Source organism: Peromyscus maniculatus, chromosome X, assembly GCF_049852395.1.
Source record: "Peromyscus maniculatus bairdii isolate BWxNUB_F1_BW_parent chromosome X, HU_Pman_BW_mat_3.1, whole genome shotgun sequence".
NCBI lineage: Eukaryota > Metazoa > Chordata > Mammalia > Rodentia > Cricetidae > Peromyscus > Peromyscus maniculatus.
The window spans coordinates 139110021-139182109 of NC_134875.1; the positions used below are offsets into that span (position 1 = coordinate 139110021).

The following is a 72089-nucleotide window of genomic DNA, read 5'->3' on the forward strand; positions in this document are numbered from 1 at the left end:
ATGGTGGAGTGTGACAAAGACGCAAACTCACAAATTGTGGTGTGTGATACAGTCACAAGCTCACAAATGGTGTAGGGTGACACACACACAAGCTTACAAATGGTGGTGTCTGACACAGACACAAGTTCAGAGATGCTGGTGTGTGACACAGAAATAAGCTCACAAATGATTTGGGAAACAGGCAACAGGTCACAAATGGTGGTGTGGGTCATAGACACAAGCTCACAAATGCTGGAGTGGGAAAGAGACACAAGCTCACAAATGCTGGAGTGTGACAGAGACACAAGCTCACCAATGCTGGAGTGTGACACATCATAAGTTCATAAATGGTGGAGTGTGAAACAGACACTAGCTGACAATTGTGGTGTGTGACAGAGAAACAAGCTCACAAATGATGTTGTGGAACACAGGCAGAATCTCAGAGATGCCTGAGTGGGACAGAGACAGAAGCACACAAATGGTGGAATGTGACACAGACACAAGCTCAAAGATCCTGGAGTGGGACACAGACCCCAGCTCACAAATGCTAGAGTGTGACACAGATACAAGCTCACAGATGGTGGTGTGTGACACAGACACAAGAACACAATGGTGGAGTGAGAAACAGACACACTCTCACATTCTGTAGTGGGACACAGATACAAGCTCACAAATGTTGGTGTGTAACACAGACACAAGCACACAAATACTGTAGTGTGACACAGATACAACCTCACAGATGCTGCAGTGTGATACAGACACATGCACACAGATGCTACAGTGTGACACAGACAGAAGTTCAAAAATCGTGGTTTGTGACACAGACACAAGCTCACAAACACTGTAGTGGGACACAGACACAAGCTCACATATCCTGGAGTGGAAAATGACACAAGCTCACAAATGGAGGTGTGACACCCAGACACAAACTCACAATTGGTGGTGGGTTACACAGACACAAACTCACAAATGGTGGAGTGGGACACAAACACAACCTCACAAATGGTGGTGTGTAATAGAGACACAAATTCACAAATGGTCTATTACACAGACACAAGCTCACTAATGCTGTATTGGGACACAGACACAAGCCTACAAATGGTAGTAGGTGACACAGACACATGCTCACGAATGGTGGTGTGTGACACAGACACAAGCTTATAAATGGTTTGGGACACAGACACAAGCTCACAAATGCTGGAGTATGACACAGACACAAGCTCACCAATGCTGGTGTTTGACACAACATAAGCTCACAAATGGAGTGTGACACAGACATAACCATACAATGGTGGTATGTTACACAGACACAAGCTCAGAAATGGTGGTGTGTGACAAAAAAACAAGATCACCGATGCCGCATTGTGATACAGAGACAAGCTCACAGATTCTACAGTGTGACAGAGACAGAAGTTAAAAATCATGGAGTGGGACACAGACAAAAGCTCACAATTGATGGTGTGTGACACAGACAAAAGCTCACAAATGCTGGAGTGTGACAGAGACACAAGATCACCAATGCTGGAGAGGCACACAGATACAAGCTAACAAGTTGTGTTAATGACACAGATACAAGCTCACAAATGGTGGTGTGGGACACGGACACAAGCTCAGAAATGGATGTGTGTGACACAGAAACAAGCTCACAGCTGCTGGTGTGTGACACAGACACAAGAACACAAATGGTGGAGTGAGAAACAGACACAATCTCACATTCTGTAGTGGGAAACAGATACAAGCTCACAAATGTTGGTGTGTAACACAGACACAAGCACACAAATACTGTAGTGTGACACAGACACAAATTCACAGATATGCAGTGTGATACAGACACATGCACACAGATGCTACAGTGTGACACAGACAGAAGTTCAAAAATCGTGGTTTGGGTCACAGACACAGCTAAAAAATGGTGGGGTGTGACACAGACACAATCTCACAAATGCTGTAGTGTGACAGAGATACAAGCTCACCAATGCTGGAGTGTGACACAACATAAGCTCCTAAATGGTGGAGTGTGAAACAGACATTAGCTGACAATTGTGGTGTGTGACACAGACACAAGCTCACAAATGCTGGAGATGGACACAGACACATGCTCACAGATCCTGGAGTGGGACACAGACCCGAGCTCACAAATGTTAGAGTGTCACACAGACAAAAGCTCACAGATCCTGGTGTGTGACACAGACACAAGCTCACAGATGCTGGAATGGGACAGAGACACAAGCTCACTGAAGCTGGTGTGTGACACAGACACAGGCTCACAAATGGTGGAGTGTGACACAGACAAGAGCTCACAGATCCTGGAGTTGGACACAGACACAAGCTCACAAATGGTGGAGTTGACACAGACAAGAGCTCACAAATGGTGGAATGTGACACAGACATAAGCTCACAAATTATTTTGGAACACAGACACAAGCTCACAAATGGAGGTGTGTGACACAGACCAAAAATCACAAATGCTCGAGTGGGACACATATACAAGCTCACAGATGCTGGAGTGTGATATAGACATAAGCTCACAAATGGTGGTGTTTGACACAGACAGGAGCTCACAAAACTTAGTGTGTGTCACAGACACAAGCTCACAGATGCTTTAGTGTGGTACAGACACAAGCTCAGAAATGCTGGAGTGTGACACAGACAGACGCTCACAAATGGTTGTGTGTGACACAGACACAAGCTCACAGATGTTGGTTTGAGACACAGACCCAAGCTCACAGATGTTGGTGTGGGACACAGACTCAAGCTGACCAATAATGGAATGTGACACAGACACATGGTCACAAATGATGGTGTGTGACACAGACATAAGTTCATGGATGCTGGAGTGTGACACAGACACAAGCTCAGAAATGCCTGAGTGTGACACAGACACAAGCTCACAAATGCTGGAGTTTGATACAGACACTAGCTCACAAATGCTGGAGTGGGAACAGACTCAAACTCACCAATGGTGGTGTGTAACACAGATACAAGCTCACAAATACTGGAGTTGGACACAGACACAAGCTCACAGATCCTTGAGTGGGACACAGACACAAGCTCACAAATGGTGGAGTGTGGAACAGTCACAAGCTCACAGATGCTGTAGTGAGACACAGACTCAATCTCAGAGATGCTGCTGTTTGACACACACACAGGCTCACAAATGCTGGAGTGGGACACAGACCCAAGCTCACAGATGTTGGTGTGTGACACAGACTCAAGCTGACCAATAATGGAATGTGACACAGACACAAGCTCACAAATGGTGGTTTGTAACACAGACACAAGCTCATGGATGCTGGAGTGAGATATAGACACAAGCTCATGGATGCTGGAGTGTGATAAAGATTCAAGTTCATAGATGTTACAGTGTGACACAGACAGAAGCTCAAAAATCGTGGAGTGGGACACAGACAAGCTCACAAATGATGGTGTGTGACACAGACAGAAGCTCACCAATGCTGGAGTGTGACACATCATAAGTTCATAAATGGTGGAGTGTGAAACAGACACTAGCTGACAATTGTGGTGTGTGACAGAGAAACAAGCTCACAAATGATGTTGTGGAACACAGGCAGAATCTCAGAGATGCCTGAGTGGGACAGAGACAGAAGCACACAAATGGTGGAATGTGACACAGACACAAGCTCAAAGATCCTGGAGTGGGACACAGACCCCAGCTCACAAATGCTAGAGTGTGACACAGATACAAGCTCACAGATGGTGGTGTGTGACACAGACACAAGAACACAATGGTGGAGTGAGAAACAGACACACTCTCACATTCTGTAGTGGGACACAGATACAAGCTCACAAATGTTGGTGTGTAACACAGACACAAGCACACAAATACTGTAGTGTGACACAGATACAACCTCACAGATGCTGCAGTGTGATACAGACACATGCACACAGATGCTACAGTGTGACACAGACAGAAGTTCAAAAATCGTGGTTTGTGACACAGACACAAGCTCACAAACACTGTAGTGGGACACAGACACAAGCTCACATATCCTGGAGTGGAAAATGACACAAGCTCACAAATGGAGGTGTGACACCCAGACACAAACTCACAATTGGTGGTGGGTTACACAGACACAAACTCACAAATGGTGGAGTGGGACACAAACACAACCTCACAAATGGTGGTGTGTAATAGAGACACAAATTCACAAATGGTCTATTACACAGACACAAGCTCACTAATGCTGTATTGGGACACAGACACAAGCCTACAAATGGTAGTAGGTGACACAGACACATGCTCACGAATGGTGGTGTGTGACACAGACACAAGCTTATAAATGGTTTGGGACACAGACACAAGCTCACAAATGCTGGAGTATGACACAGACACAAGCTCACCAATGCTGGTGTTTGACACAACATAAGCTCACAAATGGAGTGTGACACAGACATAACCATACAATGGTGGTATGTTACACAGACACAAGCTCAGAAATGGTGGTGTGTGACAAAAAAACAAGATCACCGATGCCGCATTGTGATACAGAGACAAGCTCACAGATTCTACAGTGTGACAGAGACAGAAGTTAAAAATCATGGAGTGGGACACAGACAAAAGCTCACAATTGATGGTGTGTGACACAGACAAAAGCTCACAAATGCTGGAGTGTGACAGAGACACAAGATCACCAATGCTGGAGAGGCACACAGATACAAGCTAACAAGTTGTGTTAATGACACAGATACAAGCTCACAAATGGTGGTGTGGGACACGGACACAAGCTCAGAAATGGATGTGTGTGACACAGAAACAAGCTCACAGCTGCTGGTGTGTGACACAGACACAAGAACACAAATGGTGGAGTGAGAAACAGACACAATCTCACATTCTGTAGTGGGAAACAGATACAAGCTCACAAATGTTGGTGTGTAACACAGACACAAGCACACAAATACTGTAGTGTGACACAGACACAAATTCACAGATATGCAGTGTGATACAGACACATGCACACAGATGCTACAGTGTGACACAGACAGAAGTTCAAAAATCGTGGTTTGGGTCACAGACACAGCTAAAAAATGGTGGGGTGTGACACAGACACAATCTCACAAATGCTGTAGTGTGACAGAGATACAAGCTCACCAATGCTGGAGTGTGACACAACATAAGCTCCTAAATGGTGGAGTGTGAAACAGACATTAGCTGACAATTGTGGTGTGTGACACAGACACAAGCTCACAAATGCTGGAGATGGACACAGACACATGCTCACAGATCCTGGAGTGGGACACAGACCCGAGCTCACAAATGTTAGAGTGTCACACAGACAAAAGCTCACAGATCCTGGTGTGTGACACAGACACAAGCTCACAGATGCTGGAATGGGACAGAGACACAAGCTCACTGAAGCTGGTGTGTGACACAGACACAGGCTCACAAATGGTGGAGTGTGACACAGACAAGAGCTCACAGATCCTGGAGTTGGACACAGACACAAGCTCACAAATGGTGGAGTTGACACAGACAAGAGCTCACAAATGGTGGAATGTGACACAGACATAAGCTCACAAATTATTTTGGAACACAGACACAAGCTCACAAATGGAGGTGTGTGACACAGACCAAAAATCACAAATGCTCGAGTGGGACACATATACAAGCTCACAGATGCTGGAGTGTGATATAGACATAAGCTCACAAATGGTGGTGTTTGACACAGACAGGAGCTCACAAAACTTAGTGTGTGTCACAGACACAAGCTCACAGATGCTTTAGTGTGGTACAGACACAAGCTCAGAAATGCTGGAGTGTGACACAGACAGACGCTCACAAATGGTTGTGTGTGACACAGACACAAGCTCACAGATGTTGGTTTGAGACACAGACCCAAGCTCACAGATGTTGGTGTGGGACACAGACTCAAGCTGACCAATAATGGAATGTGACACAGACACATGGTCACAAATGATGGTGTGTGACACAGACATAAGTTCATGGATGCTGGAGTGTGACACAGACACAAGCTCAGAAATGCCTGAGTGTGACACAGACACAAGCTCACAAATGCTGGAGTTTGATACAGACACTAGCTCACAAATGCTGGAGTGGGAACAGACTCAAACTCACCAATGGTGGTGTGTAACACAGATACAAGCTCACAAATACTGGAGTTGGACACAGACACAAGCTCACAGATCCTTGAGTGGGACACAGACACAAGCTCACAAATGGTGGAGTGTGGAACAGTCACAAGCTCACAGATGCTGTAGTGAGACACAGACTCAATCTCAGAGATGCTGCTGTTTGACACACACACAGGCTCACAAATGCTGGAGTGGGACACAGACCCAAGCTCACAGATGTTGGTGTGTGACACAGACTCAAGCTGACCAATAATGGAATGTGACACAGACACAAGCTCACAAATGGTGGTTTGTAACACAGACACAAGCTCATGGATGCTGGAGTGAGATATAGACACAAGCTCATGGATGCTGGAGTGTGATAAAGATTCAAGTTCATAGATGTTACAGTGTGACACAGACAGAAGCTCAAAAATCGTGGAGTGGGACACAGACAAGCTCACAAATGATGGTGTGTGACACAGACAGAAGCTCACCAATGCTGGAGTGTGACACAGACACAAGCTCACAGATGGTGGAGTGCGACACAGACATAAGCTAACAACTTGTTGTGTGTGACACAAACACAAGATCACAAAAGTTGGGGTGTGACACAGATACAAGCTCACAATTTGTAGTGTGTGACACAAAATCAAACTCACAAATGGTGCAGTGAGACAAAGACACAACCTCACAAATGGTGGTGTGGGACACAGACACAAACTCACAAATGGTTTGTTACAGAGACACAAGCTCACAAATGCTGGAATGGGACACAGACACAACCTCAGAAATGGTGGTGTGTCATACAGACACAAGCTCACTAATGCTGGAGTGGGACACAGACCCAAGCTCCCAAATGGTGGAGTGTGACACAGACGCACACTCACAAATTGTGGTGTGTGACACAGTCACAAGCTCACAAATGGTGTAGTGTGACACAAACACAACCTTACAAATGGTGGTGTCTGACACAGACACAAGTTCAGAGATGCTGGTGTGTGACACAGAAACAAGCTCACAAATGATTTGGGAAGCAGACAACAGGTCACTAATGGTGGTGTGGGTCATAGACACAAGCTCACAAATGCTGGAGTGGGAAAGAGACACAAGCTAACAAATGGTGGGGTGTGACACAGACACAAGCTCACAGATGCTGGATTGTGACAGAGATACAAGTTCAGAAACGGTGCAATGGGTCACAGACACTAGCTCACAAATGCTTCAGTGGGGCACAGACAAAAGTTCACAAATGATGGTGTGTCTCACAGACACAAGCTCACAGACGCTTTAGTGTGACACAGACACAAGCTCAGAAATGCTGGAGTGTGACACAGACAGATGCTCACAAATTGTGCTGTGTGAAACAGACACAAGTACAAATGTTGGAGTGTGACACAGACACAAGCTAACAGATGCAGGTGTGTGACACAGACACAAGCTCATAGATCCTTGAGTGTGAAACAGACACAAGCTCAGAAATGCTGGAGTGTGACACAGACAGACGCTCACAAATGGTTGTGTGTGACACAGACACAATCCCACAAATGTTGGAGTGTGACACAGATACAAGCTCACAGATGCAGGTGTGTGACACAGACACAAGCTCACAGATCCTTGAATGGGAAACAGACACAAGCTCACAAATGGTGGAGTGTGAAACAGACACAAGCTCACAGATGGTGTAGTGTGACAAAGATACAAGCTCACAAATGCTGGAGTGTGAAACAGACACAGGCTCAGAAATGGTGTGGGACACAGACACAAGGTCACAGCTGCTGGTGTGTAACACAGACACAAGCTCACAAACGCTGGTATGGGACACAGAGACAAGCACACAGATACTGCTGTGGGTCACAGACACAACCTCACAAATGTTGGTGTGTGACACAGACACAAGCTCAGTAATGTTGGAGTGGGACACAGACACAAGCTCAAAAATGGTAGTAGGTAACACAGACACAAGCTCACGAATGGTGGTGTGTGACACAGTCACAAGCTCACAAATGCGGGAGCAGCACACAGACACAAGCTCACAGATCCTGAGGTGGGACACAGAACCAAGTTCACAAATGGTGGATTGTGACATAGACGCAACTCACAGATGGTGGTGTGGGACACAGACACAAGCTCACAGATGCTGGTGTGGGACATAGACACAAGCTCACAGATGCTGGATAGGGACACAGACACAAGCTCACAGTTGGTGGTGTGGGACATAGACACAAGCTCACAGCTGCTGGTGTGTGACACAGACACAAGAACACAAATGGTGGAGTGAGAAACAGACACAATCTCACATTCTGTAGTGGGACACAGATACAAGCTCACAAATGTTGGTGTGTAACACAGACACAAGCACACAAAACCTGTAGTGTGACACAGACACAACCTCACAGATGCTGCAGTGTGATACAGACACATGCACACAGATGCTACAGTGTGACACAGACAGAAGTTCAAAAATCTTGGTTTGGGTCACAGGCACAAGCACAAAATGGTGGTGTGTGACACAGACACAAGCTCACAAATGCTGGAGTGTGACAGAGACACAAGCTCACCAATGCTGGAGTGTGACACAACATAAGCTCATAAATGGTGGAGTGTGAAACAGACATTAGCTGACAATTGTGGTGTGTGACACAGACACATGCTCACAAATGATGTTGTGGAACACAGGCAGAATCTCAGAGATGACTGAGTGGGACAGAGACAGAAGCACACAAATGGTGGAATGTGACAGACACAAGCTCACAGATGGTGGTGTGGGACACAGACACAAGCTCACAGATCCTGGAATGGGACACAGAACCCATCTCACAAATGCTAGAGTGTGACACAGACACAAGCTCACAGATGGTGGTGTGGGACACAGACACAAGCTCACAGATGCTGGTGTGTGATACACAAGCTCACAGATGCTGGAATGGGAAGGAGACACAAGCTCACTGAAGCTGGTGTGTGACACAGACACAAGCTAACATATGCTGGAGTGGGACACAGACACAAGCTCACTAATTCTGGAATGGGACACAGACCCAAGCTCACAAATGGTGGAGTGTGACACAGACAAGAGCTCACAGATGGTGGTGTGGGACACAGACACAAGCTCACAAATGCTGGAGTTTAACACAGACACAACCATACAGATCCTGGAGTGAGACACAGACCCAAGCAAACAAACGGTATAGTGTGACACAGACACAAGCTCACAAATGATGGAATGTGACACAGACACAAGCTCTCAAATTGTGGAATGTGACAAAGACACTAGCGCACAAATGCTGGATTATGACACAGACACAAGCTCACAAATAGTGGAGTGTGACACAAACATAAGCTCACAAATTATTTGGGAAACACAGACACAAGCTCACAAATGGACATGTATGACACAAACGAAAAATTACAAATGCTCGAGTGGACACATACACAAGCTCACAGATGCTGGAGTGTGATATAGACATAAGCTCACAAATGGTGGTGTTTGACACAGACAGGAGCTCACAAAACTTGGTGTGTGTCACAGATCCAAGCTCACAGATGCTTTCGAGTGGTACAGACACAAGCTCAGAAATGCTGGAGTGCGACACAGACAGACACTCACAAATGGTTGTGTGTGACCCAAACACAAGCTCACAGATGGTGGATTGAGACACAGACCCAAGCTCACAGATGCAGGTGTGTGACACAGACACAAGCTCTCAAATGGTAGTGGATGACAGAGACTCAAGCTCACAAATGGTGGAATGTGACACAGACACAAGCTCTCAAATGGCGGAGTGTGACACAGACACAAGCTTACAAATGATGGTGTGTGACACAGACACAAGCTACAAATGCCTGAGTGTGACAAGGACACAAGCTCACAAATGCTGGAGTGTGACACAGACACAAGCTCACAAATGATGGAGTGGGAACAGACTCAAACTCACAAATGGTGGTGTGTAGCACAGACACAAGCTCACAAATGCTGGAGTGGGACACAGACACAAGCTCACAAATGGTGGAGTGTGACACAGACACAAGCTTATAAATGATGGTGTGTGACACAGACACAAGCTACAAATGCCTGAGTGTGACAAGGACACAAGCTCACAAATGCTGGAGTGTGACACAGACACAAGCTCACAAATGATGGAGTGGGAACAGACTCAAACTCACAAATGGTGGTGTGTAACACAGACACAAGCTCACAAATGCTGGAGTGGGACACAGACACAAGCTAACAGATGGTGGTGTGGGACACAGACACAAGCTCACAGATGCTGGAGTGTGATATAGACACAAGCTTACAGATGTTGGAGTGTGACACAGACACAAGCTCACAGATGGTGGAGTGCGACACAGACACAAGCTAACAACTAGTTGTGTGTGACACAAACACAAGATCACAAAAGTTGATGTGTGACACAGATACAAGCTCACAATTGGTAGTGTGTGACACAAAATCAAACTCACAAATGGTGCAGTAAGACAAAGACACAACCTCACAAATGGTGGTGTGGGACACAGACACAAACTCACAAATGGTGTGTTACAGAGACACAAGCTGACAAATGCTGGAGTGGGACACAGACACAACCTCACAAATGGTGGTGTGTCATACAGACACAAGCTCACTAATGCTGGAGTGGGACACAGACCCAAGCTCCCAAATGGTGGAGTGTGACACAGACGCACACTCACAAATTGTGGTGTGTGACACAGTCACAAGCTCACAAATGGTGTAGTGTGACACAAACACAACCTTACAAATGGTGGTGTCTGACACAGACACAAGTTCAGAGATGCTGGTGTGTGACACAGAAACAACCTCACAAATGATTTGGGAAACAGACAACAGGTCACAAATGGTGGTGTGGGTCATAGACACAAGCTCACAAATGCTGGAGTGGGAAAGAGACACAAGCTAACAAATGGTGGGGTGTGACACAGACACAAGCTAACAGATGCTGGATTGTGACAGAGATACAAGTTCAGAAACGGTGCAATGGGTCACAGACACTAGCTCACAAATGCTTCAGTGGGGCACAGACAAAAGTTCACAAATGATGGTGTGTCTCACAGACACAAGCTCACAGACGCTTTAGTGTGACACAGACACAAGCTCAGAAATGCTGGAGTGTGACACAGACAGATGCTCACAAATTGTGCTGTGTGAAACAGACACAAGTACAAATGTTGGAGTGTGACACAGACACAAGCTAACAGATGCAGGTGTGTGACACAGACACAAGCTCATAGATCCTTGAGTGTGAAACAGACACAAGCTCAGAAATGCTGGAGTGTGACACAGACAGACGCTCACAAATGGTTGTGTGTGACACAGACACAGGCCCACAAATGTTGGAGTGTGACACAGATACAAGCTCACAGATGCAGGTGTGTGACACAGACACAAGCTCACAGATCCTTGAATGGGAAACAGACACAAGCTCACAAATGGTGGAGTGTGAAACAGACACAAGCTCACAGATGGTGTAGTGTGACAAAGATACAAGCTCACAAATGCTGGAGTGTGAAACAGACACAGGCTCAGAAACGGTGTGGGACACAGACACAAGGTCACAGCTGCTGGTGTGTGACACAGACACAAGCTCACAAACGCTGGTATGGAACACAGAGACAAGCTCACAGATACTGCTGTGGGTCACAGAAACAACCTCACAAATGTTGGTGTGTGACACAGACACAAGCTCACTAATGTTGGAGTGGGACACAGACACAAGCTCAAAAATGGTAGTAGGTAACACAGACACATGCTCACGAATGGTGGTGTGTGACACAGTCACAAGCTCACAAATGCGGGAGCAGCACACAGACACAAGCTCACAGATCCTGAGGTGGGACACAGAACCAAGTTTACAAATGGTGGATTGTGACATAGATGCAACTCACAGATGGTGGTGTGGGACACAGACACAAGCTCACAGATGCTGGTGTGGGACACAGACACAAGCTCACAGATGCTGGATAGAGACACAGACACAAGCTCACAGTTGGTGGTGTGGGACATAGACACAAGCTCACAGATGGTGGAATGTGACACAGACACAAGCTGACAAATGGTGGAGTGTGACATAGACACAAGCTCACAAATGCTGGATTATGACACAGACACAAGCTCACAAATGGTTGAGTGGGACACAGACACAAGCTGATATATGGTTGTGTTTAACACAGACAGAAGTTCACAGATGACGGTGTGTGACACAGACACAAGCTCACATATGGTGGTGTGGGACTCAGACTCAAGCTCACAGATGCTGTTGTGTGAGACAGACATAAGCTCACAAAAGGTAGTGTGTCACAGACACAAGCTCACAAATCGTGGAGTGTGACACAGACACAATCTCACAAATGGTGATATGGGACACAGACACAAGCTCATGATGGCGGAGTGTGACACAGATAGAAGCTCAAAAATGATGGATTGTGACACAGACCTAGGGTCACAGAGGCTGCAGTGTGACACAGAAAAAAGCTCACAGATGGCGGAGTGTGACACAGACACAAGCTCTAAATGGTGGAGTGCGACAAAGACACCAGCTCTCAAATGCTGGATTATGACACAGACACAAGCTCACTAATGCTGAAGTGGGGCACAGACACAAGATCACAAATGGTAGTAGGTGACACAGACACAAGCTCACGAATGTTGGTATGTGACACATTCACAAGCTCACAAATGGTTTGGGACATAGACACAAGATCACAAATGCTGGAGTGTGACACAGACACAAGCTCACAGACACTGCAGTGTGATACACATACAAGCTCAGAGATGCTACAGTGTGACACAGACACAAGCTCACAGAAACTGCAGTGGGACAGAGACACAAGCTCACCAATGGTGGTGTTTGACACAACATAAGCTCACAAATGGTGGAGTGTGTCAGAGACACAAGCAGACAATGGTTGTATGTGACACAGACACAAGCTCAGAAATGGTGGTGTGTGATACAGACACAAGCTCACAGATGCTACAGTGTGACACAGACAGAAGCTCAAAAATCGTGGAGTGGGACACAGACACAAGCTCAAAAATGATGGTGTGTGACACCAACACAAACTCTAAATGCTGGAGTGTGACAGAGACACAAGCTAACCAATGCTAGAGTGGCACACAGACACAATCTAACAACTTGTGGTGTGTGACACAGACACAAGCTAACAAAACTTGTGGTGTGTGACACAGACACAAGCTCACAAATGTTGGTGTGTGACACAAACACAAGCTCACAATTGGTGTTGTGTGACACAGACACAAGCTCACAATTGGTGTTGTGTAACACAGACTCAATCTCACAAAAGGTGGTGTGGGACAGAGACACAAGCTCACTTACGCTGGTTTGTGACACAGACACAAGCTCACAAACGCTGTAGTGGGACACAGACACAAGCTCACAGATCCTGGAGTGGAAAACTGACCCAAGCTCACAAATGGAGGTGTGAGACACAGACACAAGCTCACAATTGGTGGTGTGTTACACAGACACAAACTCACAAATGGTAGAGTAAGACACAGACACAACCTCACAAATGGTGGTATGTAATACAAACACAAACTCACAAAGGTGTTTTACACAGACACAAGCTCACAAATGCTGGAGTGGGACACAAACATAACCTCACAAATGGTGGTGAGTAACACAGACACAAACTCACAAATGGTGTATTACACAGACACAAGCTCACTAATGCTGTATTGGAACACAGACACAAGCTCACAAATGGTGGTGTGTGACACAGACACAAGCTCACAATGGTTTGGGACACAGACACAAGCTCACAAATGCTGGAGTATGACACAGACACAAGCTCACCAATGTTGGTGTGTGACACACCATAACCTCACAAATGGAGTGTGACAGAGACACAACCAGACAATGGTGGTATGTTACACAGACACAAGCTCAGAAATGGTGGTGTGTGACAAAGAAACAAGATCACCGATGCTGCATTGTGATACAGACACAAGCTCACAGATTCTACAGTGTGACACAGACAGAAGTTCAAAAATCGTGGAGTGGGACACAGACACAAGCTCACAATTGATGGTGTGTGACACAGACAAAAGCTCACAAATGCTGGAGTGTGACAGAGACACAAGATCACCAATGCTGGAGTGGCACACAGACACAAGCTAACAAGTTCTGGTAATGACTCAGACACAAGCTCACAAACGTTGGTGTGTGATCCGGACACATGCTCACAATTGGTGGTGTGCAACACCGACACAAGCTCAGAGATGCCTGAGTTTGACACAGACACAAGCTCACAAATGGTAGTGTGAGACACAGACACAAGCTCAGAAATGGATGTGTGTGACACAGACACAAGCTCACAGCTGCTGGTGTGTGACACAGACACAAGAACACAAATGGTGGAGTGAGAAACAGACACAATCTCACATTCTGTAGTGGGACACAGATACAAGCTCACAAATGTTGGTGTGTAACACAGACACAAGCACACAAATACTGTAGTGTGACACAGACACAACCTCACAGATGCTGCAGTGTGATACAGACACATGCACACAGATGCTACAATGTGACACAGACAGAAGTTCAAAAGTCTTGGTTTGGGTCACAGGCACAAGCACAAAATGGTGGTGTGTGACACAGACACAAGCTCACAAATGCTGGAGTGTGACAGAGACACAAGCTCACCAATGCTGGAGTGTGACACAACATAAGCTCATAAATGGTGGAGTGTGAAACAGACATTAGCTGACAATTGTGGTGTGTGACACAGACACATGCTCACAAATGATGTTGTGGAACACAGTCAGAATCTCAGAGATGACTGAGTGGGACAGAGACAGAAGCACACAAATGGTGGAATGTGACAGACACAAGCTCACAGATCCTGGAGTGGGACACAGACACAAGCTCACAGATCCTGGAATGGGACACAGAACCCATCTCACAAATGCTAGAGTGTGACACAGACACAAGCTCACAGATGGTGGTGTGGGACACAGACACAAGCTCACAGATGCTGGTGTGTGATACACAAACTCACAGATGCTGGAATGGGAAGGAGACACAAGCTCACTGAAGCTGGTGTGTGACACAGACACAAGCTAACATATGCTGGAGTGGGACACAGACACAAGCTCACTAATTCTGGAATGGGACACAGACCCAAGCTCACAAATGGTGGAGTGTGACACAGACAAGAGCTCACAGATGGTGGTGTGGGACACAGACACAAGCTCACAAATGCTGGAGTTTAACACAGACACAACCATACAGATCCTGGAGTGAGACACAGACCCAAGCAAACAAACGGTATAGTGTGACACAGACACAAGCTCACAAATGATGGAATGTGACACAGACACAAGCTCTCAAATTGTGGAGTGTGACAAAGACACTAGCTCACAAATGCTGGATTATGACACAGACACAAGCTCACAAATGGTGGAGTGTGACACAGACATAAGCTCACAAATTATTTGGGAAACACAGACGCAAGCTCACAAATGGACATGTATGACACAAACGAAAAATTACAAATGCTCGAGTGGGACACATACACAAGCTCACAGATGCTGGAGTGTGATATAGACAAAGGTCACAAATGGTGGTGTTTGACACAGACAGGAGCTCACAAAACTTGGTGTGTGTCACAGATACAAGCTCACAGATGCTTTAGTGTGGTACAGACACAAGCTCAGAAATGCTGGAGTGTGACACAGACAGACACTCACAAATGGTTGTGTGTGACCCAAACACAAGCTCACAGATGGTGGATTGAGACACAGACCCAAGCTCACAGATGCAGGTGTGTGACACAGACACAAGCTCTCAAATGGTAGTGGGTGACAGAGACTCAAGCTCACAAATGGTGGAATGTGACATAGACACAAGCTCTCAAATGGCGGAGTGTGACACAGACACAAGCTTACAAATGATGGTGTGTGACACAGACACAAGCTACAAATGCCTGAGTGTGACAAGGACACAAGCTCACAAATGCTGGAGTGTGACACAGACACAAGCTCACAAATGATGGAGTGGGAACAGACTCAAACTCACAAATGGTGGTGTGTAGCACAGACACAAGCTCACAAATGCTGGAGTGGGACACAGACACAAGCTAACAGATGGTGGTGTGGGACACAGACACAAGCTCACAGATGCTGGAGTGTGATATAGACACAAGCTTGCAGATGTTGGAGTGTGACACAGACACAAGCTCACAGATGGTGCAGTGCGACACAAACACAAGCTAACAACTAGTTGTGTGTGACACAAACACAAGATCACAAAAGTTGGTGTGTGACACAGATACAAGCTCACAATTGGTAGTGTGTGACACAAAATCAAACTCACAAATGGTGCAGTGATACAAAGACACAACCTCACAAATGGTGGTGTGGGACACAGACACAAACTCACAAATGGTGTGTTACAGAGACACAAGCTGACAAATGCTGGAGTTTGACACAGACATAACCTCACAAATGGTGGTGTGTCATACAGACACAAGCTCACTAATGCTGGAGTGGGACACAGACCCAAGCTCCCAAATGGTGGAGTGTGACACAGACGCACACTCACAAATTGTGGTGTGTGACACAGTCACAAGCTCACAAATGGTGTAGTGTGACACAAACACAACCTTACAAATGGTGGTGTCTGACACAGACACAAGTTCAGAGATGCTGGTGTGTGACACAGAAACAACCTCACAAATGATTTGGGAAACAGACAACAGGTCACAAATGGTGGTGTGGGTCATAGACACAAGCTCACAAATGCTGGAGTGGGAAAGAGACACAAGCTAACAAATGGTGGGGTGTGACACAGACACAAGCTAACAGATGCTGGATTGTGACAGAGATACAAGTTCAGAAACGGTGCAATGGGTCACAGACACTAGCTCACAAATGCTTCAGTGGGGCACAGACAAAAGTTCACAAATGATGGTGTGTCTCACAGACACAAGCTCACAGACGCTTTAGTGTGACACAGACACAAGCTCAGAAATGCTGGAGTGTGACACAGACAGATGCTCACAAATTGTGCTGTGTGAAACAGACACAAGTACAAATGTTGGAGTGTGACACAGACACAAGCTAACAGATGCAGGTGTGTGACACAGACACAAGCTCATAGATCCTTGAGTGTGAAACAGACACAAGCTCAGAAATGCTGGAGTGTGACACAGACAGACGCTCACAAATGGTTGTGTGTGACACAGACACAGGCCCACAAATGTTGGAGTGTGACACAGATACAAGCTCACAGATGCAGGTGTGTGACACAGACACAAGCTCACAGATCCTTGAATGGGAAACAGACACAAGCTCACAAATGGTGGAGTGTGAAACAGACACAAGCTCACAGATGGTGTAGTGTGACAAAGATACAAGCTCACAAATGCTGGAGTGTGAAACAGACACAGGCTCAGAAACGGTGTGGGACACAGACACAAGGTCACAGCTGCTGGTGTGTGACACAGACACAAGCTCACAAACGCTGGTATGGAACACAGAGACAAGCTCACAGATACTGCTGTGGGTCACAGAAACAACCTCACAAATGTTGGTGTGTGACACAGACACAAGCTCACTAATGTTGGAGTGGGACACAGACACAAGCTCAAAAATGGTAGTAGGTAACACAGACACATGCTCACGAATGGTGGTGTGTGACACAGTCACAAGCTCACAAATGCGGGAGCAGCACACAGACACAAGCTCACAGATCCTGAGGTGGGACACAGAACCAAGTTTACAAATGGTGGATTGTGACATAGATGCAACTCACAGATGGTGGTGTGGGACACAGACACAAGCTCACAGATGCTGGTGTGGGACACAGACACAAGCTCACAGATGCTGGATAGGGACACAGACACAAGCTCACAGTTGGTGGTGTGGGACATAGACACAAGCTCACAGATGGTGGAATGTGACACAGACACAAGCTGACAAATGGTGGAGTGTGACATAGACACAAGCTCACAAATGCTGGATTATGACACAGACACAAGCTCACAAATGGTTGAGTGGGACACAGACACAAGCTGATATATGGTTGTGTTTAACACAGACAGAAGTTCACAGATGACGGTGTGTGACACAGACACAAGCTCACATATGGTGGTGTGGGACTCAGACTCAAGCTCACAGATGCTGTTGTGTGAGACAGACATAAGCTCACAAAAGGTAGTGTGTCACAGACACAAGCTCACAAATCGTGGAGTGTGACACAGACACAATCTCACAAATGGTGATATGGGACACAGACACAAGCTCATGATGGCGGAGTGTGACACAGATAGAAGCTCAAAAATGATGGATTGTGACACAGACCTAGGGTCACAGAGGCTGCAGTGTGACACAGAAAAAAGCTCACAGATGGCGGAGTGTGACACAGACACAAGCTCTAAATGGTGGAGTGCGACAAAGACACCAGCTCTCAAATGCTGGATTATGACACAGACACAAGCTCACTAATGCTGAAGTGGGGCACAGACACAAGATCACAAATGGTAGTAGGTGACACAGACACAAGCTCACGAATGTTGGTATGTGACACATTCACAAGCTCACAAATGGTTTGGGACATAGACACAAGATCACAAATGCTGGAGTGTGACACAGACACAAGCTCACAGACACTGCAGTGTGATACACATACAAGCTCAGAGATGCTACAGTGTGACACAGACACAAGCTCACAGAAACTGCAGTGGGACAGAGACACAAGCTCACCAATGGTGGTGTTTGACACAACATAAGCTCACAAATGGTGGAGTGTGTCAGAGACACAAGCAGACAATGGTTGTATGTGACACAGACACAAGCTCAGAAATGGTGGTGTGTGATACAGACACAAGCTCACAGATGCTACAGTGTGACACAGACAGAAGCTCAAAAATCGTGGAGTGGGACACAGACACAAGCTCAAAAATGATGGTGTGTGACACCAACACAAACTCTAAATGCTGGAGTGTGACAGAGACACAAGCTAACCAATGCTAGAGTGGCACACAGACACAATCTAACAACTTGTGGTGTGTGACACAGACACAAGCTAACAACTTGTGGTGTGTGACACAGACACAAGCTCACAAATGTTGGTGTGTGACACAAACACAAGCTCACAATTGGTGTTGTGTGACACAGACACAAGCTCACAATTGGTGTTGTGTAACACAGACTCAATCTCACAAAAGGTGGTGTGGGACAGAGACACAAGCTCACTTACGCTGGTTTGTGACACAGACACAAGCTCACAAACGCTGTAGTGGGACACAGACACAAGCTCACAGATCCTGGAGTGGAAAACTGACCCAAGCTCACAAATGGAGGTGTGAGACACAGACACAAGCTCACAATTGGTGGTGTGTTACACAGACACAAACTCACAAATGGTAGAGTAAGACACAGACACAACCTCACAAATGGTGGTATGTAATACAAACACAAACTCACAAAGGTGTTTTACACAGACACAAGCTCACAAATGCTGGAGTGGGACACAAACATAACCTCACAAATGGTGGTGAGTAACACAGACACAAACTCACAAATGGTGTATTACACAGACACAAGCTCACTAATGCTGTATTGGAACACAGACACAAGCTCACAAATGGTGGTGTGTGACACAGACACAAGCTCACAAAGGTTTGGGACACAGACACAAGCTCACAAATGCTGGAGTATGACACAGACACAAGCTCACCAATGTTGGTGTGTGACACACCATAACCTCACAAATGGAGTGTGACAGAGACACAACCAGACAATGGTGGTATGTTACACAGACACAAGCTCAGAAATGGTGGTGTGTGACAAAGAAACAAGATCACCGATGCTGCATTGTGATACAGACACAAGCTCACAGATTCTACAGTGTGACACAGACAGAAGTTCAAAAATCGTGGAGTGGGACACAGACACAAGCTCACAATTGATGGTGTGTGACACAGACAAAAGCTCACAAATGCTGGAGTGTGACAGAGACACAAGATCACCAATGCTGGAGTGGCACACAGACACAAGCTAACAAGTTCTGGTAATGACTCAGACACAAGCTCACAAACGTTGGTGTGTGATCCGGACACATGCTCACAATTGGTGGTGTGCAACACCGACACAAGCTCAGAGATGCCTGAGTTTGACACAGACACAAGCTCACAAATGGTAGTGTGAGACACAGACACAAGCTCAGAAATGGATGTGTGTGACACAGACACAAGCTCACAGCTGCTGGTGTGTGACACAGACACAAGAACACAAATGGTGGAGTGAGAAACAGACACAATCTCACATTCTGTAGTGGGACACAGATACAAGCTCACAAATGTTGGTGTGTAACACAGACACAAGCACACAAATACTGTAGTGTGACACAGACACAACCTCACAGATGCTGCAGTGTGATACAGACACATGCACACAGATGCTACAATGTGACACAGACAGAAGTTCAAAAGTCTTGGTTTGGGTCACAGGCACAAGCACAAAATGGTGGTGTGTGACACAGACACAAGCTCACAAATGCTGGAGTGTGACAGAGACACAAGCTCACCAATGCTGGAGTGTGACACAACATAAGCTCATAAATGGTGGAGTGTGAAACAGACATTAGCTGACAATTGTGGTGTGTGACACAGACACATGCTCACAAATGATGTTGTGGAACACAGTCAGAATCTCAGAGATGCCTGAGTGGGACAGAGACAGAAGCACACAAATGGTGGAATGTGACAGACACAAGCTCACAGATCCTGGAGTGGGTCACAGACACAAGCTCACAGATCCTGGAATGGGACACAGAACCCATCTCACAAATGCTAGAGTGTGACACAGACACAAGCTCACAGATGGTGGTGTGGGACACAGACACAAGCTCACAGATGCTGGTGTGTGATACACAAACTCACAGATGCTGGAATGGGAAGGAGACACAAGCTCACTGAAGCTGGTGTGTGACACAGACACAAGCTAACATATGCTGGAGTGGGACACAGACACAAGCTCACTAATTCTGGAATGGGACACAGACCCAAGCTCACAAATGGTGGAGTGTGACACAGACAAGAGCTCACAGATGGTGGTGTGGGACACAGACACAAGCTCACAAATGCTGGAGTTTAACACAGACACAACCATACAGATCCTGGAGTGAGACACAGACCCAAGCAAACAAACGGTATAGTGTGACACAGACACAAGCTCACAAATGATGGAATGTGACACAGACACAAGCTCTCAAATTGTGGAGTGTGACAAAGACACTAGCTCACAAATGCTGGATTATGACACAGACACAAGCTCACAAATGGTGGAGTGTGACACAGACATAAGCTCACAAATTATTTGGGAAACACAGACGCAAGCTCACAAATGGACATGTATGACACAAACGAAAAATTACAAATGCTCGAGTGGGACACATACACAAGCTCACAGATGCTGGAGTGTGATATAGACAAAGGTCACAAATGGTGGTGTTTGACACAGACAGGAGCTCACAAAACTTGGTGTGTGTCACAGATACAAGCTCACAGATGCTTTAGTGTGGTACAGACACAAGCTCAGAAATGCTGGAGTGTGACACAGACAGACACTCACAAATGGTTGTGTGTGACCCAAACACAAGCTCACAGATGGTGGATTGAGACACAGACCCAAGCTCACAGATGCAGGTGTGTGACACAGACACAAGCTCTCAAATGGTAGTGGGTGACAGAGACTCAAGCTCACAAATGGTGGAATGTGACACAGACACAAGCTCTCAAATGGCGGAGTGTGACACAGACACAAGCTTACAAATGATGGTGTGTGACACAGACACAAGCTACAAATGCCTGAGTGTGACAAGGACACAAGCTCACAAATGCTGGAGTGTGACACAGACACAAGCTCACAAATGATGGAGTGGGAACAGACTCAAACTCACAAATGGTGGTGTGTAGCACAGACACAAGCTCACAAATGCTGGAGTGGGACACAGACACAAGCTCACAAATGGTGGAGTGTGACACAGACACAAGCTTATAAATGATGGTGTGTGACACAGACACAAGCTACAAATGCCTGAGTGTGACAAGGACACAAGCTCACAAATGCTAGAGTGTGACACAGACACAAGCTCACAAATGATGGAGTGGGAACAGACTCAAACTCACAAATGGTGGTGTGTAACACAGACACAAGCTCACAAATGCTGGAGTGGGACACAGACACAAGCTAACAGATGGTGGTGTGGGACACAGACACAAGCTCACAGATGCTGGAGTGTGATATAGACACAAGCTTACAGATGTTGGAGTGTGACACAGACACAAGCTCACAGATGGTGGAGTGCGACACAGACACAAGCTAACAACTAGTTGTGTGTGACACAAACACAAGATCACAAAAGTTGATGTGTGACACAGATACAAGCTCACAATTGGTAGTGTGTGACACAAAATCAAACTCACAAATGGTGCAGTAAGACAAAGACACAACCTCACAAATGGTGGTGTGGGACACAGACACAAACTCACAAATGGTGTGTTACAGAGACACAAGCTGACAAATGCTGGAGTGGGACACAGACACAACCTCACAAATGGTGGTGTGTCATACAGACACAAGCTCACTAATGCTGGAGTGGGACACAGACCCAAGCTCCCAAATGGTGGAGTGTGACACAGACGCACACTCACAAATTGTGGTGTGTGACACAGTCACAAGCTCACAAATGGTGTAGTGTGACACAAACACAACCTTACAAATGGTGGTGTCTGACACAGACACAAGTTCAGAGATGCTGGTGTGTGACACAGAAACAACCTCACAAATGATTTGGGAAACAGACAACAGGTCACAAATGGTGGTGTGGGTCATAGACACAAGCTCACAAATGCTGGAGTGGGAAAGAGACACAAGCTAACAAATGGTGGGGTGTGACACAGACACAAGCTAACAGATGCTGGATTGTGACAGAGATACAAGTTCAGAAACGGTGCAATGGGTCACAGACACTAGCTCACAAATGCTTCAGTGGGGCACAGACAAAAGTTCACAAATGATGGTGTGTCTCACAGACACAAGCTCACAGACGCTTTAGTGTGACACAGACACAAGCTCAGAAATGCTGGAGTGTGACACAGACAGATGCTCACAAATTGTGCTGTGTGAAACAGACACAAGTACAAATGTTGGAGTGTGACACAGACACAAGCTAACAGATGCAGGTGTGTGACACAGACACAAGCTCATAGATCCTTGAGTGTGAAACAGACACAAGCTCAGAAATGCTGGAGTGTGACACAGACAGACGCTCACAAATGGTTGTGTGTGACACAGACACAGGCCCACAAATGTTGGAGTGTGACACAGATACAAGCTCACAGATGCAGGTGTGTGACACAGACACAAGCTCACAGATCCTTGAATGGGAAACAGACACAAGCTCACAAATGGTGGAGTGTGAAACAGACACAAGCTCACAGATGGTGTAGTGTGACAAAGATACAAGCTCACAAATGCTGGAGTGTGAAACAGACACAGGCTCAGAAATGGTGTGGGACACAGACACAAGGTCACAGCTGCTGGTGTGTGACACAGACACAAGCTCACAAACGCTGGTATGGAACACAGAGACAAGCTCACAGATACTGCTGTGGGTCACAGAAACAACCTCACAAATGTTGGTGTGTGACACAGACACAAGCTCACTAATGTTGGAGTGGGACACAGACACAAGCTCAAAAATGGTAGTAGGTAACACAGACACATGCTCACGAATGGTGGTGTGTGACACAGTCACAAGCTCACAAATGCGGGAGCAGCACACAGACACAAGCTCACAGATCCTGAGGTGGGACACAGAACCAAGTTTACAAATGGTGGATTGTGACATAGATGCAACTCACAGATGGTGGTGTGGGACACAGACACAAGCTCACAGATGCTGGTGTGGGACACAGACACAAGCTCACAGATGCTGGATAGGGACACAGACACAAGCTCACAGTTGGTGGTGTGGGACATAGACACAAGCTCACAGATGGTGGAATGTGACACAGACACAAGCTGACAAATGGTGGAGTGTGACATAGACACAAGCTCACAAATGCTGGATTATGACACAGACACAAGCTCACAAATGGTTGAGTGGGACACAGACACAAGCTGATATATGGTTGTGTTTAACACAGACAGAAGTTCACAGATGACGGTGTGTGACACAGACACAAGCTCACATATGGTGGTGTGGGACTCAGACTCAAGCTCACAGATGCTGTTGTGTGAGACAGACATAAGCTCACAAAAGGTAGTGTGTCACAGACACAAGCTCACAAATCGTGGAGTGTGACACAGACACAATCTCACAAATGGTGATATGGGACACAGACACAAGCTCATGATGGCGGAGTGTGACACAGATAGAAGCTCAAAAATGATGGATTGTGACACAGACCTAGGGTCACAGAGGCTGCAGTGTGACACAGAAAAAAGCTCACAGATGGCGGAGTGTGACACAGACACAAGCTCTAAATGGTGGAGTGCGACAAAGACACCAGCTCTCAAATGCTGGATTATGACACAGACACAAGCTCACTAATGCTGAAGTGGGGCACAGACACAAGATCACAAATGGTAGTAGGTGACACAGACACAAGCTCACGAATGTTGGTATGTGACACATTCACAAGCTCACAAATGGTTTGGGACATAGACACAAGATCACAAATGCTGGAGTGTGACACAGACACAAGCTCACAGACACTGCAGTGTGATACACATACAAGCTCAGAGATGCTACAGTGTGACACAGACACAAGCTCACAGAAACTGCAGTGGGACAGAGACACAAGCTCACCAATGGTGGTGTTTGACACAACATAAGCTCACAAATGGTGGAGTGTGTCAGAGACACAAGCAGACAATGGTTGTATGTGACACAGACACAAGCTCAGAAATGGTGGTGTGTGATACAGACACAAGCTCACAGATGCTACAGTGTGACACAGACAGAAGCTCAAAAATCGTGGAGTGGGACACAGACACAAGCTCAAAAATGATGGTGTGTGACACCAACACAAACTCTAAATGCTGGAGTGTGACAGAGACACAAGCTAACCAATGCTAGAGTGGCACACAGACACAATCTAACAACTTGTGGTGTGTGACACAGACACAAGCTAACAACTTGTGGTGTGTGACACAGACACAAGCTCACAAATGTTGGTGTGTGACACAAACACAAGCTCACAATTGGTGTTGTGTGACACAGACACAAGCTCACAATTGGTGTTGTGTAACACAGACTCAATCTCACAAAAGGTGGTGTGGGACAGAGACACAAGCTCACTTACGCTGGTTTGTGACACAGACACAAGCTCACAAACGCTGTAGTGGGACACAGACACAAGCTCACAGATCCTGGAGTGGAAAACTGACCCAAGCTCACAAATGGAGGTGTGAGACACAGACACAAGCTCACAATTGGTGGTGTGTTACACAGACACAAACTCACAAATGGTAGAGTAAGACACAGACACAACCTCACAAATGGTGGTATGTAATACAAACACAAACTCACAAAGGTGTTTTACACAGACACAAGCTCACAAATGCTGGAGTGGGACACAAACATAACCTCACAAATGGTGGTGAGTAACACAGACACAAACTCACAAATGGTGTATTACACAGACACAAGCTCACTAATGCTGTATTGGAACACAGACACAAGCTCACAAATGGTGGTGTGTGACACAGACACAAGCTCACAATGGTTTGGGACACAGACACAAGCTCACAAATGCTGGAGTATGACACAGACACAAGCTCACCAATGTTGGTGTGTGACACACCATAACCTCACAAATGGAGTGTGACAGAGACACAACCAGACAATGGTGGTATGTTACACAGACACAAGCTCAGAAATGGTGGTGTGTGACAAAGAAACAAGATCACCGATGCTGCATTGTGATACAGACACAAGCTCACAGATTCTACAGTGTGACACAGACAGAAGTTCAAAAATCGTGGAGTGGGACACAGACACAAGCTCACAATTGATGGTGTGTGACACAGACAAAAGCTCACAAATGCTGGAGTGTGACAGAGACACAAGATCACCAATGCTGGAGTGGCACACAGACACAAGCTAACAAGTTCTGGTAATGACTCAGACACAAGCTCACAAACGTTGGTGTGTGATCCGGACACATGCTCACAATTGGTGGTGTGCAACACCGACACAAGCTCAGAGATGCCTGAGTTTGACACAGACACAAGCTCACAAATGGTAGTGTGAGACACAGACACAAGCTCAGAAATGGATGTGTGTGACACAGACACAAGCTCACAGCTGCTGGTGTGTGACACAGACACAAGAACACAAATGGTGGAGTGAGAAACAGACACAATCTCACATTCTGTAGTGGGACACAGATACAAGCTCACAAATGTTGGTGTGTAACACAGACACAAGCACACAAATACTGTAGTGTGACACAGACACAACCTCACAGATGCTGCAGTGTGATACAGACACATGCACACAGATGCTACAATGTGACACAGACAGAAGTTCAAAAGTCTTGGTTTGGGTCACAGGCACAAGCACAAAATGGTGGTGTGTGACACAGACACAAGCTCACAAATGCTGGAGTGTGACAGAGACACAAGCTCACCAATGCTGGAGTGTGACACAACATAAGCTCATAAATGGTGGAGTGTGAAACAGACATTAGCTGACAATTGTGGTGTGTGACACAGACACATGCTCACAAATGATGTTGTGGAACACAGTCAGAATCTCAGAGATGACTGAGTGGGACAGAGACAGAAGCACACAAATGGTGGAATGTGACAGACACAAGCTCACAGATCCTGGAGTGGGTCACAGACACAAGCTCACAGATCCTGGAATGGGACACAGAACCCATCTCACAAATGCTAGAGTGTGACACAGACACAAGCTCACAGATGGTGGTGTGGGACACAGACACAAGCTCACAGATGCTGGTGTGTGATACACAAACTCACAGATGCTGGAATGGGAAGGAGACACAAGCTCACTGAAGCTGGTGTGTGACACAGACACAAGCTAACATATGCTGGAGTGGGACACAGACACAAGCTCACTAATTCTGGAATGGGACACAGACCCAAGCTCACAAATGGTGGAGTGTGACACAGACAAGAGCTCACAGATGGTGGTGTGGGACACAGACACAAGCTCACAAATGCTGGAGTTTAACACAGACACAACCATACAGATCCTGGAGTGAGACACAGACCCAAGCAAACAAACGGTATAGTGTGACACAGACACAAGCTCACAAATGATGGAATGTGACACAGACACAAGCTCTCAAATTGTGGAGTGTGACAAAGACACTAGCTCACAAATGCTGGATTATGACACAGACACAAGCTCACAAATGGTGGAGTGTGACACAGACATAAGCTCACAAATTATTTGGGAAACACAGACGCAAGCTCACAAATGGACATGTATGACACAAACGAAAAATTACAAATGCTCGAGTGGGACACATACACAAGCTCACAGATGCTGGAGTGTGATATAGACAAAGGTCACAAATGGTGGTGTTTGACACAGACAGGAGCTCACAAAACTTGGTGTGTGTCACAGATACAAGCTCACAGATGCTTTAGTGTGGTACAGACACAAGCTCAGAAATGCTGGAGTGTGACACAGACAGACACTCACAAATGGTTGTGTGTGACCCAAACACAAGCTCACAGATGGTGGATTGAGACACAGACCCAAGCTCACAGATGCAGGTGTGTGACACAGACACAAGCTCTCAAATGGTAGTGGGTGACAGAGACTCAAGCTCACAAATGGTGGAATGTGACACAGACACAAGCTCTCAAATGGCGGAGTGTGACACAGACACAAGCTTACAAATGATGGTGTGTGACACAGACACAAGCTACAAATGCCTGAGTGTGACAAGGACACAAGCTCACAAATGCTGGAGTGTGACACAGACACAAGCTCACAAATGATGGAGTGGGAACAGACTCAAACTCACAAATGGTGGTGTGTAGCACAGACACAAGCTCACAAATGCTGGAGTGGGACACAGACACAAGCTCACAAATGGTGGAGTGTGACACAGACACAAGCTTATAAATGATGGTGTGTGACACAGACACAAGCTACAAATGCCTGAGTGTGACAAGGACACAAGCTCACAAATGCTAGAGTGTGACACAGACACAAGCTCACAAATGATGGAGTGGGAACAGACTCAAACTCACAAATGGTGGTGTGTAACACAGACACAAGCTCACAAATGCTGGAGTGGGACACAGACACAAGCTAACAGATGGTGGTGTGGGACACAGACACAAGCTCACAGATGCTGGAGTGTGATATAGACACAAGCTTACAGATGTTGGAGTGTGACACAGACACAAGCTCACAGATGGTGGAGTGCGACACAGACACAAGCTAACAACTAGTTGTGTGTGACACAAACACAAGATCACAAAAGTTGATGTGTGACACAGATACAAGCTCACAATTGGTAGTGTGTGACACAAAATCAAACTCACAAATGGTGCAGTAAGACAAAGACACAACCTCACAAATGGTGGTGTGGGACACAGACACAAACTCACAAATGGTGTGTTACAGAGACACAAGCTGACAAATGCTGGAGTGGGACACAGACACAACCTCACAAATGGTGGTGTGTCATACAGACACAAGCTCACTAATGCTGGAGTGGGACACAGACCCAAGCTCCCAAATGGTGGAGTGTGACACAGACGCACACTCACAAATTGTGGTGTGTGACACAGTCACAAGCTCACAAATGGTGTAGTGTGACACAAACACAACCTTACAAATGGTGGTGTCTGACACAGACACAAGTTCAGAGATGCTGGTGTGTGACACAGAAACAACCTCACAAATGATTTGGGAAACAGACAACAGGTCACAAATGGTGGTGTGGGTCATAGACACAAGCTCACAAATGCTGGAGTGGGAAAGAGACACAAGCTAACAAATGGTGGGGTGTGACACAGACACAAGCTAACAGATGCTGGATTGTGACAGAGATACAAGTTCAGAAACGGTGCAATGGGTCACAGACACTAGCTCACAAATGCTTCAGTGGGGCACAGACAAAAGTTCACAAATGATGGTGTGTCTCACAGACACAAGCTCACAGACGCTTTAGTGTGACACAGACACAAGCTCAGAAATGCTGGAGTGTGACACAGACAGATGCTCACAAATTGTGCTGTGTGAAACAGACACAAGTACAAATGTTGGAGTGTGACACAGACACAAGCTAACAGATGCAGGTGTGTGACACAGACACAAGCTCATAGATCCTTGAGTGTGAAACAGACACAAGCTCAGAAATGCTGGAGTGTGACACAGACAGACGCTCACAAATGGTTGTGTGTGACACAGACACAGGCCCACAAATGTTGGAGTGTGACACAGATACAAGCTCACAGATGCAGGTGTGTGACACAGACACAAGCTCACAGATCCTTGAATGGGAAACAGACACAAGCTCACAAATGGTGGAGTGTGAAACAGACACAAGCTCACAGATGGTGTAGTGTGACAAAGATACAAGCTCACAAATGCTGGAGTGTGAAACAGACACAGGCTCAGAAATGGTGTGGGACACAGACACAAGGTCACAGCTGCTGGTGTGTGACACAGACACAAGCTCACAAACGCTGGTATGGAACACAGAGACAAGCTCACAGATACTGCTGTGGGTCACAGAAACAACCTCACAAATGTTGGTGTGTGACACAGACACAAGCTCACTAATGTTGGAGTGGGACACAGACACAAGCTCAAAAATGGTAGTAGGTAACACAGACACATGCTCACGAATGGTGGTGTGTGACACAGTCACAAGCTCACAAATGCGGGAGCAGCACACAGACACAAGCTCACAGATCCTGAGGTGGGACACAGAACCAAGTTTACAAATGGTGGATTGTGACATAGATGCAACTCACAGATGGTGGTGTGGGACACAGACACAAGCTCACAGATGCTGGTGTGGGACACAGACACAAGCTCACAGATGCTGGATAGGGACACAGACACAAGCTCACAGTTGGTGGTGTGGGACATAGACACAAGCTCACAGATGGTGGAATGTGACACAGACACAAGCTGACAAATGGTGGAGTGTGACATAGACACAAGCTCACAAATGCTGGATTATGACACAGACACAAGCTCACAAATGGTTGAGTGGGACACAGACACAAGCTGATATATGGTTGTGTTTAACACAGACAGAAGTTCACAGATGACGGTGTGTGACACAGACACAAGCTCACATATGGTGGTGTGGGACTCAGACTCAAGCTCACAGATGCTGTTGTGTGAGACAGACATAAGCTCACAAAAGGTAGTGTGTCACAGACACAAGCTCACAAATCGTGGAGTGTGACACAGACACAATCTCACAAATGGTGATATGGGACACAGACACAAGCTCATGATGGCGGAGTGTGACACAGATAGAAGCTCAAAAATGATGGATTGTGACACAGACCTAGGGTCACAGAGGCTGCAGTGTGACACAGAAAAAAGCTCACAGATGGCGGAGTGTGACACAGACACAAGCTCTAAATGGTGGAGTGCGACAAAGACACCAGCTCTCAAATGCTGGATTATGACACAGACACAAGCTCACTAATGCTGAAGTGGGGCACAGACACAAGATCACAAATGGTAGTAGGTGACACAGACACAAGCTCACGAATGTTGGTATGTGACACATTCACAAGCTCACAAATGGTTTGGGACATAGACACAAGATCACAAATGCTGGAGTGTGACACAGACACAAGCTCACAGACACTGCAGTGTGATACACATACAAGCTCAGAGATGCTACAGTGTGACACAGACACAAGCTCACAGAAACTGCAGTGGGACAGAGACACAAGCTCACCAATGGTGGTGTTTGACACAACATAAGCTCACAAATGGTGGAGTGTGTCAGAGACACAAGCAGACAATGGTTGTATGTGACACAGACACAAGCTCAGAAATGGTGGTGTGTGATACAGACACAAGCTCACAGATGCTACAGTGTGACACAGACAGAAGCTCAAAAATCGTGGAGTGGGACACAGACACAAGCTCAAAAATGATGGTGTGTGACACCAACACAAACTCTAAATGCTGGAGTGTGACAGAGACACAAGCTAACCAATGCTAGAGTGGCACACAGACACAATCTAACAACTTGTGGTGTGTGACACAGACACAAGCTAACAACTTGTGGTGTGTGACACAGACACAAGCTCACAAATGTTGGTGTGTGACACAAACACAAGCTCACAATTGGTGTTGTGTGACACAGACACAAGCTCACAATTGGTGTTGTGTAACACAGACTCAATCTCACAAAAGGTGGTGTGGGACAGAGACACAAGCTCACTTACGCTGGTTTGTGACACAGACACAAGCTCACAAACGCTGTAGTGGGACACAGACACAAGCTCACAGATCCTGGAGTGGAAAACTGACCCAAGCTCACAAATGGAGGTGTGAGACACAGACACAAGCTCACAATTGGTGGTGTGTTACACAGACACAAACTCACAAATGGTAGAGTAAGACACAGACACAACCTCACAAATGGTGGTATGTAATACAAACACAAACTCACAAAGGTGTTTTACACAGACACAAGCTCACAAATGCTGGAGTGGGACACAAACATAACCTCACAAATGGTGGTGAGTAACACAGACACAAACTCACAAATGGTGTATTACACAGACACAAGCTCACTAATGCTGTATTGGAACACAGACACAAGCTCACAAATGGTGGTGTGTGACACAGACACAAGCTCACAATGGTTTGGGACACAGACACAAGCTCACAAATGCTGGAGTATGACACAGACACAAGCTCACCAATGTTGGTGTGTGACACACCATAACCTCACAAATGGAGTGTGACAGAGACACAACCAGACAATGGTGGTATGTTACACAGACACAAGCTCAGAAATGGTGGTGTGTGACAAAGAAACAAGATCACCGATGCTGCATTGTGATACAGACACAAGCTCACAGATTCTACAGTGTGACACAGACAGAAGTTCAAAAATCGTGGAGTGGGACACAGACACAAGCTCACAATTGATGGTGTGTGACACAGACAAAAGCTCACAAATGCTGGAGTGTGACAGAGACACAAGATCACCAATGCTGGAGTGGCACACAGACACAAGCTAACAAGTTCTGGTAATGACTCAGACACAAGCTCACAAACGTTGGTGTGTGATCCGGACACATGCTCACAATTGGTGGTGTGCAACACCGACACAAGCTCAGAGATGCCTGAGTTTGACACAGACACAAGCTCACAAATGGTAGTGTGAGACACAGACACAAGCTCAGAAATGGATGTGTGTGACACAGACACAAGCTCACAGCTGCTGGTGTGTGACACAGACACAAGAACACAAATGGTGGAGTGAGAAACAGACACAATCTCACATTCTGTAGTGGGACACAGATACAAGCTCACAAATGTTGGTGTGTAACACAGACACAAGCACACAAATACTGTAGTGTGACACAGACACAACCTCACAGATGCTGCAGTGTGATACAGACACATGCACACAGATGCTACAATGTGACACAGACAGAAGTTCAAAAGTCTTGGTTTGGGTCACAGGCACAAGCACAAAATGGTGGTGTGTGACACAGACACAAGCTCACAAATGCTGGAGTGTGACAGAGACACAAGCTCACCAATGCTGGAGTGTGACACAACATAAGCTCATAAATGGTGGAGTGTGAAACAGACATTAGCTGACAATTGTGGTGTGTGACACAGACACATGCTCACAAATGATGTTGTGGAACACAGTCAGAATCTCAGAGATGACTGAGTGGGACAGAGACAGAAGCACACAAATGGTGGAATGTGACAGACACAAGCTCACAGATCCTGGAGTGGGTCACAGACACAAGCTCACAGATCCTGGAATGGGACACAGAACCCATCTCACAAATGCTAGAGTGTGACACAGACACAAGCTCACAGATGGTGGTGTGGGACACAGACACAAGCTCACAGATGCTGGTGTGTGATACACAAACTCACAGATGCTGGAATGGGAAGGAGACACAAGCTCACTGAAGCTGGTGTGTGACACAGACACAAGCTAACATATGCTGGAGTGGGACACAGACACAAGCTCACTAATTCTGGAATGGGACACAGACCCAAGCTCACAAATGGTGGAGTGTGACACAGACAAGAGCTCACAGATGGTGGTGTGGGACACAGACACAAGCTCACAAATGCTGGAGTTTAACACAGACACAACCATACAGATCCTGGAGTGAGACACAGACCCAAGCAAACAAACGGTATAGTGTGACACAGACACAAGCTCACAAATGATGGAATGTGACACAGACACAAGCTCTCAAATTGTGGAGTGTGACAAAGACACTAGCTCACAAATGCTGGATTATGACACAGACACAAGCTCACAAATGGTGGAGTGTGACACAGACATAAGCTCACAAATTATTTGGGAAACACAGACGCAAGCTCACAAATGGACATGTATGACACAAACGAAAAATTACAAATGCTCGAGTGGGACACATACACAAGCTCACAGATGCTGGAGTGTGATATAGACAAAGGTCACAAATGGTGGTGTTTGACACAGACAGGAGCTCACAAAACTTGGTGTGTGTCACAGATACAAGCTCACAGATGCTTTAGTGTGGTACAGACACAAGCTCAGAAATGCTGGAGTGTGACACAGACAGACACTCACAAATGGTTGTGTGTGACCCAAACACAAGCTCACAGATGGTGGATTGAGACACAGACCCAAGCTCACAGATGCAGGTGTGTGACACAGACACAAGCTCTCAAATGGTAGTGGGTGACAGAGACTCAAGCTCACAAATGGTGGAATGTGACACAGACACAAGCTCTCAAATGGCGGAGTGTGACACAGACACAAGCTTACAAATGATGGTGTGTGACACAGACACAAGCTACAAATGCCTGAGTGTGACAAGGACACAAGCTCACAAATGCTGGAGTGTGACACAGACACAAGCTCACAAATGATGGAGTGGGAACAGACTCAAACTCACAAATGGTGGTGTGTAGCACAGACACAAGCTCACAAATGCTGGAGTGGGACACAGACACAAGCTCACAAATGGTGGAGTGTGACACAGACACAAGCTTATAAATGATGGTGTGTGACACAGACACAAGCTACAAATGCCTGAGTGTGACAAGGACACAAGCTCACAAATGCTAGAGTGTGACACAGACACAAGCTCACAAATGATGGAGTGGGAACAGACTCAAACTCACAAATGGTGGTGTGTAACACAGACACAAGCTCACAAATGCTGGAGTGGGACACAGACACAAGCTAACAGATGGTGGTGTGGGACACAGACACAAGCTCACAGATGCTGGAGTGTGATATAGACACAAGCTTACAGATGTTGGAGTGTGACACAGACACAAGCTCACAGATGGTGGAGTGCGACACAGACACAAGCTAACAACTAGTTGTGTGTGACACAAACACAAGATCACAAAAGTTGATGTGTGACACAGATACAAGCTCACAATTGGTAGTGTGTGACACAAAATCAAACTCACAAATGGTGCAGTAAGACAAAGACACAACCTCACAAATGGTGGTGTGGGACACAGACACAAACTCACAAATGGTGTGTTACAGAGACACAAGCTGACAAATGCTGGAGTGGGACACAGACACAACCTCACAAATGGTGGTGTGTCATACAGACACAAGCTCACTAATGCTGGAGTGGGACACAGACCCAAGCTCCCAAATGGTGGAGTGTGACACAGACGCACACTCACAAATTGTGGTGTGTGACACAGTCACAAGCTCACAAATGGTGTAGTGTGACACAAACACAACCTTACAAATGGTGGTGTCTGACACAGACACAAGTTCAGAGATGCTGGTGTGTGACACAGAAACAACCTCACAAATGATTTGGGAAACAGACAACAGGTCACAAATGGTGGTGTGGGTCATAGACACAAGCTCACAAATGCTGGAGTGGGAAAGAGACACAAGCTAACAAATGGTGGGGTGTGACACAGACACAAGCTAACAGATGCTGGATTGTGACAGAGATACAAGTTCAGAAACGGTGCAATGGGTCACAGACACTAGCTCACAAATGCTTCAGTGGGGCACAGACAAAAGTTCACAAATGATGGTGTGTCTCACAGACACAAGCTCACAGACGCTTTAGTGTGACACAGACACAAGCTCAGAAATGCTGGAGTGTGACACAGACAGATGCTCACAAATTGTGCTGTGTGAAACAGACACAAGTACAAATGTTGGAGTGTGACACAGACACAAGCTAACAGATGCAGGTGTGTGACACAGACACAAGCTCATAGATCCTTGAGTGTGAAACAGACACAAGCTCAGAAATGCTGGAGTGTGACACAGACAGACGCTCACAAATGGTTGTGTGTGACACAGACACAGGCCCACAAATGTTGGAGTGTGACACAGATACAAGCTCACAGATGCAGGTGTGTGACACAGACACAAGCTCACAGATCCTTGAATGGGAAACAGACACAAGCTCACAAATGGTGGAGTGTGAAACAGACACAAGCTCACAGATGGTGTAGTGTGACAAAGATACAAGCTCACAAATGCTGGAGTGTGAAACAGACACAGGCTCAGAAACGGTGTGGGACACAGACACAAGGTCACAGCTGCTGGTGTGTGACACAGACACAAGCTCACAAACGCTGGTATGGAACACAGAGACAAGCTCACAGATACTGCTGTGGGTCACAGAAACAACCTCACAAATGTTGGTGTGTGACACAGACACAAGCTCACTAATGTTGGAGTGGGACACAGACACAAGCTCAAAAATGGTAGTAGGTAACACAGACACATGCTCACGAATGGTGGTGTGTGACACAGTCACAAGCTCACAAATGCGGGAGCAGCACACAGACACAAGCTCACAGATCCTGAGGTGGGACACAGAACCAAGTTTACAAATGGTGGATTGTGACATAGATGCAACTCACAGATGGTGGTGTGGGACACAGACACAAGCTCACAGATGCTGGTGTGGGACACAGACACAAGCTCACAGATGCTGGATAGGGACACAGACACAAGCTCACAGTTGGTGGTGTGGGACATAGACACAAGCTCACAGATGGTGGAATGTGACACAGACACAAGCTGACAAATGGTGGAGTGTGACATAGACACAAGCTCACAAATGCTGGATTATGACACAGACACAAGCTCACAAATGGTTGAGTGGGACACAGACACAAGCTGATATATGGTTGTGTTTAACACAGACAGAAGTTCACAGATGACGGTGTGTGACACAGACACAAGCTCACATATGGTGGTGTGGGACTCAGACTCAAGCTCACAGATGCTGTTGTGTGAGACAGACATAAGCTCACAAAAGGTAGTGTGTCACAGACACAAGCTCACAAATCGTGGAGTGTGACACAGACACAATCTCACAAATGGTGATATGGGACACAGACACAAGCTCATGATGGCGGAGTGTGACACAGATAGAAGCTCAAAAATGATGGATTGTGACACAGACCTAGGGTCACAGAGGCTGCAGTGTGACACAGAAAAAAGCTCACAGATGGCGGAGTGTGACACAGACACAAGCTCTAAATGGTGGAGTGCGACAAAGACACCAGCTCTCAAATGCTGGATTATGACACAGACACAAGCTCACTAATGCTGAAGTGGGGCACAGACACAAGATCACAAATGGTAGTAGGTGACACAGACACAAGCTCACGAATGTTGGTATGTGACACATTCACAAGCTCACAAATGGTTTGGGACATAGACACAAGATCACAAATGCTGGAGTGTGACACAGACACAAGCTCACAGACACTGCAGTGTGATACACATACAAGCTCAGAGATGCTACAGTGTGACACAGACACAAGCTCACAGAAACTGCAGTGGGACAGAGACACAAGCTCACCAATGGTGGTGTTTGACACAACATAAGCTCACAAATGGTGGAGTGTGTCAGAGACACAAGCAGACAATGGTTGTATGTGACACAGACACAAGCTCAGAAATGGTGGTGTGTGATACAGACACAAGCTCACAGATGCTACAGTGTGACACAGACAGAAGCTCAAAAATCGTGGAGTGGGACACAGACACAAGCTCAAAAATGATGGTGTGTGACACCAACACAAACTCTAAATGCTGGAGTGTGACAGAGACACAAGCTAACCAATGCTAGAGTGGCACACAGACACAATCTAACAACTTGTGGTGTGTGACACAGACACAAGCTAACAACTTGTGGTGTGTGACACAGACACAAGCTCACAGATCCTGGAGTGGGACACAGACACAATCTCACAGATCCTGGAGGGGGACACAGACCCAACCTCACAAATGCTAGAGTGTGACACAGACACAAGCTCACAAATGGTGGAGTGTGACACAGACACAAGCTCACAGATGGTGGTGTGGGACACAGACACAAGCTCACAAATGGTGGAGTGTGACACAGACACAAGCTCACAGATGGTGGTGTGGGACACAGACACAAGCTCACAGTTGCTGGTGTATGACACAGACACAAGCTCACAGATGCTGGAGTGGGACACAGACACAAGCTCACATATCCTGGAGTGGAACACAGACTCAAGCTCACAAATGGTGGAGTGTGACACAGACACAAGCTCACAGATGGTGGTGTGTGACACAGACACAAGCTCACAGCTGCTGGTGTGTGACACAGACACAAGCTCACATATCCTGGAGTGTGACACAGACACAAGCTCACAAATGATTGAATGTGACACAGACACAAGCTCTCAAATTGTGGAGTGTGACAAAGACACAAGCTCACAAATGCTGGATTATGACACAGACACATGCTCACAAATGGTAGAGTGTGACACAGACACAAGCTCACAAATTATTTGGGAAACACAGACACAAGCTCACAAATGGACGTGTGTGACACAGACCGAAAATCACAAATGCTCGAGTGGGGCACATACACAAGCTCACATATGCTGGAGTGTGATATAGACACAAGATTACAGATGCTGAAGTGTGACACAGATACAAGTTCACAAATGGTAGCGTGGGATAGAGACACTTACTTACAATTGGTGGTTTTTGACACAGACACAAGCTCACAGATGCTGGAGTTGGACACAGACACAAGCTCACAAAACTTGGTGTGTTTCACAGACCCAAGCTCACAGATGCTTTAGTGTGATACAGTCACAAGCTCAGAAATGCTGGAGTCTGACACAGACACTCACAAATGGTTGTGTGTGACACAGATACAAGCTTGCAAATGTTGGAGTGTGACACAGACACAAGCTCACAGATCCTTGAGTGGGAAACAGACACAAGCTCACAAATGATGGAGTGTGACACAGACACAAGCTCACAGATGTGGGTGATGGACACAGACTCAAGCTGACAAATAATGGAATGTGACACAGACACAAACTCTCAATTGGTGAAGTGTGACACAGACAGAAACTCACAAATAATGGTGTGTGACACAGACATAAGTTCATGGATGCTGGAGTGTGATACAGACACAAGGTCACAAATGCTGGAGTGTGACACAGACACAAGCTCACAGGTGGTCTAGCTGGGACACAGACAGAAGCTCACAAATGGTTTAGTGGGACACAGACACAAGCTCACAGATGCTGGTGTGTGACACAGACACAAGCTCACATATGGTGGTGTGTCATACAAACACAAGTTCACAAATGGTGGTGTTGGACACAGACACAAGCTCACAGATGATGGAGTGTGACACATACAAGAGCAAAAATGGTGAATACTGACACAGACAAGGCTCACAAATGGTGTTAGACACAGACACAAGGCCACAAATTGTGGTGTGTAACACAGACACAAGCTCACAGATGCTGGATGGGGACACAGACACAAGATCACAAATATTGGAGTGTGACACAGACACAAGGTCACAAATACTGCAGTGGGACACAGACACGAGCTCACAAATGGTGGTGTGTGACAGAGACACAAGATCACAAATAGTGGAGTGTGACACAGACACAAGGTCACAAATATTGCAGTGGGACACAGACAAAACCACACATATGGTGGAGTTTGACACAGACACAAGCTCACAGATTTTGTTGTGTGACACAGACAAAAGTTCACAGATAATGATGTGTGACACTGACACAAGGTTACAGGTGGTCTAGCTGGGACACAGACACAAGTTCACAAATGGTGGTGTGTGATACACACACAAGCTCACAAATGCGCGAGTGTGACACAGACACAAGCTCACAGGTGGTCTAGCTGGGACACAGACAGAAGCTCACAAATGGTGGTGTGTGATAAAGACACAAGCTCACAGATGTTGGAGTGTGACACAGACATAAGCTCACAGATGCCAGAATGTGACACAGACACAATCTCACAAATGGTGGTATGTGACACAGACACAAGCTCACACATGCTTGAGTGTGACATAGACATAAGCTCACAGGTGTTCTAGCTGGGACACAGACACAAGCTCACTAATGGTGGTGTGTGACATAGACACAAGCTCACTAATGGTGGTGTGTGACACAGACACAAGCTCACAAATGCTCGAGTGTGACACAGACACAAGCTCAAAGGTGGTCTAGCTGGGACACAGACACAAGCAATGTGAACCCCGAGCTGGCAGCCCTCAGGAGGAAATGGTCTTCAGGCCCATGACTTGAGATATGTCGGTGAGCACCTTCACTTGCATTTTCCACCCCCTGTCCGGTTGGCAGGGCCGTTTCTCTGGTTGCTCAGCGTCCTCCCAGGATAGACTTTTGGGGAGCTGAGCCTGAGGCTCCTCTTTCCTTCAGTGTTTTCTCTGCTGCCAGGCAGCCTTCTCAGTTCTCCTGAGTCATTCCAGAAGGCCCTGCATGTCATGAGGTCAAGATTTTCATCTGTGAACTCAAATGCTTTGTCAACCCATTCTCCCAGAATATCTGTCAGGATGAAGGCAGAACCAGAGACGGCGCTGTCTCTGTCCCTGGGGCATGTGCCTTGATCACAGAGGCAGAGAACTAACACACGGGAAAGAATTAAGAGACCGTTTGTGAGTCTTTCTCTGGTCACACTGCCCTGAGTAAGGGAAGGCATATGGAGGGCTCAGAACAGTTACCTCCCTGACCCGTGTTCTTCCTCACACAAAGGTGCATTATGAGAGCCACTCATTGGAGGGGATTGCCCTTGCTATCTATCATTTCCCACACCATCTGCCTTCATGACTGCCTCCATTCATAAATAATACAAGTCCTTCTTTAAGCTCATGTCTCCAGTACTAGCGTTCTCGGAACCTCTTATGGACCATAGTTTTGTGCATTGGACATGCGTGCTCTTTATACTTCATTCTACGAGACAAATTTCCCTAGAATATATCCATCGCGCGCTGTAGATGTAGCTCTGTGGTTAGTATGCTTGCCTCTCACACAGGGCACACAAGCATGGCATAAAGCCCTGCCTGGGGGCGCACACCTGTAATCCCAGGATTGAGCAGGTGGAGGTTGAGGATGAGGAGGTCAAGATCATCCACATTAGTCCTTCACTAGGTGGTCAGCTCGAGTCCAGCAGTGGAAGTGAGACACCTGCTCTAGAAAGCAAGCAAACGAAGCCCAGTGCCTGTGGCTTCAGTGAGAACGAGAAGGAAGAGTACTGCTGATACCCTCTGTGGGTGGTGCAGGGATGGTGGATCCCGGTTGGTCCCCAGCTGCTTACAACTCAGATATCTTCCCCAGTTCTCCTCCCTGCATGCCTTCCCACACTCCCACTGCTGGCCTTGGGGTACCAGCGAGTGACTTTGGGTGTGGCTCCATCTTCTTTCTGTGCCTTCAGCTGGAACGGCTTGTTTCCATTTTACATCAGGCGTCTGAACACACTGAGTTCCCCGGAGCCACTGTTTGTGGGATACGGGTAGGTGTTCCAAGACCTTTTTCGATGCTGTTCATTGATGTGATGGTGTTTGTTTTACCGTGTTGTATTTAATTTGTTATATTTTCATATTATCTCTTTGCAGCCTGTTCTTTTCTAATGAAAGACAGAAAAGGAGAGGGGAGGTTGGAAGGAACCGGGAGGAGTAGAGTGAGGGGAAGAAGCCGTAATCAGGATTGATTTTGTGAGAAAACAATCTATTTTCAAACAAAGGAAAAAAGTTTAAAAAGGGACAGATTCTACCCTTTTTTGTTTTGTTTTGTTTTGTTTTGTTTTTTTGAGACAGGGTTTCTCTATGTAGCCTTGGCTGTCCTGGAACTCGCTCTGTAGACCAGGCTGGCCTTGAACTCACAGAGTTCAGCCTGGCTCTGCCCGCCGCCCCCCCCAGTGCTGAGATTAAAGGCCTGTGCCACCACTTCCCCACTCAGGAACACATTCTACTCTTAAGCCCCATTTGTGATGTTATTTTTCAAGTCATTCAAGTCTATTAACTTTCCCCCTCTGATCCTTCACTGTGACACATACATTTCCCACCATGGATGTAGATGTTTCCATGTGAAACGTGGGATGGTAAGTTCACGGGCTCCAGAGCTAGTCCTACCATGGTTCCATTCAGTGCCATCCTTGTGACTGGCTCTGTTCCCTCAGGCTTGCCTCTGTTTCCGGCTAAACTATCATTTCCTTTATGTGCAGAGGCTATAATATTATAGTGTGGATATGTGTCTGGACATAGCAGTCTTGGTCATTGCTCTCCATTGTTCTCAGTAGTCAGGAAAGACGCAGTTGCAGTTTCACGGGTATTGGCTCTGGTGCTGATGTGTACAACTGAACACTGGGCAACTGGGAATTTGAAGCACCTAGAAGGTGAGCCTGAGGCTTGTCCAGGTGCTCTGGATGAAGAGACAAGGAAACTCAGCTCCCACTTTCTATGGCAAGGCTTCTCTCCAAGTCCTTTCCAAGAGTGTGATATGGATGGTGACTACTTACAGTGTACCTCTCTGGAGAGTGAGAAACGCTTGGTCAATAGAGAGTAACTTCCAGGACTCTCGTTTGCCAAACTGTGTGGCCTGTGGTGACCCATTAATGCCCACTCTCCCTCTGGGGTCCTTCAGACTGTACTGTTCCTTCCCTGATTCTCTGCTTGCTTTCTAGCTTCACCCAACAGGGAGGGAGGGCAATAATAACAAAGGCTGTAATTTACGGAGGCTTTCTCCATGCCAGGCACTTCTCTTTCTCCAGGTACATTTACTGAGGGCCTTCTACGTGGCAGGAAGTAGCCCAAGAGCTGGACATGTGGCAGGAAGTGGCCTTGGAGCTGGACATGATCCAGGGCACTGTTGAAAATGTCAGCCCTTGTGAAGTTTACGTGGTACTGTGGTCTACAGAAATCAACATTGAACTTACTGAATCAACATGCCATGCTGTGTAGTGCAGTAGGAAGCAGACTTTTGCTGTTTGGAAAGCAGAGCAGGGATGGGGGATGGGAGGGTGGTTGGGGTGAGTGTTGCCAGTGGTGATTGTTGGGCATGCACTTAAAAATATTTTTTTAGATTAAAATTGCATCATTTCCTGTCTCCTTGTTTCCCTTCTAAACCTCTCATATACTCCTCCTTTGTTCTCTTTCAAATTCATTGTCTCTTTTTCCTGAATCGTTGTTGTATTCCTATATGTATACATATTCCTAAATGCTCCAGAGTGCTGCGATTTAAGTTGTGCACCAGCACGCCCAGCTCTGGCCCAGCTTGCACTTTTAAATGAAGTGTTCAGGGCCAGCCTTACCGACAAGGTCCTACCTGAGCAGATAGATCAAGACAGGGAAGGATCGGGGTGTAAAGGTGTCTGGAGGAATAGTAAGAACAGGAGGAATGAGTACAGGAGAGCCAGGAGAGTTTCAGAGTCTGTGGCAAGGCACGCAAACACTGTGCTAGGCAGGGGAAGACATCAGCTTGTTGGGAAGGCAGCTACCTATAGAAGCAGAGATGGTAAATACTGTTGGATGTAGGGAAAGACTTGGGGTGGAATCTGGAAAGCTGGTCACTCTGTGAGTGGACACCTAATGCTTGGGTGGACGGGGGCGGGGGCACCGGATGTGTGGGAAAAGTCTCCCAAGGACCCACACAACAGCATGTGCTAGGTACAGGGACTCAAAAGGAGATAAAGCTTGTTGTTATGATCTGTTTTATTCAGGAGTCAAACATCACTTGCTACATTTGGTAACTTGAAAGCACACTTGGAGGGCACAGTGCCCAGCCACCCATCCAAAGCAGCTTTGTCTTTTTCAGTTTATATTAGTGTATATTAACCATACAAAGGGAGGCTTTAGTTATGATAGTTCTGTATACGCCGTAGTAGAATCTGGCTGTCTTCACCCCTGTTACTACTCTGTTATCCCTTCTCCTCCCCTTTCCCCAATCCCCTCCTACTGCCCCAGTGTTCCTTCATTTAATTTTATGTTCCTTTTTATTGGCTTTTAGCTTACTTTTGATTTTTATGGCTTTCACATGAGAGGAAACGTAATATTTGTCTTTCCAAATCTGGTTTATTTCACACATGATCCATTGTCTTTCCTCAAACACTGTATTTCCGTCCTTTTTGCAGCCAAGTGAAACTGCCTTTGTATGGGTACCATATTTCCCGTATCAATTCATCCACTGACTGGCACCTAGGCTGAATCCATTATGTGGCTTCCGTTAGTAGTATGGATACTCAGCTATCACTGTCTTAAGGCACTGTTGATACCTTTGCATTATAGCCATGAGCGAGATGGGTAGACTATGTGGATGTTCTACTTGAAATGTTTTGAGACACCTCCATAACTATCTCAAAATGGTCAGACTGATTTACATATCCTAGTTCAAAGCCTTCCTAACTCATTCAACCAAGTCCTGCATGTGGCCTTTGCTTTCATTTTTTCCCTCTATGCATATGTGTGTCGGGGGGGGGGTTGCATAAGCATGTTTGACCTCAAATCTTCATATGCTAGTCCAGTTATTTCTTAGGTTTCAAAGGAAAACTGCTGTCATTCCCAATAAACTCCTTTAGTGCATAACCTCTGTGCTATCACTCTTAGGATCTATACCCGGGAGTGGTAGGTTGTAGTACCCTTTAATGCGGGAGGCAAATGAGTTCAGAGAGGTCATGATCTTGCCAGGAACCAAATTTTCCTCTGCTAAAACAGTCAGCTTTTCTCCCATGCATCAACCCTTTCATGCCTGGATCCCAAACCTGCCCCCCACAAATGCACCCATGGCTAGGAATTACAATTATCTAAAGTCTTATGCATTGAAATCACCCCACTCTGCCCATACTCAGACCCCCCACACCCGACCTCCAGCCCCAGGTTCTGTCCCAAGAATCATTGTAGCTACTAGCTGCAAGGACAGGGTTGCGGCATGGGAAAGATGGCCTGTGTCTTTGTTGCTGCTGTTAGCACGACATTCTGTGCTCTCCAGGATCTGACCCGTGCTACTAAAAGATTGGAAGACATGGCCCATCACAGACCAACCTCAATCTGTGTTCAGTGGCTTTCTCCTTGGGTTCCTTTTGCTATTCTCTGGTATTGTATTTGTCTCACCAAGTATGGCCTGAGCTGCAGGTTACATAGAGCACATACTGTGCCCAGGAGTCCCAACGCACATTTATCCCTCTCTGGTTAATGTGGCTGTGGCTGATGGACAGAAGGGTCCTTTGAAGTTGGATTAGGGGAGGTCTCTTTGATTGGTCCTGTTCTCTTGCCCAAGCAAATGGGACTGCAACTGTATCACTGTTCTTAAGGCCTAAGTACTAGTGTTAGGACCTACTGTATTTGTAGAGCCTCAAACCTCAAAGACGTCCTTGGAGAGGGGACTGCCTCAAATCACATTTATGTGGAGGGAATAAGAGCTTTAAGGAGAAGTCAAAGAAGAGGCTATTTGTGAAGCATCGCTTCTAAAGACGTCAGCATCTTCCACTAAGAAGTAGTGATCTGTGGGCTCCCCTTGAAGGAATTCTGTCCTGGGGTTCCTGGTGGCACACATAATCAAGTACTAGGAAAACTGGGCTAAACCAGTATTTCAAATGCAAAGAACACAACAATTGCTCATTGACATGCGGGTACCCATAAACAAAACAAACCTAAAAGGGCTGCACAAACCAGGTAGAAGCTAATATTTCCTTTGCTGAAACCATCAGGGTCTCCTCCTGAGATGTGTGTGTGTATCTGCGCATGTTGGTAGGTTCTCCAGGCATGTGGACAGCATGAGCTGTTTTCTATAGACCCTTGTGTTTCTAATATGTGCTTTCTTTCTTGGAAAGGATGGAAGAAGATCAGCATTCGGAGAGTTCAAAATCACCCCAAAAGAAAACAAAACTAGCTGAAATCAAGAAAAAGAAACGTGTTAGGTTTCTCTTACCTCACCAAACTGAGAGAAAAAGAAGACCCTCCTCCCCTGAAGAAGTAGATCAGGAGATCTTCAAATGTGAATGCTGCTACTGTCAGAAGGATATGGGGAACATGTCTGGGGTCTCCATGGGAATGGGGACCACGACAGAAGCAGCCTCTCATTCACCCTCCTGTGAAAACCTGATACTAGACCTCAGTAACTTGTCACTCAACCCTGATGCCACCCAGCCCCCTCTTGTGCAAGAAATACAAAAGAGAGAAAAGAACAAAACGCATTGGCAGCAGAAAAGCAAAAAGATGTTTCAAATGCTTCTCCACGAATGGACAGAATAACTCTGGCATTGTTATCCTCATGTGAAGAAGATCAGAAGCCACAGGATCATGAATGTCAACATCACCAAACCCTGGGGTGAAATCTTTTTGGGAGCATGGTTAAAAGGAGTAAAAATATCCAGCCTGATGACAATAATACCTTCAGATGGCGAGTTTCAAACCTCCTCCAGAAATGTAACAGTCGTTTTCTTAGTGGTTTTGCCATCCCCTCTGGGGCATTCTGGGAACAGATGCTCCATGGCTAGGGCAACCAGATAGCGATGGTTCTGTACTCCCCATGCTGTTGTTCCCATGGGGGCGATCTACCATTTTCCCCTCCTCGGGTCTCGGCTTCTCCTCCTTTACTTTGTTGCCAATAAAGTTAAAACATCGATGTAGAGTTTCTGGCTTGCTCTTTTCAAAACTGCTTCCATTCCATTTTATTGACTGGAGCAAAGAAGGAGCACTAGGTGTGGTGTGTGTGTGTGTGTGTGTTTATGTGAAATTTGTGTTTCAAAACCATTATAGATAGAGAAGAATCAGAACATATAGAGCATTCTTCATCTAATTGCCCCCCCTAATATATGACACAACTATAACATATCAAAAGCAGGGCACTCACACTGGTGCACTGGGTATACAGACCTCTCTGTCACCGTATCGCATGTGAAAATTCATGCAATTACCACTGCAATCCAGTTTCTTCTCTGTTCCTTCAGAAACATCTTACTCATGCTAGTTCTTATGCTGATGCCCAGCAGCATGGTTCAACTAGGAGAGACACTGCATTGCTCAATATTTCCACAATCATTTCAAGAACATCATATAAAAATGTTGGGGCTGGCCTTTTCCACTCACCGCCATGCCCTTCATTCTACACACTTGATTGCTTATATCAAAACTCTATTCTTTGGGAATGTAGCTTTGGGCAAGCTGCTTGGCCAGCATGTGTGGGGCTCTAGCTTTGAATCCCCAGCTCCACACAACAACAACAACAAGAAAAAACAAAGATGGACTCTCTCCTGCTACTCCTTTTCATTGCTGTGTGCCATACCATGGTCTGGGTGTGCTGTCAGTTCTTGTTTTCACTCATCTGTTGGGCACTTTGGTTTCCAGATTTTGGCTAGCTGCTACAAAGGAAGCTGCCATAAACAATGCAATGAAAAGTTGTGTGTGTACGGAAGTTTTCAATAGGAAAAAGACCCAAAATAACAATCTCTGGGCGACATGGCAAGATTTTCTTTTGTTTGATTTAAACTACCATCAAAACCACTTGTAAAATAACTCAGGGGGCCACTTCTATGTTGGGACACTTCACACAGCCTTGGGGCTGGGGGAGGGGCTTGGCCTGCCTCTACTAACTGTACTTCACAGTGGTAGGCCTTACCTTCTTGTAGGAGGGAATGGGGGATGGGTTGGGACATGGAGGCTGGGAGGGTGGGAGGAGGGAAGAGGGGGATCTTTGGTATGCAAAATGAATTAAAAAATTAATTTAATTAAAAAAATACCCTCAGGGGGCCTGAGTCGGGCATTAATGGCACATGCCTTTAACCCTACCACTTGGGAGGCAGAGACAGGTGGATCTCTGTGGTGGTATTTGCTCTGCCCATGACCTTGGGCCATAGGGCCCAAAGGAGGTGGTGCTTCTTGTTGTGGGTGACCTTTGAAAAGGAAAGGGAGAAGGGTCAAGTGCCCCTTGTCCCTGGTGCCTGCTGCCTGGTTTGATCGAACTGCCAGGTGGATTAGCTTCTGGTCAGATCAGAGGACAACTTCAGCTGTCTACTCTGATCTCTATTCATGAGTGTATTTCCTCAGTTTACCCCAATAAAATTACTGCACACTCCTTAACCAGAATCCCATGGATTTATCGCATTAGATCTCTGAGTGTGAGGCCAGCCTGGTCTACATAGTGAATTCCAAGACAGTCAGGGCTATTAAAAAGAGATACCCTCTCTCCAGGAAAAGAAAAAGAAAGAAGGAGAGAAATAAAGAAAAGAAGGGAGGGAAGGAGGGAGGGAGAGAGAGAGAGAGAGAGAGAGAGAGAGAGAGAGAGAGAGAGAGAGAAAGAAAGAAAGAAAGAAAGAAAGAAAGAAAGAAAGAAAGAAAGAAAGAAAAAGAAAGAAAGAAGGAAAAGAGAAACACAGGGAAGAAAAACATTCGGGGGCCTGGCTTCTATATTAACTCTGGGACATAGGATATGGACTGTGGAAACAACAACACCTGCTACATATATCCAATATGCAAATATTTTACTGGTCAGTTAAAAACACTGGCCCTGTCCCTTCAATAACTGTTGGAGGAAAAACAAGGGCAGTATATGGTGTATACTAGAATTTTAGTCAGAAGATTAGGAGTGCAAAAAAAAGAAAAACGTTCAAGCTAGAGATATAGATCAATTTTGGAGAATTTACCTGACATGCAGAGGACCGTGAGTTCAGTCTCTATCAAGACAAAGAAACAAATGAAGCAATCCTAAAACTTCATGAAGTAATATACAATCAAAAAAAACGATTAGAAGTTATATATGTATTTAATACATTAGAAAACACACATTTCACTGGAGTAATGCACACCCCTAATCTGGTTCCACACACTTACACTGCTATTACAAATTGCACCTCCCCTTTTAGTGGTCTCTGCTGAGTGAAAATCACAGAGAGGGAGACAATGTAAAATGCATCCTAACAAGGAAGAGACATTATTGACTGATGCACTATCTCATTGTATTTGTTTTTGTTTATGGTACACACACATGCATGTGTTGGCATGTGTACGTGTGCATGTGATTTCTTTATTTTAGGTGTAGGGCCTGGTGAGATTTTCACCATCCACGTTGGTATGCAAACTGATACTGTCACTGTGTAGGCCTTGTTTAGGTGACCATAGCTTCCACATCAATATAGAAGACACCTTTTCATCTCAGATGTCCTGGTCCTCTGGCTCTTACAATCTTTCTGCCCCATCTTTCAAAATATTCCCTAAGCGTTTGGTATTGGGGTTGTGCTGTAGATATATTCGTTGGAGATGAGCCCCCCCACAGTCAGTTATTCTCAACAATTTTCCCCGGTTCTGCATTTCTGTACTAGTCTCCCTCTGCTGCAAACCAAGCTCATCTGTGCATATAAGGATAAGTATTCAGAGTGCAGCTGGAAAGTGTCCTGCTCTGGGAAGTGGCAGTAGTGGGCTCCCTCTAGTGCCCAGGACCTCACTGTATTCTGTTTGTTTGTTTGTTTGTTTTTTGTCATGACTTGTTTTGTTTTGTTTGTCATTGTGTATTGCTGCATTAGGTTTTAGGATTCGTTTGTTTGTTTTCCTCTTTGTGCTGATTTAAAACTTCTCCATTACGATATATTTTTATCATGTTTTTACACTACACCAACTCCTCTCAGATTCATTTGTCCTGGCCAACTATTCCATAGCATGGGGTCTGTCCTGGAGTGTGGTTGATACACCCAGTGACAATTCATTGTAGAAAACTGGTTTTCCCTTTGCCAGCAGATGTCAATTGCAAATAGCCACATGGTTATGGTGAGACCCTGTGTCCACTTCCCTTTCTCAGTGCTGGGACCCAGTCTGGCTTGAACATGTACAGGTCCTGTGCATGTTGCCACATTCTCGGTGAATTCACATGTGTATTGGTCCTGTTCTGTCCCAAAGACACTTTTTCCTTTGAGTCACCTTTGCTCCTGGCCCTTACAATCTTTTCTTCTCCTCTTCTCCATACATCCCTGAGCCTTGAGAAGAAGCTTTTGATAAAGACATCACATTTTGCACTAAGTGCTCCAAAGTCTCTCACTCTCTGCACATTGTCCATTCATGGTTCTTAATGTTAATTCTCATATGCTGCAACAAAAAGCTTCTCCAATGTGTGTTGAGTAGGTACTGATCTATGGGTTAGCAGTATCTCATTAGGAATCAGTTTATACCTATAGCTATGGTCCTTTACAAGATCAATAGTAGTAGCTTTTCCTGTAGACCCATTATCTAAGTAGTCTTAGAATCCTGGACACTTTAACAGTGCCAGGTTTGGGTTCCACTTCATGGAGTAGGTCTTAAATGAATCAAAATTGGTTCATCACTCATAACATTTATGCCACTATCATACCAGTATATCTTACAGACTGGTTGCTGTTGTAAGTCAATTTTGCCTGCTGGGTGATGTTGATAATTACCTCTCTCCTTTGGTAGGCTTTAAAGTACTTTCTAGCATGAAGAAGTATTGTCAGTAGAGGTGAATATTCTAGTTGGGTACCAGTTCGATTTCAATTTCAGAGATCGTATCTGTTAAGCAATGGCCCTGATTTCAATCTCCAGAAAGAACAAACAAAAACCAAAAATAAAAACAGGACTCAGGTTCCCTCTAGTATCTCCTGTCAGCCCTTTTAACCTTTCCTCATCCCATAGAAACAGAGATGTTTCAACATACAAAAATCTGTCAATATAATCCACCATATAAACAAACTAAAAGAAAAAAGCCCACATGATCATCTCATTAGATGCTGAAAAAGCCTTTGACATAATCCAACACACTTTCATGATAAAAAGGCTTGGAGAGATCCAGGATACAAAGGCATATTTAAACATAATAAAGGCAATATACACCAAACCAATATCCAATATCCAATTAAAACTTTTGTTAGGATATTAATGGTCATAGAGAGTACTAACTAATTTTAGAAACAAAGGCTTCATCTAGCTGCATGTACATGTTTTCTTGTTTGAGTCCCTATCAGTTTTATGCAGGGAATCATGACCATGCCTAATAGCAAATTTGAAGTCTCCAAATAGATCATGGGGACCCACAATGACAATTCCACATGGGCCAATGATAATACCACTAAGCTGATTAACACCACCCGGAGATCGTCTTTGTACTACAAACTGCTCAGGACAATTTTGAGATGGCTAGCTGAGATGATTCAGCCTCTCAAACTACTCGAACAAATACTTGAGATAAGCCTTGCACTTTTGCATTATACAGAGACTGGAGAACAAATGATAAAGCTATCTCTCCCAGAACTTGACAATTAACTCAAAATTTTTCTTTTCAGGATCCCCTAAAGATGCCTTCACCCCCAGACAGCAAGAAGTAATTTTCAAAGCACGACACCCATATTCCCAAGAGTTGGGGTTGGTGGTTTTTGGTCATTCTATGGGTTTTGGATAATTGTCATTGTTTAGGATGGTTGGTTACAAGTTATTATTGTTAATGGTCAGGAAAAAGACTAAACAAAGGAGATTAGATTTATGGTTCTTTTTTGAAAAAAAAGAGGCTATATATACTAGGTAGATTATTGAATCTACTTTAAAAAAGATATAGAAATGATAGAATAAAGGGTATTGATTAAAGATTAAAGGATAGAATAAAGATTATTGAATCTACTCTGAAAAGAAAAAAGAGAGGATATGGATATGATAAAATAAAAAGACTATTGAATCTACTTTCAGAAGACAACTACTAATTTTAAATGTTTTACATTGGATTGGATTTTTGTATATTGTACAGAAATTATGTATATTGCTACAGATTTGAGATTGATTTATATAGATATGAAAGATAAAAAGGTAGATTATTGAATCTAATTTTAAATGGTAACTACTACTTTTAAATATTTTACATTGAATTAGATTTTTGTATATTGTATAAAAATTTTGTACATTGATACAAATTTGATATTAATTTTGTTAGAATATATTGTACATATATTTCTAATTTGTTCAAGATATTGTCCCTATACAGTTCATTTAAAAATGTAATGCAAATTGCTAGTCCTTGAAAGTTATTATTACCAACTATTTAGGATATAAGCAATGTAAGTTAGTAGTTAATCATTACAATTGAACTTGTATCATATTAGGTATGTTTTCAAAGTAAAGCAGAGATATATTTTAGATAGGAAGGCCATCTTCAAAAACTTCAGAAATCTGCAGAATATGGCATTTAAGATGTTTTAATAACAGATTTTTTTCTTTTTTTGTGACAATGAGACATGTCTGCTCCTTGCAGCACCAATCTACTTCCGCGAAAATAATGGGCATTGAAGAAAATCCACATAGAGTTTACTTTCAATGTGGCAAATTTAGCCACTGGGCAAGAAAGTGCCCTTGCATCGATTGTTGACAGTATGCTGTCCAAAATCGACAAGCAGGTCACAAAACAAAGGACTGCTGATTCCTGCCAGGACATGGTAGGAAGGCTCTTTAAAAATACTGCTTCACAAATGAGTCTGTCAGTTATGCTAAGCCTGTAGGCTGAAGATGTTGCCCCAGCGTTTCAGAGAAACCTCACATAAGTGTCCAGGCAGCCCGCTGTTTCTGTCATTTCTCAAAATTTTTGGAAGTCACTTGTTTGCACTTCCTCCTTATTCAGTTAATATAATTTCCTTCTTGGGTCTCTGAGGGAGCTGAAGATTAGATAGTTATAGTTTCCTTTCTTAAGAAATTCAGAAAAGAATCTCACTAAAGAGGTATGAAGTGTAGAAGTTTGAAAGACATCAAAGGATAGTTTTGGTTATGCAAATTAGGACAGAAGGTAAATTAGATACAATCCTTTGGATTCACAAAAATAGGATAGATAATGGAATATTTTCTCTGAATTTCTCAAGTGCAAATGGACTAGACATTGTTGATATATTTATTTCTTGTATATTTGTTTATAGTAATTGTACTTATTGTATATAATTTTTCTTATATTAATTATAAATTAAAATTTTTTTATTTTAGATAATAAAGGGGAAATTTGGTGATATATTGTGTCCCCCAAAATATTGTGCACCCTAATAAATGTTGTGATATTTTGTTTGTGTTCTGACAAATAAAGCTTTCCTGAAGATCAGAGGGTGGAGCTAGTCACTAGTTAACCATAGAGGTCTCGTGTAGTGGGTAGCTGTTCCAGCTTTGACCTGGATGTTCTACCCCCATTGAGGCTTCCGGTAACTGTCATGCCTATGAGGCAGGGCAGAGAAAGTAGCCCTTAAGACCCAAGATCCAGATGTGCTGGCTCTCTTGGTTCCTGGATCTTGGAAGCTGAAGTTCTCCAGAGAACACTGCCAGACTGCGCTATACCTTTCCCAGACCCTGTAACCTATACCTTTACTTGTAAGTTACCCCACAAAATAAACCTCCCTTCTAACTATGTGGAGTTGCCTTAATACTTCCACCAATAGTCTGGAGGTCTGTATAGACAGGAAACAGGAAGTGATATGGCTGGGCAGAGAGAGGAAGTAATAAGAGACAGGAGTTCAGACCTTTTTGTTCTGAGGAGTTGGAGAGGTAAGTGGTGACTATGGCTACTCTTTTGCTTCTCTGATCTTTCAGCTTTTACTCTGATATCTGACTCCAGGTTTTTATCATTAATACTAATTAGGATTGTGCTTCAGGGGCCTTGCTGTCAGTTTATGGAGAGCAAACTATAGCCTTAGCAACAGCCCAGATTGTTTGGAGATCCCCCTGGGACTCTTTTGGCAAAAAACTCAAGTAGATGTAACCAAATCCCAGTAGTGTGAGCTTCATTTGGTGACAAGACATGGCCAGTAGAGACTCTGTTTCCCCCATTATTTTGAGATTTCATTTAGATTTCCTTCATATATGTACATATTTTAGGAAACTTCTACTGTATTAGGTTTCCATACTTCCCCTCAACTGGCCCTTAATTTTAGCTGTCTCTCACTTTATTTCTCCCTTATCTCGATTTCCTCCCCCTCCTCATTTGATCCTCCTGATCCAGTCCCCCACCATCCATTCATAAATATCTATTCCATTTCCCTTTTCTAATGAAATATATCTGTATCCCCAGTCCCTTAATCTATACCTAACCCCTGTGGTTCTATGGATTGTAACTTGGTTATCATTTATTTAAAGGGAAGTATCTACATATAAGCAAATACATACCATATTTGTCTTTATGAGTCTACCTCCCTTAGGATGATTCATTCATAGTTCCATCCTTTGCCTACAGATTTCATGACGTCATTTTTTATGGCAGATAAATGTTCCATTGTACAATAGAACCATATTTTCTTTATCCATTCCTCTGTTGAGGAACATCTAGGTTGTTTCCCATTGCTGGCTATTATGAATAGAGCAAGCAGTGAATATGTTGAGCAAGTGTTTCTGTGGTAGAATGAAACATCCTTTGGATATACGCCCAAGAGTAGTATAGCTGGATTTTGAGATTGATCTATTCCCATCTTCCTGAGGGACCACCACACTGATTTGCACAATGGCTGTACAAGTTTGCAGTTAGCTAGAATTGAGGGACATTTGAGGGGTGGTATGGAAACCTAGTCCAGTGGAAACTTCCTAAGATATATGAAGGTGATCCTAATGAAGACTCCAAATAATGAGGGAGACAGTGTCCCAGGGGGCTATGACTTGTCACCAAACGAAACTTCAAGTACCAGGACTGTAGTTGGCCAAAGGGGTTCCATGAGAATTTCCAAAGAACCCAGGCTGCTGCCAAGACAATGGGTTGCTCTCCAGGAACTTGCAGCAAGGCCCCATTGCTGAAGACAACACTCACACAACTCATTTAACATTGAAAGGTCAAGTTGGTGCCTACATAGAACCTTCACCATGAAGTTCTGGTGTCTTTGGTGCAGGAAGGGACCCTGCAGGCTACCAAAAATAAACATAAACCCAGCCACCTAACCTTTGATCTACAATCTGTCATGCCAGCAAAACATGCTAGGGCAATGGTGGTAAGAAGCTTGTGGGATTAACCACAAGACTGATTTGACTTAAGGCACACTCCATGAGATGGGACCCATAACCAACACTTCTTGGGTGACCAGAACCCGAGGCTAGATAACCCAAAAACCTAGGGTAAAACCAAATACTACTGTTCTAAAAAGAAAAACAAAAACAAAAAACTAGTAACAATAAAACGACTCTTAATAATATTCTGCTATGCTCATAGATCAGTGCCTTATTCAGTCATCATCAGAGAAGCTTCCTTCTGCTGCAGATGGGAGCGAATACAGAGACCTACAGCCAGACATAACACACACACACACACACACACACACACACACACACACACACACACAGAGAGAGAGAGAGACAGAGACAGAGACAGAGACAGAGACAGAGACAGAGAGAGACCTTAGAATACACAGGTCTAAATGGGACATCTACATCAAATCCCTCCCTGCAGAGCTCAGGGATCCCCGCAGAAGAAGAGGTGGAAAGATGTAAGAGCCAGAGGAGAATGAGGACATCAGGCAAACAGGCCCTCTAAATCAACATGATCAAAGCTCATATGAACTCACAGAGACTGAAGCAGCATGCATGGGGCGTACACCACTCTGCATCATGTCCTCTGCATTATAGCCTCTGGTTTTCAGTGTTTTTATGGGACTCTTGAGTGTGTGAATGAGTTGGTCTCTGATTCTTGTGCCTTCTCTTGTGGCTCTTTTCCATTGGTTGGGTTGCCTTGTCCAACTTCAATGGGATTGTTTTTGTTTTATCTTGTTATATTTTGTTTTGTTGTTTGGTTGTTATTATCTTAGAAGCCTATTATTTTCTAATGAGACAGAAAGGGAGTGTATTTGGAGGAGAGGGGAGGTGGGGAGGAATTGGGAGGAGAAAAGCAGGGAAACTACAATTAGAATATATTATGAAAAGAATCTATCTTTAATAAAATGGGCAGGGAAGAGGAAGGAGGAGGGATGAAGCTTGGAGAAGTGAGGAACAAGAATGGGAGTGAATATTATCAAAATAAAGTGTATGAAATTCTCAAAGAATTAATACAAATGTATTATTTAATAAAAAAAGAAACAATTTCACATTCCAACTAGTGATGGCAGAGGGTTCTTCTTTCTCCACATCTTGCCAACATGATCTCTCACTTGTTTTATTGATCTTAACAATTCTGACAGGTCTAAGATGGAATCTCAACGTAGTTTTGATTTGGGTTTCCTTAATGGCTAACGATATTGAACATTTCTTTAAGAGTTTGTCAGCCATTTGAGTTTTCTCTTTTGAGACTTTTCTGTTTAGATCTGTACCCCATTTTTAAATTAGGTCATTTGTTTTCTTGACATCTACTTTTTAAAATGTATTTTGGATAGCGGCCATCTATTGGATGTGTAGCTGGGCAAAATATTTTCCCATTCTTTAGGATGCCACTTTGTCTGAATGACAGTGTCCTTTGCTGTGCAGAAGCTTCTTAGTTTCATGAGTTCCCATTTATTAGTCTTTGATCATAGTGTCTGTGCTGTGTTTTGTTCAGAAACTATTTTCCTGTTTAAAGCTCATATGAACATACAGAGACTAAAAAGCCTACACGAGTCTATACAGGTCTGCACCAGGTCCTCTGCATATATATTATGGCTTACACTTTAGTGTTTTTATGGGACTCCTGAGTGTGTGAACTCGTGGGTCTCTGATTCTTGTACCTTCTCTTGGGCTCTTTTCCTTCTGTTTGTTTGTCTTGTCTCTTCCCCCTTCCTCTCCCCATATACTCCTCCTCCATTTCTCTTAAGAAAAGGGCGGGCCTCCCATGGATATCAGCCAGCAATGGCATATCAAGTTGCATGTCAACTAGGTACCTCCCCTCCTATTAAGGCTGAACAAAGCAACCCAGTAGGAGGAAAGGGTCCCAAAATCAGACATGAGAGTCAGAGACAGCACTCGTTCCTGCTGATAGGAGTCCCACAAGAAGACCAAGCTATACAGCTGTAACAAAAATGCAAAGTACCTATGTCAATCCCATGCAGGCTTCCTGGTTGTTGATTCAGTCTCTGTGAATCCTTGTGAACCCAGGTTAGTTGATTCTGCGGATGTTCTTGGGATATCCTTGACCCTCAGGCTCCTACAATCCTTCCTATCTGTCATCACCAGGATTCCTGGAGCTCTACTTAATGTTTGGCTGTAGATCTCTGCATCTGTTTCCCTTAGTTGCTGGGTGTAGCCTCTCTGACACTTGGGCTAGGCACCAATCAATAAGTATAGCAGAATATGATTAGGAATCATTTCATTGACTTATTTTGGGAAACTAATGGCCATGGCTGATGGGAAGTGAGCCACCCAGGGTCTTAAGGCACTGGGCAGTGAGAGACAGCCACGGAGGGTCCCCAAAGCTCCACATAGAAGGAAGACAGCTAACCTGCCTGATGTTTAACTGTTCAGACAGGGGCTGGGACCTCCATATATGGTGGTATTTTATTTGTACTGAAATGTGATTTTCCTTGTATGTTAATAAATAAAGTTTCCAGGGGGGTCTGAGCTATTAGAGCCATAGAAAGAGCGTGGCAGTGGTGGCACACACCTTTAATCCCAGCACTTGGTAGGCAGAGCTAGGTAAGTCTCCATGTGTTCAGGGATACAGCCAGCATTGGAGACACAAGCCTTTAAGACCTGGAGGTCTGTACATACAGGCAGTGATGAGGCAGTCACGTGTTTTGGTTTACAACCAATGAGAAGGCAGAACAGAAAGACTATATCAAGACAAACACACAGGAAGTAGATCTCTTTGGGAGAGGTAGGACCACCACAGGAGGAAGGGTAAGGTTTTAGCTCTGAGCTCTGACCTCTTGGCTTTCTTGTTTACATTGGTTCTGTGTTCCTTATTTAAAAAGACGGTTGGTTACATCTACAGCCATATCTCTGGCTGGTGGGATGACAGCCACCCAGTATCCTCAAGGGTCCCACTTACATGAAGACAGCCACGCCCACTTAATGCTTACTTGCTCAGAAGGGTGCTAGAATTCCTGGACCCCCAGGTCCCTGCCTGGCAGGAAGACAGCCACCCAGAGTTCTCAAGACTCTGGCTGGCAGGAAGACAGGCAGTCCTGCATGATGTTTGAATGCTCAAATGGGGGCCAGCTGACTGGGATCCCCATCCCCCTGCTGGTGGGATGACAGCCATTCATGGTCCTCAAGGCTCTGGCTGGTGGGTAAACAACCAGCCCTGCATAATGTTTAAATGCTCAGATGGGGGGCCAGCCGACCAGGATCCCTATGACTTTGTAGGCCAGATGACAGCTACCTAGGGTCCTCAAGGCTCCACCTGATGGGAAGATAGCCAACCCTGCCTGATGGTTAACTGCTCAGAAGGGTGCTAGCCAGCCGGGATACACAAGGCCCTGGCTGGTGGGAAGAGAGCCACCCAGAGACCTTAGGACCCTGGGTGGTGGGATGGCAGACACCCAGTGTCCTCAAAGACCTGGCCAGTAGGATAACAGCCACCTCTACCAGACGCTAAACTGCTCAGACAAGGCCCAGCTGGCTGGCATCCCCTAGGCCCTCACTGATGGGATGACAGACACTTAGGGTCCTCAAGGCCCTGGCTGGTGGGATGACAGCCACCCAGGGTTTTCAAGGCCCCAGCTGGTGGGATGACAGCCACCAGGGGTCCCCAATGTTCCAGTTGGCTTGAAGACAGCCAACCCTGCCAGAAATTTAACTATAGAGATAGGAGAAAGCCAGCCAGGAACCCCAAGGCCCCTGCTGGTGGGAAGATAACCACCTAGGTTCCTCAAGGCCCTGGCTGGTGGGATGACAGCTACCTGGGATCCTCGAAGGCCCAGCTTGTTTGAAGAGAGTCACACCCACCTGATACCTTTGTGCTCAGAAGGGTGCTAACCAGCCTGGACCCACAGGTCCCTGCCTGGTGGGAAGACAGGTACTCAGGGTCCTCAAGGCTCTGCCTGGTGGGAAGACAGCCAGCCTTACATGATGTTTAAATGGTCAGAATGGGGCCCGCCGACTGGGATCACCATGGCGCTGCTGGAGGGATGACAGACACCCATGGTCCTCAAGGTCCTGGCTTGTGGCATGAGAGTCACCTGGAGTCCTCCAGGCTCCCGGTGGCAAGACATAGCCACCCCAACCTGATCCTTAAATACTCATATGGGGACAAGCCATCTGGGTCCACCAAGGTCCTGACTGGTGGGAAGAGAGCCACCCGGCATCCTCAAGGCCTTGGCTGGTGAGATGAGAGTCCCCCAGGGTCCGCGAGGTCCTGGCTGGCAGGAAGACAGCTATCCATGACTGATGCTTAACTGCTTACACCGGAGACAGCAAGCAGGAACCACGAAGACTTGGATGGTAGGAAGAAAGCCACCCCTGACTGGTGCTTAACTACTCAGAAGGGGGCAAGCCGGCTGGGACTACTGTGGGAGCCCATTCTCAGGTTCCTCTTGGCTTTACCCAGGAGGTCCTCATAGAGGATGATTAGGACCACGGGCCTGAGTGCAGGTGTCTGAGATGGTCTGTACTTGGCTGTGCTGGGGGAGGAGGTCTTTTGCTCCACCCCTTGGCATCTCTATAAAAGCCCTGGGCCAGAGACAGTTGGGGCCGTTGGAATAGGTTCCAGGCCCTCTCGAGGCTATCCTTTATTTTCTATCTGTTTATCTCCACCATATAAATCCTTGTATCTAATATTTCCTGCTGCTCACACTTGACCCGTCCAGCAGGCCAGGTTATTCGAGGGTCTCGAGGAGGGACCTGTGAATCAATGGGGGGTGAGAGGGAAAGGAGTCCAAGCGCGTGAAGAGAGACAAAGCAGTCTGAGTTGCGTCAAGGTCTCACTTTATTGACTGGTGTTAGAGCTTATAAACAGGGCTTCAGGTAGGGAGGGGGAGCAGGAGTGAGGAGAGGACAAAGAAAATTCCTAAGGAGGGTCAGCAGGAGGTCGCTTTGGTCCCAGGCCCCTGCAGCTAGCTGATTTAAAGAGGTTTATTTAATCCTACATTCCTAGGTTAGACTAAAAGCCTCTTATTTACACGAGGCTTGATAAATTGTGGCAGGTAACACAAGGTTCAAGACACAGCTGTCCAGAGTCGGTCTCCAACAGTTCCCCCTCTTTTCTCAAAAATGGACCAAGTCCATAAGATCGGGGTTGCGGAGGTCCGAGAGAGCCTCTGTCTTAGGCTATACAGGGGGACTCCCACGCACAGCAGGTGCCATGTTGAGCCGGTCTCAACGACCTCTGTATGCTGTTGTCTCCTGCGTGGGCCCTGTACTATTCCCGTCATTGAGTAATCTCTAGCAAGACCGTAGGGACGTTAGGGCTTTAGGACACTGAATCTGAGTCCTTATGGGGCTCCTGGCCAGCCTCCTTGGAATCTACTCTGTGATAATGAATTGAGACGTGTCGTGGTAAGGCCGAATCAATCTGATTTTTGATAAACCGAGTCAACCGCTGAAAGGCCCAGGGACCAAAGGTAATGAGAAGGAGAAGGAAAATAATCAGGGGGGCCAGGAGGGTGGGGATCAGGGTAGAAAGCCAAGGGGAGTCTTTAAAGCTTCTATATAGAAGGGCAAACCCTGCTCCTAAGAGCAAAAGCCTCATCTTACTGCAGCCCCATAAAGGCTAATAAAGGAAAAAAAACCATAAGATTACAATTCCCATACAATTTCGTTTCACAAGATCATGGTCTGGGTACAGAGTGATCACAGACAGGTAATTTGTGTAAACAGGTACATTTTTCCTGAAACCTCAAGGGAGGGGTATCAAGGCAGGAGTGGAGTTTACACAAAGGTCACAGTGGTCCTTCCTGGAACACCTGCAACTATCCCAGTCACAGTTGAGCACATCTCTTAGCAGAAATCTCTTTACATTGTTATATGGTTGCAGGGGAGATTGAACAATGGCTAAGTCAGGTTACTCTTGGAACTAGATTTTTAGTTTCTCATTTCCTGGTGCTCGAAGTTTTTTCTTTTCCTGAGGCTTGGGGGTGTAAGCCTGAAGGGCTAGAGTCTTTCACTCCCCCATTTTCTTTTTGGCAAATTTTAATCTTAAAATTATGGTATTGCATTAGGTACCTTATGGCCTATTTTAATAACTCATGGCCTGTAATGGCCATGCATAGTTCATGTACAATTAGCCATCTTGTCTCTATGTCAGGGAGTTTTCTTTTGACCCAGCATTTTAGCCTTTTCTGAACAAGGAAAATGGGACGATGTATTCTCTTCTGGAACTGCTTCAAGCTGGCATTGGGGCGTCATTATTAGGGCCCCTCCCCCAAAAGGGTGAAAAGCTGGTCAAAGACTGGGCAGGGGGCATTTGTCAGTAGCATGTAGCTGCCTGACCCCATAGGGACAGAGAAGAATCATGTTAGCTGGGCTGGTCCACGTTAGCCTTTAGCACGTCCGGAGTCCACAGTCATCTGGAGCAGTGGAGTCAGCAACTGAAACTTGGAGGTGTCTGCCAGCCAAGTAGAAATCTGTTGAGACAGATTTAAACTAGGAACAGAGGTTAAAATTTATGAACTTATTTGAAACCTTAGGTCCATACCCTTAGTGATGGGGAAAGCACTAATCCCAAGACCAGGAGAGAGGAAAAATACCATCTTTAGGAATATTTATCTGGGTTTCTTTCGACCTCTGTGGAGTGGGTCTATGTTTTTATGACTCTTTTAATCCTATGAGGCCTACTTACAAAATGACATAAAAGTTTTAGATACATTAGTATTACCAATCTGTACTGAAATCCATATTGTAGACAAAGCAGATAATGGGTATCTGTAAAACAGCAGAAGTAGACTTATACCTTTGAGTCCCAACAAGAACTACAGATTTGGGCATTTTACTTCTGTCCAGAAAGCCAGGTATAAATTGGACATAGATTTTAAGCCTGGTGAAAAGCACTTTTAGGTTTACATTTAGACATATCTAGATGACATCTAAAACAAATCCAAAATGTTGAGCTTGTGACTGAACAGTAAGTGGTCATTGCTCTATCAGCTCATCAGGACTCCTAAATGTTAAGCTCTGAACAATAGAACAGGAGAGTAATCTGAAACATATCTTATTTTAGATTCATATCTGAACCTTTATGATTTATTTAAATTTTATATCTTAGAACATTTTTTTTAAAGTGAGCTTACAAGCTAGCTATGGCCTTGCAGAAAGATCTGGTTGTCTGATGCTGCCATGCTGACAAAGTTAGAGCTAGCCTAGTCATCAGCACTGTCAGAGATCTGAGAAGGATAAACTATATCTGAGTGCAGACCAAGAAGCTTCCAATCCTATAAATTACAGTGATCAACCCCTTACCCAGGTTTCTATAGCGTTGGAGGTACCAGTCAGAACAACAATCTTTTACCACCATTAAGCCCATAAGGCAGAGTACCTTTTCTGTGGAATAGGGACACGGAAGACTGACAGTGTCCTACTACTTGTCCACAGTCTGGGCTGGGTCCTGGAGGCAGGCGTTGTATTGGGGCATCTTGCCCTGTTGTAGCTAGAGTTTTCCGCCTTGCCCATAGTCAGGACAAATCTTTGTCACCCGCCAGTCTCACAGCCGCTCAGACCCAACCAAGTAAACACAGAGACTTATTTTGCTTACAAACTGCATGGCCGTGGCAGGCTTCCTGCTAACTGTCCTTATCTTGCTAACTGTGCTTTTATCTTAAATTGATCCATTTCCATACATCTATACCTTGCCATGTGGCTGGTGGCTTACTGGCGTCTTCACATGCTGCTGATCATGGCGGCGGCTGCAGTGTCTCTGGTCATGGCGGCAGCTGCAGCGTCTCCTTCTGCCTTTCTGTCCTTTTATTTCTCCTCTCTGTTAGTCCCGCCTATCTTTCCTGCCTAGCCACGGCCAATCAGGTTTTATTTATTAACCAATCAGAACAACTTGACATACAGACCATCCCCCAGCACAGCCAAGTGCACACCATCTCAAACACCTGAACTCAGGCCCATGGTCCTAATCATCCTCTATACGGACCTGCTGGGTAACGCCACAAGGAACCTGAGAATGGGCTCCCACAGGACCTACAGAACATCCCACAGCACCCTGTGGTCAGTGTCGTTAACAATTCAGGTGGCATCTTTTTGTCATTCCATATCTTCTTTGGAGACCTTGGGAGTCATTGCTAGGAGCTGGGGAGCTAGGAGTCTCTGTTTCCGATAGTAAGTTTTTAATCAAATAATTTAAATGTCATATTCATCAGATCATTGACAGGTTTGAGGACCATTATCTATTAAATGTATCTGAGCCAAACAAATCTAGGCCTAATCTTGAAAATATCTCTAAGTTTGGTAATAATGACCAGGCTAATTTGTTCTCCTATAGATATATTAGTCAAATATACCTCTCAGTTTGTTTTTATTTAAATAGAACCGTTTATGCTTTAAACTAGTATCTGGATAGCCAGATGACTAGTATTAACTTGTATTCCTTAACACAGAAGGACATGCATGCAAACTCAGACATTCAAAACAAAACATACATATGGCCACATTTTCATTCATACCTGCAGAGTAGACAGACATTTTTAAAACTATGACCCTTTGGAGTCTATGTAACAGCAGAATAGTAAGAGAAAGAAATCTGAAACATGTTTATTTAAACTTTAAAGTTAGATCTTAAAGTTTTATTTTATATATATATTTTCAAATCCTCATAACATGCTTAAGCCTTTAAATTTTTATATCTTAAACTGCTTCCTCAAGTCAAAAAATCATTTATTTAAACTTTTATTTTAACCAACAATAATTTGAAACCAATTTTCTTAAATGATGCCAATTATTTGTAACACATTGAACTCAAATGACCAAAACCCATGTAAATTTTTACTTTTCCTGTGGAAACAAAAGCATAATTTTCCTAGTATCTTGAACTGGTAATTTAACATTTTTTTATCAAGCAATATCAGTGTTATGCCCAGATCGCATCCCCAAAGAAGCCACTGGAGACCTCAGGTACAGAATGCAAAAGCAAGGTTTATACAAATGAAGTTTACAAGCCTCGGCAGGGGGGCTAGTTCCAAACCTCTCACACACAGCAGGGAGGTTGGAAGGAGCTTGCACCTTTCTTTGTGAGGCTAGCACAGACCACATAATTCATCTCCCACCGCCCATATCCCTCTTTTAGGTTCATATCAGTAGTTTTTTATGTTATCTTTATTTCTCGTTTGTTTAGCAACCGTGTTTAGGAGTTTTATGAGCTGTCCCCGGGGTGTGGGGAGTTTGGGATGTTTTATGACCACTTAGTCTCTGTCAGATGGTCATATATCCTAACTCTGTTTTCTTAAGTTTCTGTAGTTGATAAAGCCACCTGGAAAAAGGCGTCTAAGTTTTTATCTACATTTAAGAATCCTGGTTTTAGCTTTTCTTTGTCTGTAGGGGATGAAGTTGGGGCGGGGGGGGGGGTTACTGAGGTTTCACAATCAGGACAGAGAAGGGTTAACAAGAGAAATTCCTGGCTGGCAGAAGAGACTTTGAAGTTATCACAGTAAAGGAAGTGAGGGAGAGCAGTGGTCATAAAGTATGTCCTTGGCTGCCAGTGTTCCTGAAAAAAAAAGTTTTTGTTAAATCCTCTGACTAAACTTAGATTCTCTGTTCAGTGTTCACACAGTTTTGTCAGTTGCAGGCAGCCATTGCCCTGTCCAGAGCAGGACATGAGAATCTTAGCCCGCCTGTACCCAGAGCACACACCCCCACCTTCGTGACAGCAGCCAGCTGCCTGCAGTCCTGATAGCAAGAGAGCTAGGGAGGGAGGGAGGTGGCCCTCGCTGTGCCTCTCTCTCCTCCCTCCAGGAAAATAAGGGAGATGAGTAGCAGAAACAGATGACATTTACAAAGACAATCCAAGTACCAGCACATCAGCACTGAGATGATGATGGCCTCACTCACAGCAAGCAAGCCCCTCGATTGTGGCTCGCACATCCTTCTGGTGGGCTAGGCAAAGGTCTAGTGGAGAAGAAGGGTACTGTCCCATAGCGTCCGTCACAGTCAAGTCAACAATGAGAACAGTTAACACACTACACACAAGACCAAGGGCACACGAAAGAAAAACGTTGCCCCAACGAGACAACCAACAAAGCTCCAAGAACAATGACAGCCTGATGTGCTCTGTGGAGAGTGACCCTTCAGTCTTAATCACACCAAAAACAATCCAGACTCGAGGATCTCTGTCCTTGATCAAACAGACATCAGGGGGCTTTCACATCCCTGTCAGTCATACATGTACCTTATTTCTTGGAAGAGAAACAGAGTGTAAAGTAACAATGACCACAATAAAACATACAAAAAACCCCCCACAAAATGGCTCTAACAATTTCCCGGAACAAAATACAAAGTGGCACTTCCTCCCACCATGGGGAAAGGTACCCAAAGATGCTCCTCTCCTGAGCACTCCCTGGAGGAGACTCCTAAAATCAAATGGTCACCTCTGAGGTGGCCCCAAATGGCTCGGGACTAGGGGGTCCCTTGCCCAAATCAGGGAATGAGACGTCTCTCTTTCTCTCCCAGGATCACTGTCCGGACACGTCTGTCCCAGTGAGAGCCTGCAAAGTACAAATCAGTCGACTGGCACAAAACTTAACGAGACAAGACAGAGACAGAGACAAGACAGAGAGCGCTCTTACCGGTAGATGTCAGTAAACCTCTGGACCCTTGAGGGTCTCGGTGGGTCTTTTGGTCTTTTGTTCAATGTGATTTGTGACAACCTCACTCTTACCGTCTTCTGGGATGGACACATCGTTTAATAGGTCCTCAGCAAGTGCCAGAAGATGTGACACCCTACTATCCTTTTCTGAAAGCTTTAAAACATCTCTGATTACTCCATAGAAACTAAAGAATGCATCGGGGACATACTCTCCATCCTTAAGCAAGTTATTGATATCCTTTCCAACTTTATTCCACTTCAAAGGGTGGATGCCCGGGCCATTAATAACCAGCCAGGGACATTTTTCTTCCACGAAACAGAAAAACTTAGTTAAATCTTTTTTTCTTTCTTTGTTTTTGACTCTTATTCCCCTCTCCCTGATTTCTTCATTTCCTTAATGAAGAGAGCCTCTTTAGAGAGTGCTTTACCCATTGATTGATGAACGGCACTTACCTCAAGGCTGCCCGCGGAGCACAAGTGATGCTGTTGGGGCACCTCTACCCTAGTGAGTCTGGCCAGACCACGTTTTCTCTTTGCCGTCCAGTAGTGAGCCGCCGTGCCTCGAGCCCCACGTTCGGGCGCCACTTGACCCGTCCAGCAGGCCAGGTTATTCGAGGGTCTCGAGGAGGGACCACCTGTGAATCAATGGGGGGTGAGAGGGAAAGGAGACCAAGCGCGTGAAGAAAGACAAAGCAGTCTGAGTTGCGTCAAGGTCTCACTTTATTGACTGGTGTTAGAGCTTATAAACAGGGCTTCAGGTAGGGAGGGGGAGCAGGAGTGAGGAGAGGACAAAGAAAATTCCTAAAGAGGGTCAGCAGGAGGTCGCTTTGGTCCCAGGCCCCTGCAGCTAGCTGATTTAAAGAGGTTTATTTAATCCTACATTCCTAGGTTAGACTAAAAGCCTCTTATTTACACGAGGCTTGATAAATTGTGGCAGGTAACACAAGGTTCAAGACACAGCTGTCCAGAGTCGGTCTCCAACACACACTCAAGAAAACTCTGGGGAGCTGTGGGGTTGGTGGGTAAACACCACACAGAATGGCGCCATGGGACTAAAGAAAAAGACTAAAGGGGGGACAAAAAATGGTGGGGGGGCTAAAGACAAATGAACAGGGACTAAAGACAAAGTAATAGGGACTAAAGATAAAAGAAAATAGTAGTTTTATTACAGAGTTTTTTGCGAAAATGTGGGTCAGCCCTGCCAGTGTTATGGAAAATATATATATTATTGAGGGGCAGGGGTTTTATCCTTGAGAGAAAAGGAAAGCTGACTGGAAGGGTGTCCAACGCTGCAGCACAAAATTCTCTTCTGTCAAATTTTTCTATCTTCTATCCCTTTTTCAATTTCGATCTGTGAAAAATAAGTATAAGGTATAGGGTAGTAATATAATGTAGGAAACCTTAGAAGTGTAAGATCGTGTAGAAAAAAATAAGTAAGGCAACTAGACAGCAAAACTCTTCAACTTTCTAACTTTGGGGCTATGAATGCAAACTGGGGGGAAAATCTTTCTTTGGGCTTTATGGGTATTAAAAATGCTCTTCTCTGAGCTTTTTATAAATCTTATGCAGACACTAAGAGACCACAGATGCCAACCCAGACTATTATACCCAGCAAAACTCTCAATCACCATAGGCGGAGTAAACAAAATATTCCAGGATAAAACCAGATTTAATCAATACCTGTCCGCAAACCCAGCCCTACAGAAAGCACTAGAAGGGAAAATTCAACCCAAAGAAGCTAAACACATCCATGAAAAATCAAGCAATAGATAATCCTACACCAACATACACCAAAGAAGGACAACACAACACACCCACAAAAATAACAGGAATTAACAATCACTGGTCATTAATATCCATCAATATAAATGGTCTCAACTCACCTATAAAAAGACACAGGCTAACAGAATGGATAAGAAAACAGGACCCATCCATCTGCTGCATACAAGAAACACACCTTAACTTCAAAGACAGACACTACCTCTGAGTAAAGGGCTAGGAAAAGGCTTTCCAACAAATGGACCTAAGAAACAAGCTGGTGTAGCTATCCTAATATCTAATAAAATAGACTTCAAACTGAAATCAATCAAAAGAGATCAGGATGGACATTACATATTTATCATGGGGAAAAACCACCAAGATGTAGTCTCGATTCTAAACATTTATGCTCCAAATACAAAAGCACCCACATTCATAAAAGAAACACTACTAAAGTTTCCAGGTTTTGGCTATTACAAACAATGCTGATATGAACATAGCTGAGCAAGTGCTCTTGTGGTATGATTGAGCATTTCTTGGGTATATGCCCAGGAGTGATATAGCTGGATCTTGGGGGATATTGATTCCCAATTTTCTAAGAAAGCGCCATATTGATTTCCAAAGTGGTTGTACAAGCTTGCATTCCCACCAGCAGTGGAGGAGAGTTGCCCTAGTTCCACATCCTCTCCATCATAAAGTGTCTTCAGTGTTTTTGATCTTAGTCACTCTGACATGCATAAGGTGCTATCTCAGAGTTGTTTTGATTTGCATTTCCCTGATGATTAGGGATGTGGAGCAATTCCTTAAATGTCTTTCAGCCATTTGAGTTTCCTCTGTTGAGAATTCTCTGTTTAGTTCTAAAGCCCATTTCTCAATTGGACTGTTGGTCGTTTTGATGTCTAATTTCTTGAGTTCCTTATATATTCTGGATATCAGTCCTCTGTCACATGTGGGGTTGGTGAAGAATTTTTCCCATTCTGTAGGCTGTTGCTTTGCCTTGTTGACCGTATCCTTTGCTCTACAAAAGCTTCTCAGTTTCAAGAGTTCCCATTGATTGTTTTTTTGTCTCAGTGTCTGCGCTACTGGTGTTATATTTAGGAAGTGATCTCCTATGCCAATGTGTTCAAGACTACTTCCTACTTTCTCTTCTAGCAGGTTCGGAGTAGCTGGATTTATGTTGAGGTCTTTGATCCACTTGGACTTAAGTTTTGTGCACGGTGACAGATATGGATCTATTTGCAGCCTTCTACACATTGACATTCAGTTATGCCAGCACCATTTGTTGAAGATGCTTTCTTTTTTCCATTGTACACTTTTGGCTTCTTTGTCAAAAATTATATGTCCATAGGTGTGTGGGTTAATGTCAGGGTCTTCAATTCGATTCCATTGGTCCACATGTCGGTTTTTATGCCAATACCAAGCTGTTTTTATTACTGTAGCTCTATAGTAGAGCTTGAAGTCAGCGATTGTGATGCCTCCAGAAGTTGTTTTATTGTAGAGGTTCCTTTCGGCTATCCTGGTTTTTTTGTTTTTCCATATGAAGTTGAGTATTATTCTTTCCAGGTTTGTGAAGAATTGTGTTGGTATTTTGATGGGGATTGCATTGAATCTGTAAATTGCTTTTGGTAAGATTGCCATTTTTACTATGTTAACCCTGCCTATCCATGAGCATGGGAGATCTTTCCATTTTCTGACATCTTCAATTTCTTTTTTCAGGGACTTAACGTTCTTGTCATATAGGTCCTTCACTTGCTTGGTTAGTGTTACCCCAAGGTATTTTATGTCATTTGTGGCTATTGTAAAGGGTGATGTATCTCTAATTGCCTTCTCAGCTTCTTTGTCCATTGTATATAGGAGGGCTACTGATTTTTTTGAGTTGATCTTGTATCCTGCTATGTTGCTGAAGGTGTTTATAAGCTTTATCAATTCCTGGGTGGAATCTTTGGGGTCACTCAAGTATACTACCATGTCATCTACAAATAGGGAGAGCTTGACTTCTTCCTTTCCAGTTTGTATCCCATTAATCTCCTTATGTTGTCTTATTGCTCTGGCTAGAACTTCAAGTACTGTATTGAATAAGTATGGGGAGAGTGGACAGCCTTGCCTCGTTCCTGATTTTAGTGGAATTGCTTTGAGTTTCTCTCCATTTAATTTGATGTTGGCTGTTGACTTGCTGTAAATTGCCTTTATTATGTTTAGGTATGTTCCCTGTATTCCTGATCGCTCCAAGACTTTTATCATGAAGGGGTGTTGGATTTTGTCAAATGCCTTTTCGCATCTAGTGAGATGATCATGTGGTTTTTTTCTTTGAGTTTGTTTATATGGTGTATTACATTGATGGACTTTCATATGTTGAACCACCCTTGCATCCCTGGGATGAAGCCTACTTGATCATGGTGGATAATTGCTCTGATGTGTTCTTGGAGTCTGTTTGCCAGTATTTTATTGAGTATTTTTGCATCAATGTTCATGAGGGAGATCTGTCTGTAGTTCTCTTTCTTTGTTCCATCCTTGTTTGGTTTAGGAATCAGGATAATTTTAGCCTCATAAAAGGAGTTTGGTAATGTTCCTTCTGTTTCTATTATGTGGAACAATTTAGAGAGTATTGGTATTAACTCTTCTTTGAAGATCTGGTAGAATTCTGCGCTGAAACCATCAGGTCCTGGGCTTTTTTTGGTTGGGAGACTTTTAATGACTGTTTCTATTTCCTTAGGGGTTATTGGACTATTTAAATAGTTTATCTGGTCTTGATTTAACTTAGGTATGTGGTACCTATCCAGAAAAATGTCCATTTCTTTTAGGTTTTCCAGTTTTGTGGAGTAGAGGTTTTTGAAATATGACCTTATAATTCTCTGGATTTCCTCAATGTCTGTTGTTATGTCCCCCTTTTCATTTCTGATTTCGTTGATTTGGATTCTCTCTCTCTGTCTTTTGGTTAGTTTGGATAAGGGCTTGTCTATCTTGTTGATTTTCTCAAAGAACCAACTCTTTGTTTCATTAATTTTTTGTATTATTCTCTTAGTTTCTAATTTATTAATTTCCCCTCTCACTTTGATAATTTCCTGTCATCTATTCTTCCTGGGAGACTTTGCTTCTTCTTGTCCTAGAGCTTTCAGGTGTGCTGTTAAGTCACTAGTGTGGGATTTCTCCAACTTCTTTATGTGGGCATTTAGTGCTATGAATTTCCCTCTTAACACTGCTTTCATAGTGTCCCATAAGTTTGGGTATGTGGTGTCTTCATTTTCATTGATCTCTAGGAAGTCTTTAATTTCTTTCTTATTTCTTCCTTAACCCATTGGTGATTCAGTTGAGCATTATTCAGTTTCCATGAGATTGTAGGTTTTCTGTAGTTTTTGTTGTTGTTGAAATCTAACGTTAAACCATGGTGGTCTGAAAGAACACAGGAGGTTATTCTAATTGTTTTGTATCTGTTGAGATTTGCTTTGTGGCCAAGTATGTGGTCGATTTTAGGGAAAGTTCCATGGGGTGCTGAGAAGAAGATATATCCTTTCTTGTTAGGATGGAATGTTCTGTAGATATCTATTAGGTCCAATTGGGTCATGACATCAGTTAAGTCCTTTATTTCTCTGTTAAATTTCAATGTGGGAGATCTGTCCAGTGGTGAAAGTGGGGTGTTGAGATCTCCCACTATTAATGTGTGGGGTTTTATATGTGGTTTAAGCTTTAGTAATGTTTCTTTTACATATGTGGGTGCCCTTGTGTTTGGGGCATAAATGTTCAGAATTGAAACTTCATCTTGGTGGATCTTTCCTGTGATGAGTATGTAATGTCCTTCTTGATATCTTTTGATTGATTTTAGTTTGAAGTCTATTTTGTTGGATATCAGGATGGCTACCCCTGCTTGTTTCTTAAGACCATTTGATTGGAAAGTCTTTTCCCAGCCTTTTATTCTTAGGTAGTGCCTGACTTTGAATTTTAGATTTGTTTCTTGTATGCAGCAGAAAGATGGGTCCTGCTTTCGTATCAATTCTGTAAGTCTATGTCTTTTTATAGGTGAATTAAGTCCGTTGATATTAAGGGATATTAGTGACCAGTGATTCATCATTCCTGTTATTTTTGGTGGTAGTGTGTGTGTACTTCTCTTCTTTGGGGTTTACTGTTGTGACTTTATCTATTGCCTGTGTTTTCGAGTGTGTATCTGACTTCCCTCGGTTGGAATTTTCTTTCTAGTGCTTTCTGTAGGGCTGGGTTTGTGGATAGGTATTGTTTAAATCTGGCTTTGTCTTCGAATGTCTTGTTCCTTCCGTCTATGATGATTGAAAGTTTTGCTGGGTATATTAGTCTGGGCTGACATCCATGGTCTCTTAATGTCTGTATTACATCTGTCCAGGTCCTTCTGGCTTTCAAAGTCTCCATTGAGAAATCGGGTGTTATTCTGATGGGTTTACCTTTATAGGCCACTTGGCCTTTTTCCTTGGCTGCTCTTAATATTCTTTCTTTATTCTGTACATTTAGTTCTTTAATTATTATGTGTCGAGGAGACTTTTTTGGGGGGTCTAATCTGTTTGGTGTTCTATAGGCTTCTTGTATCTTCATAGGCATTTCCTTCTTTACGTTGGGAAAGTTTTCTTCTATAATTTTGTTGAATATATTTTCTGTGCCTTTGAGTTGGTATTCTTCACCTTCTTTTATCCCTATAATTTGTAGGTTTGGTCTTTTCATGGTGTCCCAAATTTCTTGGACATTTTGGTTCATGACTTTGTTGGCTTTAGTGTTTCCTTTGACTGATGAAACTATTTCTTCTACTGTATCTTCAATGCAAGAAATCCTCTCTTCCATCTCTTGCATTCTGTTGGTTATACTTGCATCTGAAGTTCCCGATCTTTTACTCAGGTTTTCTATTTCCAGCATTCCCTCTGTTTGTGTCTTCTTTATTTTTTCAATTTCCCTTTTCAGGTCTTGGACTGTTTCCTTTGTTTGTTTCATTGCTTTTTCATGATTTTCTTTCAGTACTTTATTGTTTTCTTTTAGTACTTTATTGTTTTCTTGCAGGACTTTATTGTTTTCTTCCAGGACTTTATTGTTTTCTTGCAGGGCTCTATTGTTTTCTTTTAATTTGTTTGCCCTTTCCTCTAGTTGTTTACAGCGTTCTTCCAATTTTCTTGTCTTTTCCTCTACACAAGCCTC

At 44.7% G+C, this 72089-nt stretch overlaps 1 long non-coding RNA gene across 1 annotated transcript; it reads left to right on the forward strand.

The window, feature by feature from the left end:
- Window positions 1-40808: 40808 nt before the first annotated feature.
- On the forward strand, window positions 40809-46232 carry LOC143270729 (uncharacterized). Its single transcript, XR_013047965.1, has 2 exons — window positions 40809-41127; window positions 45439-46232. It is a non-coding gene; the product is annotated as an uncharacterized LOC143270729 (long non-coding RNA).
- Window positions 46233-72089: the final 25857 nt, after the last annotated feature.